Source organism: Euprymna scolopes, chromosome 4, assembly GCF_053919585.1.
Source record: "Euprymna scolopes isolate OS-2025 chromosome 4, ASM5391958v1, whole genome shotgun sequence".
In the NCBI taxonomy this organism is placed as follows: domain Eukaryota; kingdom Metazoa; phylum Mollusca; class Cephalopoda; order Sepiida; family Sepiolidae; genus Euprymna; species Euprymna scolopes.
Window position 1 is genome coordinate 180,511,124 of NC_136485.1, and position 60,948 is coordinate 180,572,071.

At 35.7% G+C, this 60,948-nt stretch overlaps 1 long non-coding RNA gene and 1 other non-coding gene across 2 annotated transcripts; one reads left to right on the plus strand and one right to left on the minus strand.

Annotated features, from left to right (window-relative positions):
- Positions 1-14,210: 14,210 nt before the first annotated feature.
- Positions 14,211-60,067, minus strand: LOC145270499 (uncharacterized). Its single transcript, XR_013865403.1, has 4 exons — positions 59,075-60,067; positions 54,716-54,749; positions 21,534-21,615; positions 14,211-15,609 (listed from the first exon to the last, which is right to left on the minus strand). It is a non-coding gene; the product is annotated as an uncharacterized LOC145270499 (long non-coding RNA).
- LOC145275187 (U5 spliceosomal RNA) lies at positions 27,664-27,786 on the plus strand. Its single transcript, XR_013867084.1, has one exon. It is a non-coding gene; the product is annotated as a U5 spliceosomal RNA (small nuclear RNA).
- Positions 60,068-60,948: the final 881 nt, after the last annotated feature.

Here is a 60,948-nt window from a genome sequence, read left to right on the forward strand (position 1 = left end):
TAACTCTGCTTCAATATTAAAATTTAAAATATCGAAAAAAAAAAAAAGAAGACATCTCACACCACGATTCGAACCCAAAACGTTTAGATAATGACCCAGTGCTCTAACCAACTGACCTAACACCACGTACACAAAATTAGCTCATTTTTTTAAATCTTTAAACTAAATCAGGTTACGACGTCGTATGACACATGCGTAGAAGCGATTTTGTCATGAGAGGTCGGTTTCTGCTGACCCCCCCCCCCTGTAGAAAAGTGCTTATTTCAGGGTGAAAAAATTAACGTTTTTGGCCAATTTTTCGATATTTGTCGGGCGAAGGATGGGGCTTTCAGACATACAAACACACACACATACATACATACATACATTTTCGCTTTTATATATATATATATATAGATAGATGATGCATCTAGAGGGAATAACTCATATTATTACATCCTTGTTTTTTTCCAAAACCACAAAAACAATTAAAATACAAAAGAACTACAACACATGTAAAGCTGTAGCCTGATGGTTCAATTAGGGACTCTCCTCATCATAATCGAACCTTTTGGGTGGTCTTATTACACAACCAGATCTGGATGTTTTTTTAGTCCCATGATAAGTGTAGGGTGTCTTGTGGGGTGTATCTCGAACAGATCTGCCGTTGGTTGTGGTAGTGTTGGTTTGCTTCATGGTGTAATTTGTATTTATACCGACTGCTGATTCTCCATGGGATGCTGGGGATATCACAGGTGGGGATGCAGATGCTTCTGAGTTCATCATTGTGACGAACCTATCTTCCTTCAGGTACTTGTGGTTTTTGTGAAGCGATTTTCCAGATGAAGTCTGCATTATGTATGATCTGGGTTTAACATATCTCTGTGTGGCAGCTGCTTGCAATCCGGATCTTATACTCGAACACGTTGTCCTTCTGGTATAGTCAGTAGGTCTCAGATGTGCTGGTTGTGTTGAGACTTTTGGTATGACTGTCTTTGATACAAGCGTTGCTTTTTTTTGGGGGGGGGGGGGCGAATTGTTGGACACTTTACTGGTAAGTTTCCTACAAGCTTTCAGTTGAATAGTAATTCGCCATGTAATGAAATTACATGATTGATAGAAGTGGACCATAAACAAAGCAATGACATTCTAAGTTATGGTTACTTAAGGCAGCATTTTTAATAGCAGATTTTATGGCTTGTATGCAGTGCTCTGCTAAACCATTTGATTGAAGGTATCTAGGAGATGATGTGTAGTGTTCAAATCCCCACTCTTTTACAAATTGCTTGAACAGGGTAGAGCTATAGCGAGGTCCATTGTCTGCTCTCCGAAGATCTTTCTTGACTGCTGAAGTCCTTTAATTTTCTCACTAAGGGATATTTTGAATAGTAGTCAACTACCAGCATATAACATGATCTTCCAATCTGAAACAAATCTGTGGTTATTATTTGCTATATTCTTACTGGAATTTCATATGGTTTCAAGGATTCTACATTGAGTTTTCTCTTTTTGTACAGTTTTGCTGGCATCCTGATGGATGTTGCTCCAAAAAAGGCAGCTTTTGGCTTTTAATTTACATTTTTCCATTCACTGATGAGATTACTGGAATTTTTGTAATATTTCCATTTGCATCACTTGAGGTATAATTATCTGACCGCTCTTCATACCATTTTCGATGACAAGCTCATCTCAATATGACCAGTATGGCCACAAGTTTTTGCTGATTTCCTTGAATGTGTCGGGCCAGTCTTGCAGGATGGTTTCCTTAAGTTCACAGTGTAGGTTGGTTGGTTGGGTGTTTGTTTTACGGCATATCAACCCTTTTCAGGTTATTTAATGCCGAATCCAAAGATTTTGAAGAATTTTTAATAGAATATATTTGTTTTCAAGTCATTTTCTATTTAACCCATAGTTGGGACCCTAACAGATACTATCACTCTGGGTCAAAGTGGACCTGGGAGCAATGGTAATTAAAGGGTGGCTCCACACTCCCCAAAGCCCACAAGCTGGGGCCTCACCACTGGATATAGTTTAAGGTCATATCCAGGACCCCCATTGAGGGACTTTTACCCTCTGCAGGGGGGCAGTCGGTGTATTCTAATGCCCCACCGACAGGGCCCACAGTGTAGGAGATCAACTTTTGTTGCTTGATGTATTTGTGTCAGCTTTTCTGTGGAAAATTGAACAAAATCCACTCTTATATAAAGGTTAATTTCCTCATTGGTTTTCTTGTTTGGTAACTGGCAGAATCCGTCTGCCAAGGTTATCTCTTTGCCTGGGCGATAGATGATGCTCAAGTCATATTCTTGTAGGCATAGCAGCATATGTTGCAAATGAAGTGGAACTGAAATTAAATTCTTTAAGCTGATAATTTCTAATGGCTTACAACTGCTTTCTACTTGGACTTTACATCCATATATGTATGTACTCAATCGCTCACAGCCAAAAAGACAACAGCTAAAAGCTCTTGCTCAATGTTTGCATATCTTTGTTCTGTTTCTATTAGTGTCTTCGAGCCTAATGCAATGGTTTTCCTTTCTGCAGGAGTACTGCACCTAAACCTTTGTTGGATGCATCCACTTGTAAACTTGTTTCTTTCAACAGGTAAAAATAGGTGAGGGACATTTCTTGGCAAATCAAGTCTTTGATTTTCTGCAGTGCTTTCTGGTGACTAGCAATTCATTGGTATACGAATTCTCTCTTTAGTAGACCTCTCATGGGTCAAATCAGATATATGCAGAAAGAAAGTGTGCTAAGTAGGTGATAATTCTTAACACCCTTTGCAAATTTGTGATGTTGGTAGGGCTAGGTAGTTGCTTTCTCACTTCTACTTTACTTGGATCTGGTTTTATTCCATCCTTGTTCTAGACAGCACTAAAAAACATATTTATTGAACAGGTTTCACTGTTAAAGCATACCCCTTCGGTTTGCCCTATTTTTATTAGATTGTGCAGGTTGCGATCGTGTTCTTTCTTTGTCTTCCCATAGACAATGACATCGTCAATCACTCCAATTGTACCTGAGCATTTTTCCAGTATCCTATCCATTTTCTACATGAAAGCATCCTAGGACATCACCAGACCAAATGGCATTCTTCGAAAATACAATCTCCCAAATGATGAGTGAAAAGTCGTCAATGATTCTGTATCAAGTGGATCAATATTCATTTTTAGCATCTAACTTTGAAAAGCGTTGTGCACCTGATAGCTTGTGTTCTAATTCTTCCATTGTACAGGTCTTACAATGGAATATCATGATCGCTCGATTCAGATCCTTTGGATGTAAAAATAGGCAAAGTTTTCCATTCTTTTCGAATATAAACTATGATATTAACGCATTCAGTCGGTTCGCTAACCTTTTTAATAATGCCTTGTGCTTCCAGTCTTTAATTCCTCTTTGATCTCATTTCCCAAGTGGATGGGACATTTTCTGGATGCATGAATCACTGGTTGATGATTGGACTTTAGGATTATGTGATAGTCACTTTTGAAGTGTCCTATGTGATCAAACTGATTTGGGTAAGAGTTCTTAATTCGACAACAGAGTTAATTGAACCTTTGTTTTCCCTGTTTGTGCAGTGAAGGCTTATTAGCTCCAAGTTTTTGAGTGAGGATAAACTTATTATTGTAAGTCCCTCTGTTGTAATCACGAAAAATTTAAGTGTGGTTCATTTATCTTTATGTCCAAACTGAACCATGCTGCAAGTTGAGCCATTGTATGCAGTTAATATTGTGTGCTCCTTTTTTGTAGAACCTGGGTGGGTTGTTCTAAGTCATCTGTGGTAGTTGTCGTTTTTACATGAATAACAGTTATAATAGAATTAAATTAGAGCTTTTATTATGTTCACATGTTCCCGGGCTGTAATCGGTTGCTTTGCTGACTCCATTTATTTGGTCAATGATGTAACCAAACCGAGGAAAAATAGCTTCAGTTAGCAGATTTGGGATTGATAATAATATTTAATAATAATATTGTTTTATGAAAAAAGACAATTGATTTTGAGAGAATAGTATGAAAAGTGTTTTGCCTAAATTCAGGAACAGTATCTGACCCCAAGGTCAATGTCCAAGGATGGTCAATGTGTGAACAAATTCGAAGGAACTTTTAGAATTTAAAAGAACAGAACATGTCGCAATTCACCCAGCAGCCAAACCTACCCCAACAATCACACAATCGCAGCCAGCACAACAAAGGCCAGAGTCAACTACAGAAGCATACACCAACTCCAACCGGGAAGACTCACATAGGGAGAAAAGTTATCTCCCCAAAGAAATACAAGACATATGTTTATTTCTAATTGATAATGATCAATTATCCAGGGAGAGGGCCTTGTCATGGTGTGTTGAATCACTGCCTTCATTTTAGTAAACAATGACTACGCTCGATGGAAGAAACATTTATGTGACCCACACGTCATGAGCATGTGTGCTAATGACTTCCTTTTTAATCACAAATAAGAAAAAAGAAACATAAAACTTAACTTTTCACGATTAAACAAAAACAACAGACATTTATTGTGACGAGTTCAGTTTAGTCATTTTGTTTATCAAAAGCGTTCCTGTAACATCAACACTCTTTCAGAAAGAAAGCACCTCCTTGGCAAAAATTTTCAATCTGGAAGCCTCCCAAATTGCAATTATGACACACCCAGTCAAGTCGTTTGAGCCCAGCAGCTAATGGGTGTCATTAGCAGTAGCAGGAGTAGTTCAAACAGCCCTTTTCAGACATAACTTGCGAACAAAACAGCCCTTTTCAGGGCTACCTTCTACAAACTACTATCACAAACTAACTGTATGAAAACTACTACTGCCTACCTGCCTTTTAAGACTATCCTCTACAATCAGTGAACTCCAGCTTACTCTAGCGCCTCCTGCAACCTTCAACCTCCAGATTCCAGAGCCTGCGGACTTTGGCTACCTGTTCCAGTGCTTACTGACGTCTGACTGCTCTGTTCCAGTATTGACTGACGCCTGGCAGCTTGTTCCAGTGTCCACTAATGTTTAACTACCTTTTCCAGTGCTTGCTGACGTCTAGCCATCTGTTCTGACGTTCTGCCACAAGTTTCTAGCGACTGATTCCGTCTCACTTGGAGTGATCCTAATTATACGATCTCCAGTATGTACAAATTTACCACTTTTGTTTTCTCGGTAAATAAAACATGATATCCCTCATCTTTAAACGAATATCAGTGTCTGTCATTCTTCTTTGTTATTGCCGTTATTCTTTTTGCTTTTATAGTTGTACGGTCGATTGGCACCTTCAGACGTCTCAACCCGTTGCAACAGACTTATGATGAAGGTTCAAAAGTGTATATTTTGTTTTTTTATGAGTCTGCGCATTGTCCACTCGAGTACTCGATCGTTCTTGTTAACCTTCTTTAGGTTTATTATTTTTAATTTATTTGGGATACCCACCCATATTTATTCTGACAACACCAAAACTTTTTTTAGCCTCTAGGATGTTGTCTGAAGTTTTTATGGCACTTCCACACTAATAAAACGAAATTTTGTAGTCGATAAATTGAGTTTTCAGATAAAAAAAAACAATGGTTTCTACTAATTTGTTTTTGTCATTGTTAAATTACAATGTTAGCTTCCAAATTATGCAATCGAAATTAACTAAATATTACTGAATTATTAAAAAAACAATTTTGATCGTGTTAGCAGGTGAAAAATTGCGGCCATCTTGTTTTTATAAAATAAATCGAAACGGAAAATTACCTCCCTTTTGAACTCTCCTGTGTCTTACATAAGCAAACACGATTATTTTCTTCAAATTCTATTTTCTTTAATAAATAATTTTCTACCATAATAGATTTTCGTAATTTTTTATATAATCGTCTTAAAAATCAGAGGAATACGTAGATACCATTGTTTTCATATGAAATTCAGTATTACGATTTCCGAAATTTCGTTCTGATAGTTGGAAGCGCCATTTTTATCTCTGGCGAATTTAGGGAGAGATTTAGATCAACGTCTATCACCCACATCACTATTCCACTATATTCTCCTTGACATGGGGATGCCTGAGAAAGAATGCTTCAAACCGTCAAGCAATACTTAAAAAGCTTATAGGAAGAAAAATGGGTACTTGTACAGTTTAGTCATTAAAAAAATGAAAATATCGAAAAAAGGTTATATTGTACGTATCTGTTTTGGACTGAAGATCTCCGAAAAAAAAATTTCATTTAATTTGATCGAGCAGTTTTTATTTTACAGCAGAAAAACACGTTTTTATGAGAGCGCATTGAAGTCAGCCATTACGAAATTTGTAGAACTCGCCAAAGGGAGATAACTCCAGTTAAAACGCTGACACTCCCTCCCCATCTTTATTACTAGCTTTTCTTCCTAAAAATCGAACCTTTTGCTCGGTATCATAACAAATTGTTTTTTTCCATTGTAAAATAAAAACCAGTTGATGAAATTAAGTGAAATTTTTTTCAGAGAACTTCAGACTATAACGAGTACGTACAATATAACTTTTTTTTTTTTCGCTTTTTTCATTTTTTTAATGTCTTGACTAAACTGTATAAGCGCCAAAAAATGATAGATTACTTTGATTTTCTGACAATTCTCTCGTATATAGAAAGAGTGGAGTAGTGGCACTGGAGTGCTCACGCCAATAAAAACAACGGTGCAAGGGAGGTAATTATGCAAGCTTAAAAAGCGCTATTCCAATTCCCATAAATTTCGTAACGTATAAAAATAGCAACAAAGTAATAAATTCCATTATTTTAATTTGTAATTAAATTTCCTAAAATGACAGTAAAATCATATTATGCTTCTGATATATTTTAGATGAGAATTGATAATTTGGATTCTTTGGATTATTCAGACTACTGTTTTCATCGTGAATTTTATTCTCACAACATTTTGGGCGCTTTTGCAATCGTCATCATTGTGCTGTGGGAGATATAACTTAATTCTATTATGAAATTAATTCAGTTTTTGATACGAGAAGTTAGGATGCTAAACTGTTGTTTTTTTGTTTTTTGTTTTTTTTTCGAGGATATTTTTTCAATATTGTAATTTTAAACAAACAAAAAAAATGTAAAATGGGACAAGATTAATTTTTTTTATTAAATAAAAAATGCGAGTAAATGCAAGGAAAAAGAAAACATTTCTTTTAATTACTTTATTAATGTAACAAAGATTTATAACATTAATAACAAAGATAAATTAAATGTTAAGGTGAAAAAGAAATAAGGTTTCTAGAGGATAGTGTATTACATAATCATAATCCAGCCATTAGTGCATCTGTAGAGGACTAGGATATATAAATGCTAATCCCGTTACAAAAGAAAAATAATGAAACGAATGAAACAAAAACTCAATTGCTGGAATAGATAAACGGGCTGTTTATTTACTGTTGAAAAGTGAATGTTTTAGGTGTAACACGTGTTCATATCCGCACGGGTGTAACTATTGTTTGTTGCGGGACTGGTGGTGTAGCAAGAAAAGGAAATGTGTGTTCATCTCACGTTCGGGTCACTATCGTTTGTTCGCACGTGGGAAGAGAAGTGAGTGATGTAGTGGAAAATGGGAATGATAGTCCAGCGTGTAGACAAAGAAAAAGATAGAAGGTTGACATCAGAAACTGTGCGCCATGTTAGCCGTCAGCTACGCGATGGTGTTCTCTGGCACAAATAGTAGATAGAGAAAGAGTGAGAATGTCAATCCAGTTCATGGAGAGAGAAAGTGTATAAAGTGTACATACGGTCTGTTAGCCTTTTGCCCCTCATGGTAGCAAGTGGCGTGAGGCACGCGCGTGCGCGCGCCAGCCGAAACACCGGACGCTGGTGCGCCGACCACTCACCTCGGAAGCTGGTCCGAAAAAGCTGAAAACAGCTTGTCTCTTGCTTTTATACTTGTTTCCAGTGGTCTTTTGCGCATGTGTGGATTTCCTTTGAAAGGGGAAGTGACGTTGTCCTTGTGTGCGTACGTGTGCGTATGTGTGAGTATACACGTGAATGTGAGTGTATGTACGCGAACGTGAATATATGTGCATGTGTGGACGTGGGCGCGTATGTTTGTGTGCGCGTATGTATATGACAAGTAATATGGCTTGAGATGTGAACGCATGTTTTTGTGTGAGACTAGAAAAGGCTCGCGCACATCTTAGATTTATCCAACAGATAGTTGAATTGTTATGTTATACTCATGTCACCATAATATCATTGTATGTTTCAGACCTCCATCATTTTGGATGAATAAAGTTATTATCTGAAAATAGTATCGGCCTACTTATCTAGTATCCATCTTAACATTTTTCTTTAAAATGACGACCTTTGAAGGTTTTTAAGTATGCTAAACACGAATATCGCATTTAAATTTTCCGTAGACAAGTAGATTTCCGGATATTAAGCAATGTATTTCCTTATGTCAAAAGTGGTGGCCATTGTTGTACACAGAAGTGCACGCCAAAAATATGCGCACACAACAATGGCCACCACTTGAAAAAGCTGTTGACATATTTCATGGGTATGCATGACATAATAACAAGGGAAATAACTCAGTTATGCTAAAAACATGGCAAGAAACTCATACTTATGATTGTTTGTAAATAGCTATATGCTATTTACCCCACCTGGAACTCTTCGGCTTTTTTTTAGCCAAACATTTTATCTAATTTAGCTAATTTTCATAACAAAAAGTTTCCTTTATAATTTTTTCCTACCTCACAGTTTTTCGTAATTTTTGGATATATTCATTACTGTAACATGATAATTAAGTAGAGACCATTTCTTTGTATTGAAATTCAATATTAAAAATTTCGATAATTTATTTTTATTTAATTATTTTTGGACTATTATCCTCATCTTCTAATTGTTGCACAATGTTTCGGCCAATTACTCCTCTGGCCTTCATCAGGTTAACTGTGACGGGATGGGAATGTTGAATCCTTCAACTACATCCACAGCAATTACTGCCTTCCATAGTTATTTGTCATCTCACCAAGGTTTGGCCAACTAATCCTCTGACTGGTTTTTGGTAGGATTGTTGGGTTTGTCAGGGGTATTTACGTTGAAGAGGTACAAGGACTTGTAGTTTGTTGGAGCATCCACCATTAAAATACTTGTAGAACAGGCAGAGGGATTCAACATTTCGTCGATAGGACAGAGGTTGAAGCTTAGATGACAGTTCAGGACCTATCAGGTTAGTGACTCTCTTTTGAACCTTGTCCAGAAGTGAGAGCCTAGTAGCAGATGCACCAGCCCAAATGTGATAACAATACTCCATACATGGGCGAATGGTGGCCTTATAGAGGTACAGGATACTTTCAAGCATAAGTAACTTTCTAGCATGGTAGAGAGAGCCCACCTTCTTTGCAGCAGCCTTGGCAATGTTCTCGATGTATCTGTTCCAACTCATGTTCCCTGTGAACGTTAAGCTGAGGAGTTTGTAGGAAGTACTTTCAGGTAATGTATCTTTAGCCATAGTTATTGATGATTGAGAAGGTTTCTTGTAATTATTAAAGGAAACAAGCTTAGTTTTGGCAGCATTGAACGTTACCATCCATTTTTGAGTCCATTTCAATATAGATCATCCACTAGGGTGTCCGACATTGCCTTGGATATGTAGTCATTCGTTTTTCCTCCGTGTCTTTATAGAGCATGGTATCATAGACTATTTTATTAGGGAGGTCATTTATGTTGAGGAAATGAGCGAAATGTTGGTTTACATTACATTTAATCTTCTGCATGTCAGTACAGTCAGAGAAGCAGGTAACAAGGTGGGAATTCCCAAATCTGGCAGTCTGAGTGAAGAAGGATTTCTTGTATCTAGGGACCTCTACAGTGCACCCCTTACTCATCCAATGATGTCCCATGGATGACGTCACCAAAGAATACCACATCGATGATTGACCCTTTTGTATAAAACAAAAGAATTATTCGTTCAAAAATTACACAGATCTGATCATTCACAGGTTTCTGACTTAAAATCCTAATGGATGGTACTATTGGCAAAGTCTGGGCGATTTTCGGGTTTAGCGATCTCAACCCGAGTTTGAGAGTCAATTTCTTAATACCATGGATTCAATGGTTGAGCAGAATGGAGTCACCGAAGCTCATTATGCTTTGTCTTATATTGAGGACCAGACATATGATTTCATCCTCCTTCTAATAGAATTTTCTTCATAATTCTCAATAATGTATTATCGTTTTCACGTTACCAGTAATAATTACAATTCACGATTCTGTAGAAATTTGACTTGCAAGACCATGATCCAGCAATGGATCTTTAAGCCTGCTTCTCTTTTCTTCTTCAACCAATCTCTCATTGTTACTCTGACAGAGGAAGGTTCCTTCTCCCCTTGGGGATGGGTTTTCATAGTTTATAAATGCATTTTCTAAATTTATGTTAACCACAATTCCTCTTTGAATAATCATTATTAAAATTTTAACTAAGGGGAAGTATCTTTTGGAAATTAATCACCCCTCCCCTACGTCTTAGATATGTGTACATCCATTTTTCCCTTATGCATATTATAGAGCATTGTATCATTGGTAAATATACCCATCTCAGACACAATTTTATCAGAGAGGTCGTTTATAAATATCAGGAATAATAGAGGTCCATGGATTGATCCCCAAGGTACTCTCATATTAATATTATGCTGTTTTGGATGTACGTCCATCAAGGAAAACCTGCATCTTTCTCCTGTCTAAGAAGAATCAAATCATAGTATTCGTCCTGTAATACAGTATGATTTAATTTTCATTAGGAGCCCTTCATGTCAGACTATCTCAAAGGTTACAGTCCTGGCTTCCCTGACTTTATCCCGTGCATAGTATATGTAGTTAAAATGCCTGCAGTAGAACTGTATTACTTAAATCCATAGTGTTGGTCAGAGAGAAGATTAGTTTCTGCGAGATGTCAGATTAGTGTTTGAATGATTAATGACTCAAAGATTTTAGCGAGGAGGAGGAGGAGGAGGAGGAGGAGACTGACAGGACCATAATTGACAGGGTCAGTTCTTTCACCAGAATTTTTGCACACTGCAGTTATTTTTGCACAATTTTGCAGTTATTAAGGAAGCAAGTTTTAGCAAGTTGTTGAGTTTGGAAAGTCCAGCTGAGCATTTCTTATTTAGTATAAAAGTGATAAGATCAGGCGCACATACCTTAGAGGTGTCTAATTTTTTATGATATTGAAGACATAAGAAGGGGCGATTTTCAGATCATAAGTGTGGCTTCCACCCACAAAAGAAATTTAGGAAGGAATTGTTTGTTGGGTCAAGGGTGGAGTTTGGGGGGGGGGACGAATTACTGGGCAAGCAGTTCAGCCTTTTCAGTTCCCAAATAAGTGAGCTCCTGGTTGTAAGATAGTGAAGGAATTACTTTATTTACTATTATTTTCTGATTATTTCGACGTGCTTTCTTTTGGTTGTGGCTATTTTCCTCTTACAATGAGTTCTAGCGTCTATATACTTTTGTCTATTTATACTCCAGAATTCCCCACGTATAAAATAAAATAAAATAAAGAAAAATCATAATGAAACGAAAATATCATACTCCAAAGATTACGTAATTTGATTAAATAGTTTAAGTTTGACAAAGAAAATCATTTGCAAGTGATTAATGAGAATTCAGAGATATTACCACATAAATCTTACAAGTTTGAATTATCTCCCTTTGTTTCTTGACATTTTTTTTGTAAAATTGTGGGCGAGACAATAAATCCTCAGATACCCATAAAATTTCATTTTCTTATTTAAACATAAAACTAATAACAATACAAAATTTTCTTTATTTTTTAACATAGAAGCATTTCTGGACAAAAACTACAACTATTTTTAAATAAAGAGAAAATTTTCCAAGTGAGAGTGGGGGTGGGTGGGGGCTACTTAGTTTGAAATTATAGATATAATTTTTCCGTTTAATGATAGCATTTACGGTTTCTATCCTTATATGGTAAGCCTTTTTGATGTGAACCAAAATGCAAATGAGTTCTTGTCCAGAATTCCTCTTATATTATTATAAAAACAGAAATTAAAAAATGTGCATGATGTATGTAACGGTAACAAAATAGCAATATCATATTCCAAAAAGCACAAATTGATCAAGTAGTTTTATTTTTAACTAAGGAAATCAAATTTTATCAATTAAAAGGGGACTGTCTTGTGTTGTCATCTTAAAGAAACAAGGTCAGATAACTCCACAGTAATTCAAACTTGAAAGATCAGCCTTGTAATGTGTACGATTTCTCATTAATCATCTAAATTGTTAAAAAATGATTTTCTTTATAGAAATAAAATTACTTAATCAATTTAGGTGATTTTTGGAATATGATCTATTTGTTCTACCATGGATCCGTACATCAAAGATTTTTCTGCATTTTATTTTATGATATAGGGTGTTTGTGGTCAACCACCTACAAATTTGTTGCAACTTAAATGTTGAGTATTTCAGTTAGTGTAATGTAATGTCTTTAGAAGCATTCAAGGATGGCAAGGAATGTTTGGCAAGGGCAGATGTTTCAAAAAATGTGTGAACAGAAGTGAGGAAATTATAAATCAGATAAGAGTAATATCATTGAAAAAGTTAAGAGAATGTGATCAGGAGGAAGTCGCAATAGACCCATGAAAATAGACTCTTGAAAATGAATAGTTAAAACAAACTATGGGCGTTTCTCTTCCCCTCAATATGTCAACTAAATAATATATGAGCTCAAATAAAAATTGTTAATTTAAAAATCATCCCAGAGTTTGTTCTATAGCAGACTATTGCAACTACTATAACAGTGTTTTGTCTGCAGCATGAACACACAGACACAAAAGGTAGAATGATAATAAACATGATTATCATCCTTGATTAGAAGGGCACGCATAAGGCACACTTCCCTTTTCTGTTTTCTTTCTTTCTCTCTCTTTTTTTCACCTCAACACGATCGGGATTGGAACGCGTCACTCCCTGAAATACGTGCGACATGACTCGATCAAAACTATCCTCCTTTGGTGTAAGCCAAATCTTATTGCGGTAATCCATTGCTTGTCTAATTATAAATACGAACACTGACTTAATTTCTCCATAAACATTAATGGACTACAATGAACAATTCAATTAACTTCAACAACATTAATGAACTATTAAGAACTATACCTGTTCACACGTGTACACACACACATGCATGCGCTCTTGTTATTTTCCATTGTTTCTAAATAAACGTGTTTTTTGTATATATATGTAACTCAGTATTTTGTTGTCTCATTTTGATGTTGGAGTCAAGAACACTATTTATCCTCTACAGTTCTATTCATTTTGAATTAACAACTTTTCACTGCATCATACACAAGACAATCACGCGACCATCGTAATGAAGTTAAAGCGGATGATACATAACACATTGCTAAACATGTTTTTCATATTCTTGAATTGAAAAATTAAATAAAATTACCGAATTTTGTCAGGCAGTTTTATAAAATTGAAGAAAAAAATACCATACATGAAGCGTTTGTCAGAAAAAATTCAAAGAATACGTAATCCATATGACATCAGGACAGTATTCAGAAGTGACTCAAACTCTCTATGGAAAAAATCATGGCTGAGAACTGTGTATGAGATTTGTTGCAATAAAATTGGAAGGCTCTATTTATAGACACTGGTGATAGGAACTGACCAATCAAATGGAGTCTTGCTCTGCTAGCAACCAATCAGAAACCGGAATAACTCAATAAAACATACTGGATATTTTAGAACTCACACAATTTTTCATGTCCACATAAGAAAGAATCTTGCTCTTAGTCTGCAAAACTTGCAGTTCAAGACTTATACAGATTAGCTACCCACCGAAAACTCTTCTAAAATTAAACATGGCTTTCAATTCAAAAAGATTTCTATGTAAATTCATACTAGAATTAGCTGCAAGGACTTGTGGCATAGCAGATACAATACTTGGTAAAATTCAGTTGTAAAAGTTAATTATCTCAGTGCAGATGATACTAAAAATACAACTGAAATAAAATACTTAGGGTATCTACCTGGTCATAGCTGGTGGAACAAAAGAAAGGATTTTGTTTGATATTCCATGCAAATTCCAAAGTCCGACAAGATATACTAAAAGAAGGTCAATGTTACATCAGCTGAAACGTGAAAATAACATTCAAAATGAGAACAGTATTTCAAATAATATGAAGCAAAACACATTTAAAAAATATATATATATATATATATATATATATATATATATATATATATATATATATATACATATATAATATGAAGCAAAATACATTTTTAAAAATAAATTTTATTTCATAAATTTACATCAGAATAAAATCAAATTTCTATAAATGTAAAACAAACAAAACAGAATTAACACAGCAAATCTTTACATTTACAAATTACTCATTTTCATTTGTTTTGTACAAGAAATCCAATTCTTGGGGAAGAGTAAATTAAACTAGGGAAGGTTTTAGAATTACTCCTGTTTTTATTCCAGAACATTAAACTTATTCATGAGGTTTAAAAACAAATTCCTTATCCTAAAAGATTTTTAAACATCACAATCCATCATTAGAATTTCCCTATTTCATAAGAAATGATCAAAATTAATCATTTTTTTGTAATTCCTAAAATTTCGAATTTGAAAACAATCTACAAATATCACCATTTTTTTCTTGATTGGAAGAGAAAAAAATATTGAAATCTCTATAAAAAGTAATAAAATATTTTATATAGTCAGAATAAATATTTAAATTTAATACTTTGAATAAAAATATTGTAAAAATTGTGTGCCAACCTTTTGAATATGACTGAATTTATTTCAACTATATGAATAAATAATAGTATGGCTAAAATGATGATGGGCTGATTTCAAACCATGACATTACTTAGAGGTTTTGACTGTTTAAGTAGACATTATTTAGGTATTTATGAATAAAGTTTATCAAATTAATGAATCAATTCTAAAGTTAATCATCATTTGCTTAAAATCATCATAAATATGTCCTGTTGTTTAAGTGTAATGAAAATAAAAGAAAATGCCTGTTTTTTGTTGTTGCTGTTTCTGAACGTTTGAGATGATGATTTGTATTCTTTGGACTGCTGCTTTTATCTTGAGTGTCATTTGCACAACGTTTCAGTTGATGCAATCTCAGAACTTCTTCAGATGTATCTTGTCAAAGTTTGAGATCTTTCTGTTGAATTTTGGAATCTGTACAGAATTTCAAACAGAACCCTTTGTTTAATCTGTGAGGGTAGCATGCTCTTGTCCTCTCAGCCATGATTGAGTAGAAGTTCTAAGCTATTCGCAATTGTATTTTTAGTGTCATGCAGCCTGAGGACAGCAACTTTCAACCTGCACCAAGTACTTTATTCACTACACCACAGGTTTAGGTGTAGGTTACATTCTTCTAGAGCTTGATGGTTCAATTCTCAGTGCGGTCAACAAAAATACTTATGACTTGACAAAATGAGAGCATGCTATTTATGTGGATTAAATAAAGAATTCTGTTTGAAATTCTGTGCAGATTTTTGAGTTTGACAATGCACCTGGCGGAATCAGAGTTTACATTAATCAAAACATGCAAATAACACTCAAGATGAGAAAAGGAGTCATAATAATCCAAATAATACACATTTTTTGTTGTTGTGAACTAATGATATTCATTTGATTATAATTTGTCAACCTGAAAATAAAGAAAAGAAATAGATTAAAAAAAAAAAAAATAACAATTAGTTTTTTGTTTTTTTTAGCACTCATTTTCATCCCAAAAAAGGCATATTGCCATTTAAAACATTGGGATTGCATCTAACAGGGGAATATGAGAAGTTAAACAACAAGATGTCTGTTTACATTTAAACTTCTGCAGGTCAGTACAGTCAGGAAAGCAAAAAATAGAGAATTCTGAAGTCTAGTAGTCCGAGGGAAGAAATTATTACAGTAGAAGACTTTCCAGCATCTAGAGACTTCAACAATAAAGGGGTAGGATTTTGATGCTTGTTGGGTTAGTCAGGAGTATGTAAGTCAAGGAGGAACAAGTGCTATAAGCTCGTCAGAACACATTCAATTAAAGTACTTGTAAAAAAGATGCAAGGATGCAACACTGCAGGGATGATACAGAGGTTTGAGCTTGGCCGATAGTGTGAGACCTAGTAGATTTGAAACTCTTTTTTGAACCTTGTCTATGAATGAGAGACGATAACTGCACCAGCCAAGAAGTGATAACAATACTCCATGCATGGATGAACTGTGACTTTGTCACGATATAGGATACTTTTTGGCACAAATAATTTTCTAGCATGATAGACACAGCCAATCTTCTTTGCAGCAGTCTTGGCAATGTCCTCAATATATTTTTTCCAATTCATGATGAATCAATATCGGTGTTTGAAATCACTCTGAAAGGTGTTTAGGATATATTTGATAGTTTGATATTTTGACACCTCCAATGTTCGACACAGAGTCAGTGACATCATTTTGTGTGTATGTTATGAATCTGTTTTTAGGTATTGTCTATTTACAGATGGATGAAAAGCATAATGAAAACGAATAAAAATTTTTTCCAACAAAAATATATGTATTAAAAAATATAAATTTATTCTTTTAAAATATTTACGCATTTATTTATCCACTCGGCCAATATTTATAGTTTTACATTACGTTTCCACATGTTTTGGATTAAAAAGCAGCTAAAATGATAGGCACTAGTGACAAAAAATACGATCATAAATTATGAAATTGCTGTCAATTTTACAGTTGGCAATAGTCATTTTTATATTATAATGAAATATTTTGAAAAATTAGGATCCATTTACTCAAAATTCTGTTGAAAACTGAACATTTCAGAAGAATTGAATTTAAATCTTTTAAAAATAAATTATTATTGAGAATGTTTTTTTTGGTCCCCAACAAAAGGAGGTGGACCTGTAAATTTACCCTTCGCTGTTCGTCCGTTTGTTTGTCTGAACTTTTCTCAATAACTACACCTTGGAATTTTTTGAAATTTTGCACAAACATTCAACATGGTATGAGTAAAAATGTAACCGAACGGATTTTCCAGGAAAACTCTGGTTGCCCTCCTAGGGTGCCTTTCGGTTAAAATGGCTAAAATTGACACTTTTGTGCTTATTAAAAAAAATTGATGCCTTGGATTTTTATAAAAATTTCTGAAAAGTTGTAACTAACTGATTTCTATATAATTTTGTTTATCTATACTTTCCGATAACTCCTGGGTGTGCCCCAGGGGCTCTTTTAGTGCTAATAAAAACACTCCATTTTTGGAACTATTTTACCATATTTGTCCAAAATTTTCTGTGTATGTCTATTTAGCAGTTTTGCATGGTGCTGAACTCAAATGTAAATATGTTAATGCCTTGGGGATATTTGGGGCTAAATGGAGGGGGGGGGCAAATGATGGCCTTAGTCATTTCATTTTTGCATGATGCAGAACTCAAATTTACATATGTTAAGGCCTAAAACTGCACCGTTTGTTTATTTTCACCAGGATTTGACGTCCCCTGGGAACTTTTGGGGCTAAAGGAGGGGGCGGGGAGAAATAATTTTTCATGCCTCATTCTCTGTACACTCACAGGGGACCATGGATGCTTCACTTTTTTCTTTGCAATTCAACAGACTTTGGTATATATTAATAAGAAAAAAAACACTATTTTTTTTACAAACATAATATTGGATTTATTTATGTATGACTTCATGGTAAATGACAAAACAATAGGTTGATTGACTATAAAAAAATGTGTTTTTTTTAATTCTTCAACTTCACAAAATATAAAAATGTTGATCAATTATGATACATTTTGTTTGGATTTCATGAAATGCAATATAGGGAGAAGATCACATAAAAAATATTTCCTCTCTTATTTTACAAAAACTGTATTTTAAATATAAATTAATGCAAAAATCAATAAGTATCGAAAATTTCATGAAAATTTTACCATTAGTTGATTTTTCTTAGATTTATTAAACACATGTATGTTTGCATCTTAAAAATGATTATTACATAGAAATGTTGTTTTAAGGCATTGAAAATATGATTTTAGTCTTAACTTTTCATTACTTTTGTATACTGAAAACAATTTTAAAGCATTAGCATTTTATTTTAGGCTTCTTTTGAATGGTACAAAAATTATGATAATATTAACTTACAAGTTACATCAGGTTATATATAGAGGGAGGTTAATTATGTGGTGAGCTTTGGAGGTACCTATAGATAGTAGAACCATTTTAAGTATTATATCAAGGTTCATACAAATTTTCAATGTCCATTTTCAAGGACTTTTCAAGGCTTTTTAGTTTTTTAAGGCCTTCTTCAGACAGAATTCATGTTTTCCAAATAAAATTTGATATATAAACATTGATGTAATAATTGACAAGAAAAGTCATTTTCATAGAAAACAATATACTTGTTGATAATCATTTACATTCGCTGACTCACTTATATTTGACCAACCAAGTGCAATTAAATATTATTTTCCTTAGTGTAGATTGGTCTATACTATGTTCGTTTTACTTTTAAATTTTGAATTTTCGGTATTGTGGATACAAAAGTTATGTCCCTTTATCACAAAACTACCAGGTATTATATAGAAAACAGATAGTTTTGTGATAAAGGGGCATAACTCTTGTATCCACAAAAATACAATGTAATTTCAGAACAATGTATTTTGATTTCATTCTTAATACTTAAAAAAATAATTTAATAGTATTTATTTCAATTTTATTTTTAATATTGCAACACAAACTTTTACTGGACATAAAGAATATGATTTTCAAGGCCTTTTCAAGACATTTTTCATATTTTCAAAGATTTTTTAAAGTAATAATAGAAATAAGGCCTTCTCAAGGTAAAAGTAAAAATTCAAGGACTTTTCAAGTTAATGTGAACCCTGTATATATTAAAGTGGCAAAATACAATAGACGTTTTGATAAACTGAAAAGCATCGAAATATGAAGAAAGACTGACCTACATCATGATGATGCACTTTAATAATATTTTTTTAATAATTTGAAGGCTATGAGATGTAAGCTGGAAAAAGATTTGACAAGAGAAGTTGTCTGGTGGACATTGTGTAAACTAGGAGCAGACAAGTAGTTGGTGAAGGTTGTTCAAACAGTGTATGAAAATGTTCAACATTATGTTAGAATTAACAGCATATTTAATGACAGCTTTAATATTCACATAAGAATATATCAAGGTTCTGTACTGAGTTCATTGCTTTTCATTTACGTCGTAAAAGCATCTTGGGAGTTTTGTACAAGTTGTTTGGAAGAGATCACAGATTGATAATTGAATGATTGCCTGTGAAACAATAAAACATCTACTTGTTAACTTTCATATAGGTTGTCCGGAAGAGATGCTGTATGCTGATGGTTTAGTACTTGCCTGTGAAACAATGAATGACCTACTTGTTAAGTTAAAGATTGGAGCAATGCTATGGAATATAAAAGTCTGAGAGTGAATGTGATCAAAATAAAAGTGATGATCAGTGGTTGTTGTATTGGAAATTCCTCTGCTCAAGTCGCAGAAAAGGATTTAAGTAAAATTTAATGTTTTTATGGTACTTGAACACTGTGTGTACACAAGAAGTTCAATAAAACTACTGATAGATTAATAGATGATGATCAGTTTGTGTTCAAGAAGTGAAAGACAATGATGATGTATGAGAGAGAACTCAGATGTGGCGGAAGCATATTTTGATTGCAAAGCTTGCCGAAAATCGTTATTTTTGGATCACAGCAAGGATTCAATGTTAGTATGAATGCAAGAACTGCCATTACTAACCAACAGATGATTACTGCTGTTGACCAAGGGGAAAGTCTATCAGGTATGTGTACACAGTATAACAATAATGGGACTGAAACCTTGCCAGTGAGAGTTGCATGGAGAGAAGGGATATGAGAATGGTACAATGTATAATGTGAGTTTTAAAGACCGGCTAAGATATGATGAGCTCAAGAAAAGCTTAAATTTGAACAGTGTAAAGAGAGGCATGTAAGGCAGGATATTTTGATGGTATGGTCATTTTGAAAAGATGGATGAAAGTTCTTGGGTTAATAGATATACACCAGTTAAGATAATTAAGTTCAGTTCACAAGAGATAGTCAGTAAAATATGTAAAAAGAATGATAAAGATTGATATGAGGGAAAGAGAGAAAAATAAAGATCTGGACGGCAGTGATTGCTGAGAATGCAGTTAGGAGATTCAAAGTTCCTATCCGTCATGGTTACCACCCGACGAAGACCAGAGGAACAGTTGTTCAAAACGTTATGAAAACAACAACTAATAAAGATGAAAACAACAACTAATAAAAATATGAGGATAATAGTCCAAAATAAGAATAAATCAATATATATAATGCTCATCTCAAAAATGAATTCCAATTAAGGAATAATATATATAGAGATAGGTTAGTTTGGAAGTCAATTTCTAAACAGCATTAGAGACATGCTTACATGAAAAACAGACGTTAAATGAAATAGTATATTATGATCCTGAAAACAAAAGGGCTCTTGTTCATAATTCTCCCTATATATAAAAAAAAAAGTAAAATCTGTATGATGCACTTACCTGTGACACAGAAAATATTGTGTTCCAAAAATCAAGTAGTTTTATTTTCATAAAGAAAATCATCTTTAAGCAAATTTGAGTTTTTCCAATATCTCCATGTTAAGAATGGCTTTCTAAAACCTTGCCAGTTTAAATTATTTGGAATTATTTCCCTTATTGTCAAAATGACATTGTGCTATCGTAGCAGTTTTTTGAACCACAAAATTTTATTTTCTTACTTAAAACTACTTCATTAATTTGTGTGATTTTTTTGATGTACAATATTTTCTCTCTGTCCCGAATAACCAATAAATGAAAAAAAGTCTATATTCCAAATTTCAAGATGTTGTTCGTTTGCTTTCAAAATGGCGAACAAAATAACTGCTCTTTTATACTCATAATATTTGATTTTCTTTATAAAACAAACATACAGATTTTTCTTTATTTTTGTTTTCTAATATGAGGGAATTCTGAAAAAGAACCTTTTTTTTTGTAAATTGTCTTTATTATTTGCAATTACCATTTTTTTTTGTGGTATTTTTTCCCCCGTATTTTGCAAGCATTTACAAAAACAAACTTTTTTTAAATAACACTAAAAAATAGAGACAATTACAAAAATAATTCAACAATTTATAAAAAAATAAAAAGTAAATAAAAATGTAAAATATAAATTAAAAAATTAAGGAAAATAAAATGCAAATAAATCAGTAAGCATTTTTCTGTTTCAGGAACCCAACTTTCATTTTGTGCGATCACATTTCGGTTGTTATCACTAGGGCTATGACAATATGACATCAGCATATTCTTTTCCTTGTTTTGATTCTTAGGCATATATGCATTGATATCTTATATGTTTTTATGGAGAGTGATGTGGTTCTCGGTTGATTAATTGTGTCTAACTGTGTCGGATATAGACTCGAGAGTCAAAACAATGAAAAGAATATGCTGTTGTCATAGCCCTAGTTGTCACTAGTTACTAAATTTTACTGAGTAAATCTGTACAAGCAATGCAGAAATATTCTGTGAAAAAGTTCAAATTATTTACCTTTTTCTGCAATGGCCTTCCTCTCAAGCTGGCAGTGTCAATGAATAATGGCCGACATTTATCCGGATTGGTCAAATAAAACCTAAAAATTTGTATTGAAAAAAAAAAAATCGATTAAGCTTAGATGTGATCAACGTTTATTTCCCTAAAGTTTTTTTTTCCCCTATATAATTTAATCACACAAAATATAGGCTAAAATATTCCTCAGTTTTCGGATTGAGTTATGTTTGATAAAAACTTTGGAGGAAGTTTGGAATAAGGACCGCAGCTGACTACACTAAGAAAACGACAGATTTCGGTTAACACAGTTTAACCTTCACCTTGGCAGGTTCAAGCAGATTTTTGTGATGAAGAATGCATTTTTTTTGTTTTTGTTTTTATATATATTTACACAACTTTAATCTTTGAAATGATATTTTTTATTAAAATAAATAAATAATAATGAGTTATATTATTTATTCGCAACTAAGATTATTTTCTTTTATGTGGAGTGCGTTTATATATTTACAAAATTTTTTAATAAAGCTATTTAAACCAAAATTAGGATATATTTACACCTGAAAGTATCCTGTATTTCTACAAGGTCACCATTCGCCCATGTATGGAGTACTGTTGTCACATTTGAGTTGGTGTATCTGCTATGAGTCTCTCGCTCTTAGGGTTCAGAAGAGAGTCCCCAACCTGATAGGTTCTGAACTGTCATCTAAGCTTCAACCTCTGTTCCATCGACGTAATGCTGCATCTCTCTGCCTGTTCTACAAGTATTTTAATGGTGAATGCTCCAACGAGCTACAAGCCTTTGTATCTCCTCAACGTAAATACCCCCCGACAAACCCGACAAGCAGCAAAATCCCACCTCTACACAGTGGAGATCCCTAGATGTAAGAAAGCCTTCTTCTCTAATAGTTTCTTTCCAAGAACTGTTAGACTTTGGAACTCCCTTCCGAGTTCCTGCTTTCCCAACTGTACTTACATTCAGAAGTTCAAGTGTAATGTGAACAGATATCACGCTGCTCAACTCCCTACATAGTATCCCTGCAACTTATGTCCTCGATAGTAGACTCCCCCCCCCCAATCAAAGTGGCACTGTACCTTGTTTAGGACGAAAATAGAATAAATAAAAAAATTATATTAGGTATTTGTGGTCTGATAAACCAAATGAAGACTTACAATTAAATTAAAAATCATTTTTAGGGTTATTTGGGTCCATTTGGAATGAATATCACATTCAAAATTGTCGCTGTAAAAAACAAGTCAATCCTGCCTCGTTTCTGAAAATAAGTCAACCAGTTTCGTTTTTGATTCCAAAATTTTATTATAGGGGGTGGGGAGATTGCCATTGGAGAGTATAGTCAACGCAAGGAAAGTTTAATTTGTTTTTTAAAGTGGGGGGGGTAGGAGGTTTTTTTTTTTTTTTTGCATTTTTTTTTCTTTTTGAGGGGGGTGGGGGGTGGGGGTGGATTCAAATCCCCCCCCCATCTTGTTTTTTGCTCTCATTTATAATTTTAATTATTTTTTAGGGGGGGAAGGGCACGTCCAGAGTTAATCTTCCTCTAATTGTTTTGCCACCCGACATTTACAGTTAGCAGGAAACTCTTTGATAAATTACGTGTGTGCACAGTTTCTAGTACAATAAATCGATCCCCCACGTTGGAACCATTTGATGGAAACAAGCACACCCCCTTTCATTTATCAATCTAAGAACAATAACGCGTCGACCATATGCGCACGCTTGCGCATACAAAATGGCCACCCGTGATAACATATAGAATTACATAGTTTATTATTTGGAAAACTACTTGTTTTTCATCTAATTTAAAATTTTCGTCAATACTACACTGTGACAAGGCAGTTTGGCACATTTAACAGCCTTTTTTATGCTCGCGCGTAGCGTAAACGAAGGCTGGGCTGTGAAATGGAAAATAAACGGTAAATTTGCGATGGAAACGGTTACCAAAACTCAAACAAAACCAAATTGCCTCCTCCCTTGAGGCTTGCATTTACTAACATCCGTGAGCTTAGAACTAATTTAAATTGAAGCATTTCTCCTAACAAACACCCCGGATATCTTAGCACTAAGTGAGACTAACCTACACTCCTCTACTCCCTCAAACTACTTTAACATGCTCGGATATCTCCCACTCTGCCGTAAGGACTCTGACAGACATATGCACGGGCTTGGAGTTTATATTCGAAACACCCCCCCCCCTGACTGGAGAAAGAAAACTAGAATCGGACGATCAAGCCTTTATGTGCTTTAGACTTAACATGCAACATAACATTAGTTACTTTTATTTTCTCTATTGCTCTCCCTCGACCCAGGACTGTACCCTAATAAACAAAGTCACTGACAGCATAGATACAGCACTTTCCCTCAACACTAGCGCACAAGTGCATGTATTTGGTTACTTCAATGTCCACCACAGTAACTGGCTTGAATTCTCTAATTACACAGACGCAACTGGTACCACAACACATAGCTTCTCTATATCTCATTCCCCATCACAGACGGTTACGTTTCCCTGACCAGCAAGAGCAATATGCATCACTTTTAGATCAGGGATCTCATTAGAGACGCCCCATGGCGAAATAACTTTTCACTTCCTGCTGAACAGTGCGCAAATGAGACCACTGAATGGTTCAAAACAGCAATTGAAGCACATGTCTCCATGTGGAAATTTTATAGCAAGCCCCACCATACCCAATGGTTTACTTCCACATGTGCAGCTGCCATCGTGCAAAGGCAGCACGCATACCACAGATTTAACCGAAATAAGTCCAGTTCAAACAGACAGAAGTATATAGAAGCCAGAAGTAACTGTAAGAAAGAAATAGCGACAGCTAAGAGAGAATTTACTGAAACCATCCAAAAACACATCGAAATTCAGAAATTAGGAACCCGTGACTTCTGGAAAATCTACAACAGTGTAGTAAATAATGGGCAATCAATAATTCCCCCACTATTCAACAATCATGAAGTTGTTTGCTCAGCAACCGAGAAGGCTAACATGCTTGCCAGTCAGTTTGCCTCCAACTCCACACTAGACCCTGCTAACCATCCTCTCCCAGACTTTCTTTTGCGGACAGACGCCACACTTGACGATCTGAAAATCACCCCTTCTCAGGTGCATGCCATTATAAAAAATGTTGACACTGCAAAAGCATGTGAACCTGATCTCATCCCAGCTGTGCTATTGAAAAAGTGCTCAGCCGAAGTATCTCCAATCCTCTCCAAACTTTACAATAAATGCCTTAATGAATCTTGCTTTCCTGCCTGCTGGAAAACTGCTTCTGTGGTACCACTTTTCAAGAATTCTGGCGAAAGAACTGACCCAGCAAATTACCGCCCCATTAGCCTCCTCCCACTTTTTGCCAAAATATTTGAGTCGATAATTAACCAAGCTCTACTCCATCACCTTACAGATGCTAAACTTTTTACTGACAAACAATATGGATTTAGGCAAGCCCGTTCCGCAGCAGATATTCTAACTGTAATCTCCGAGCGTATATACCATTCACTTGACAAAGCAGGGGAGGGTAGAACGGTCGCTCTAGATATATCTAAGGCTTTTTACAGGGTATGGCACGAAGGTCTCAGGAAAATCAGATCATATGGCATCATTGGAAGAATACTTAACATAATTAAATCCTTCTTAGATAAGAGAAAAATCCAGGTTGTCCTCGATGGCCGTACATCTAAACAATATGATATAAATGCAGGAGTGCCTCAGCGGTCTATCCTTGGACCTCTATTATTCCTAATATTCATAAATGATCTCCCTGAGAAAATTGTCTGTGAGATAGGTATATATGCTGATGACACCACGTTCTATAACAGACATGACAGGAAAACAAATGAACATATATCTAAAGAAATGGCAGAAACAATAGAGGATGACCTCCAATCTGTAGTGGAATGGGGACAAAAATGGATGGTCACATTCAATGCTGCCAAGACTAAACTTGTTTCCTTCAATAACTACAAGAAAACTTCTCTACCACCAATAGCACTGGCCAAAGACTCTTCATCTGAAAGCACATCTTTTAAACTCCTCGGCCTAACGTTCACAGGAAACATGAGTTGGAACAATTACATTGAGAGCATTGCCAGGACCGCTGTTAAAAAGGTAGGTTCTCTCTACCGTGCTAGAAAGCTACTGACCCCTGAAAGTATCCTGTATCTCTATAAGGCCACCATTCGCCCATGTATGGAGTATTGTTGTCATATTTGGGCTGGTGTATCTGCTACAAGTCTCTCACTCCTAGACAAGGTTCAAAAGAGAGTCGCCAACCTAAGAGGTCCTGAACTATGATCCAAGCTTCAGCCTCTGTCTCATCGACGCAATGTAGCATCCTTCTGCCTGTTCTACAAGTACTTGTAATGTTCCGACAAGCTGCAAGGACTTGTAAACCCCTCTACATAAATACCCCGACAAACCCGACAAGCAATACAATCCCACCCCTTCACAGTAGAGATCCCTAGATGTAAGAGAGCCTTCTACTTCCGTAGTTTCTTCTCCAGAACCGCTAGACTTTGGAACTCCCTGCCAGGTTTCTGCTTCCCAACTGTACTGACATGCAGAAGTTCGAGTGTAACGTGAACCGACATCTTGCTGCCCAACTCCCTACCTAGTACCCCTGTAGCCTGTTTCCCTAATAGTAGCCCCCTACACCAATCTATCTATATAAAAGCCAAGTACGTCCAAGGATGGAATACTGTTGCCATATCTGGGCAGGAGCTGCAAAAAACAGCCTATCCTGCCTTGACAGAGTACAAAATAGACTTCGTGGCTTAGTGGGGGATGCCCTTTTCTCTACCCTGCAACCTCTCTCCCACAGAAGAGACGTTGCGAGCCTATCCTTGTTTTATCGTTATTTCCATGGCAGGTGCTCGTCTGAACTCCAATCTCTGGTCCCCCCTCGCCAATCTTTCACGAAAAACACCAGTCTAGCCGAATCCACTGTGAAAATTTCCCCCACTCTTTATCTGTGCCTAAATCAAAACGTGGATTCCATGAACAAAGCTTCTTTCTTAGAACTGCACGCCTGTGGAACTCTGTTCCGTCTGCCTGCTTCCCACCGGACTACAACTTGGATGTGTTCCAAGTCCAATGTTAACAAATTCCTAATGAAACTGAACCGCCCCCTTAAGTAAACACTTCATCAAATCTCCACACTAACGTAATGTACTTGCAATAACCCTTATCCCTGAGTGGCTTCCGGGCCTTGATAAGTGGTGATCACTGTGTAAAAAAAAAAAAAAAAAAAAAAAAAGTGGCAATGTGCCTTGTTTGGGGTGAAAATGTAATAAAATAATAAACCATATTCTTTTAAAGCACACCGAAAACTACAAAAAACTATTTTTTCTATACGAATGTGAGACGAGGTTTAAAGTAGATACCGATTTTTCTTTTTTTTTTTAATTTCCTCGTGTCTTTATTGAAAGATGAAAACAGAAAAATAAATCGAAAAAACCTTTTAGCCAATAAACATACAAAAAATGCCCCCTCTCTCAGGTGGCCAGAAAGCGAGTGCTCGTTTTAAGTTAAATTTACATGGAAAAGTGATCACCCACTTTTCGAAAAAGTAATTTCTTCATATCATGAAACGGTTTGCAGATCTACACACGGAAATCTACAAAAAAAAAAAAAAAAAAAAAAGTATTTTGTTATATGTAAAAATCCCTAACCGACGAGCGAGAAGGAAGAGTGATTTCGCCTGTGTGTATAAATATCTTTTGTAAATAAAATTGATATTAAACCACTGGAAATATTTTAAGCACAGTAGTTCGTGTGGTTGAAAGAATATAAAAGTTATGCTTACGAAATAAAGGCTAAATATATGCTTACGAAAGACGAAGCGTCAAGGTGAAGGTCGTACTTTTCTAGTAAAAAGATCATCACGTGAATTAAAAAAAATACATAAACTTCATTTTCCAATAATATCTACATTTCTTTACTTACATTCTTCAATTAGTCTTATTGTAATAGATATATAATTGTTTCTATATAAGGTTTTGTAACATTTATTGAATGTGGAGTTTTTAATAAAAGTAAAAGCTAAAAGCGGGAGCGCACCGGTTTATTGTCATATGTAGAATATGTATCAGCAAAGTGCCCGCACTAATCAACAACTCTGGTTTCCGGTCAGGAACTGCGGATAAATCTTTCGCCTTTTACTAAAGATTTCCGTGGCCGGGAGCAAATCAATGAGTCTATAGACTTATTTTTGAAACCCTACTACCACGTAGGGTAAAAAGAAATCTAATAATAGACATATTCAATAATTTACAACTATACGAGAGCTACGATACTAGCGAAATACTCATCGGTTCCGATGTTGTAGTCAGCGGCTTCTAGGGATCTTTCATTAATTTGAAAAGAATGGAAAGAATTGTTGGCGTGTGTGGCCTTTTTTTTTTATTATTTATTTTGGCTTGAACTTTACGCTTCTTGGATTATTTTTTTTTTTTTTGCCGGAGATTATAGTAATCATTAACAGGAAAATTCTCAATAAGCTTTGGGAAAAAAACATGTTTGAACAATTAAAAATTTTTATTCATTTTTGAATAAAAAATAATTATTAAAACAAAAACGGTAGTATTCTTGTCGAGTAGGTTTGTTTTTTTATATTCAAGAAAATAAAAAGGTACTCATTGATCCGTACTGAAATAGCGTTATTATTTAGAAAGCCATTCTTAACATGGGGGACGGGACGGTGTTGTGTGTGTACCTATTCCGTACTTTCACCTAACAATTCAATAAAAACATATCGTAAAACTTTAATTAAACTTGAAATACTATTTTAAAAAAATAGTGCGGATCAATAAGTGCACCAAATAAAATTTCATTATTTTTCGATATGAGAAAAAACAGCGACGACATTGAAATGAAAACTCGGTTTGACAACCATCTTCATTCCGTGACAGGTAGGTTATCGTGATAAAGGTTTGTGTTTATCGCCACAAGTGCTAATCTGGATTTGCACCAATTTTCCTGTACCTATAACTATAATGTCCGGCAAAAAAAAAAAAAAAAAAATCAAGAAAAAACAAAACAAAAACATAACAAAATAATCCGAAAAGCGCAAAGTACAAACCAAAATAATAATAAAAATAAAAAACAAGGGCACACACGCCAAAATTCTTTTCTTTTCAGATTTATGAAAGATCCCTAGGTTGCGTACAACATCGGAGTCAGTGTGTATTTTGCTATGGAGGCCTCATTTGTGTACGTCAGCCTTTCTTTCTGTTTCAAAATTTGGGTGGATTTCTAACAGTATTTTGTTTAATTTTATGTTTAAGGTAATATCAGAACTTTAAATATTTAGAGTGTCAGTTTTTGCCACCATGCGCTTGACAATGATTTTGAACTGATTAAACGTTTTAAAGTGAGTAAAAATGTTAAAAAATGTTTCCAGAAAGGTGGAAGAACATTTATTTGTAATATATTTGAATTTTTGACCACTTTTTTGTACCTATGTGGATTGTAATACAAACTTCAAATTAGTAATTTTAACACGTCTACCCTGGCATGGCTGACAAAACAATAATCTGCTCCCATGAATTAAGTAAAATGTTCAGTTTGAAATTCCACATATTTGACAAAATACCTCTGGCAAAGGAAGGAGATTACATCAGCCAAAACGTTGCGTGAAAATAATATCCACGATGTGAATAGTAGTCCAGTATAATTCAAAGTTTTTCTTATATCAATCTCCGGGCATTTTATAGTAAATAGACCAGTACCACAAAACGAAAAAGAAACAAACAAATATATAATTTCTATCTTAATTCTTTACATTTCCAGGCATATTGTACTGATAATTTTCTCCACTTAAAATAGAATTATAAACAGCGAAATAGTCTATTCACCTAGCTTAAATAATAAACCATGGCTATAGTAAGAGAAGAATCGCTAAAAAAAAAAAAAAAAATTATGCTAATTTAGTTAGAAGACAGTAGAACTTTATTTAAGTTGCTAACTTGCTAACCATGCGAGTGCACTTATGAGCATGGTCTGAACCCCGACACATTACTTACCTTTTCTAATTTGATTGCCCAGTAGAACTTGTAAATTTACTAGGTAACCCATCTGCGAGTGAATGACTGTAAAGAGTCATTTTTTTTTAACACATTGTGCTGAAACACTGGAATAGTTGCAATATGTGAGAATTACTTGAGTCGGCCTTTGTCTGGCCTTTATCCCTGACTAGATCAACGAGCCCCAACTCCCCTATCTATATTTCTTCCACAAGAGCAAATTTTTGCTTGCATACTACCTTTATTCACTTGACGGATCTAGACTATTTTAAAACTGATGCTAATGCACTTAAATCTAATTTTTCAATCTTTTCCACCTAAGATACAAAACTAACTAAAATACAAATTTCCATAAGTATTAAAGACCCCTCAGTGTTGATGACAAGCTGAAAAAAATGAACCCTAACTGAATACAACGCACAATCACAACTTTCGGTGTAAACAAACATCTTTTAATTACCAGTTTAGGAAGCAATTATTAATATAAAATATAAAGTCATTGCTTATTCACCAAACCTATTTTCCTGCTCTTATTTACTTATACTGCTTTCCTCTTTTTGGAAATCATAATTTCTTATTCTATGACTAAGTGTAATGTTTAAATACAAGGCCTATACTGGCCACATTTTTATTGTTACTGAGTTATTCTACTAAAATAACAGCCACAAATGTTATTTCTAAATGTCTGCTTAAAAGGGATAATACTTGCTTCCAAGACTCCTGCCTGTGTCTGCTTTGCATGAAAACTTACAATCCCTTATATCCCGAAAACCTCTCCTAATCCCTGTATATCTATATTGTATATTAATGCTGTATTCTTGTAAGTATATCATGTGTTTGTATTACTATACACATAGATTCGAAAAAGTTGTCAAAAAACAAATATATAACAAATAAATGTTATCAAAGGCAAGAGAAGTTACTTTTCTACCAAACTGGATATATTTTTTGTGTTTTTATTCAATGTAACATGTTTATTCAGCTCGAAAAACATACGGTGTTTACCGATGTAATGGAAAATTCAAGATGGCGTCTGACTCTCTCTTTAACACGGTAAGTTTGGGAAAAGGTGTTATAAATAAAAAACTGGATAAAATACTGTTAAAACTCGCGCAATATATGTTACCGTGACATAGGTTGACATATATTCGGCGGGTTTTTAATAGTATTTTGTCTTTAGGAGCCTGTCTTTACTCTATCACGATTTTCATGGAAGGTGCCTCTCTGAGCTCCAATCTATGCCCCCCCCTCGCTAAACTTTAATGAAAAACACTCGTCTAGCTGAAACCACTATCAATAATTTCCCCTACTCTTTTTCTGTGCCTAATCCTAAACGTAGATTCCATGAACAAAGCTGCTTTCTTAGAACGGCATGCCTGTGAAACTCTCTTCCATTTCCCTGCTTTCCAGCTGACTACAATTTAATCATATTCAAGTCCAACATAAACAAATTCTTGATGAGCCACACCCTTAAGTAATCCAATTTACCAAATTTCCACTACTAACGATTACTAGGATATTGTGTCATTGACTTTTGTACACTCATTAACCATTATCCTCGAGTGACCTTTGGGCCTTGATAAGTGGTGACTCCTTTGTAAACAAAAAAAGGAAGAAGCTATAAAGGGCTATAGTGCCATGGGTTGCTTCTTATTGATTTATGCCCATTATTTTTTTGGGTGAGGGAGATAAGATTGTAATTCCGGAGTGATCCCGAACTAATCCAATTGCCAAATTCCATTTGGCAATTCCACTGGATAACTTTCAGATTACAATCCGATTGTTATCCAATGTAATCTACAGTGATCCCACTCAAAGACAGAACTTTCATTGATCTTGTGTGACATCACAACCAAAACAAAAACAGCTGTCCAGACAGGATTTGCAGTGATCTGACAGACCGAAATATCTTGATGAAGTGGAAGCATTACAGTACAGTACAAAATATGAGATATCTCCAAAAATAAAAGCAAGACGATACAAAAACTGCTAAATTGTGCAAACCACTGCTTAGGAAGCAATTAAATTATTGCTTATTCACCAAACCTGTTTTCCTGCTCTTATTTACTTATACTGCTTTCCTCTTTTTGGAAATCATAATTTCTCATTCTATGACTAAGTGTAATGTTTAAATATAAGGCCTAAACTGGTGACATGTATATTGTTACTGATATATGTTACTAAAATAACTGGCACAAATGTTATTTCTAAATGTCTGCTTTAAAGGGATAATGCTTTGCTTTCAAGACGCCTTCCTGTCTGTTTTGCATGATAAACATTAAAAATCCTTATACTCTTAAATCCTCTCCAAATCCCTGTATATCTGTATATTGTATATTAATGCTGTATTTTTGTAGGTATATCATCTCTTCCGTTTCAACTGAACAAAAAAAAATTGCTCTTCTCCCCAAGCTGATATAAAATCACATACTTTGCATGTACCTTGGGAGGAGGGTTTAGCTTCCGGTTCTAAACTTTAGTAGGCTGACCTTTTCAAAATCGATAAATACTAAACATCTATAGATTTCTATTGCTAAGGATGCATTAGCTTAACCCATATTTATACTCTAAAGAATATCTTTAAAATAGATAACTAATAGCCACAGTTTGTGCCCAGATTATAAGCGATCTGTATTAACTAGCAACTATGAAAACTAACACCTAAAGCACATTTCGAAATGCACCCTAACCCTTATACTATAATATTCCAATTAGGTCACTAACCCACAAACCACATTTGATCTTTTCTTAACATTAGTAGATATTCACCTTTAATGTACACCCCACACTCATACATACCTCCTTTAAAAACGTAACGAATCTTAATCCTATTCTGAGGAGTATAACTTCAAAGCAGATACTAATTCTTTGATACTAACTCTATCAATCCACACTATCCATGCAACCAGGTGCAGGAAAAACCCTCTCAGTGCTGATGGGCCAGTAGATCTGGTTAGGTCATCCATCTGAGATAAGGAAAACAATTTGTAAACCTGTGCCACTGACCTTATATGTCTTGGCACTAAACAGGGGAGGGAGGCCTCCTCATTCCTGGACAACAACCTTCCTAGACTTGATCAAATCATCGGTTTGCAAACCTAAACTGCTTAAGAAGTAGATAGGGTTCGGGTGCTTATTTACCATATATGCTAATATGATTGGACTGGGCCACTCCTGTCGGACAAGTTTGAGGGTACCGGTTTGACAGTTGCTGGTTGATGTTTCCAACTCACAGTACAGAAGCCCTTTGATAGCGGTTAGAGCGGCTGTTCTATCATCAGTCGTGTAATATCAGGATATTTGTAGTGCCATGTCACGCATGGAAAGGCACCCTGTACTCATCTCTTGTGGGCGTTCCCGAGACCACATTCTTGTGGATGAGGAGCCGGCTGATGGTCTACTCGTGTTGCATGATGGTACCTATGCACGTCAATCTAGATCTGAAACTACAAAATAGAATGAAATGATAGCTCAATCAAAAAAAATGTTCAAACCAGACACACACTCATGCCTCCTTCCTTGAGGTTTGCATTTCCACATATCCGAGACTTTAACAGGAACAGACTTGGAGTCTATATTCGTAACACCTTCCCCATGTCTAGGAAATCTAAACTAAAATCAGGTGACCAGGCCTTCATGTGCTTTAAACTAAATTTACAACATAGTGTTAGCTACCTGTATTTTCTTTATTGCTCTCCATCAACCCAGGACTGTACTTTAATCAATCATGTCTCCGACAGCATAGATGTAGCACTCTCCCTTGACACTAGCACCAAATACATGTATTTGGTGACTCACCACAGAAATTGGCTTGGCTTCTCTAACTACACTGACACAGCTGGTAGCATCATCCATAACTTTGCTATATCCTATTCTCTGACACAGATAGTTACATTCCCGACCCAGATCGCCAGGACCAGCAAGCCTCACTTTTGGATCTATTTCTAACAACTGTTCCTGATGATTGTGTAACAAATGCTCATTGCCCACTCGAGAATGCTGATCATGCTGTAATCATGATAGACATTATCTAAACTCTTGACCCCAATTTGAAGAGCAATTGCTCAAAACAACAATGTAGTACAATAAGGCTGATTGAGAAGCCATTAGAAATCACATCAGAGATGCCTCACGAGGAAATATCTTTTCTCTTCCAGCAGAACACTGCGCAAATGAGACTACTGAATGGTTCAAAGCAGCAATTGAAGCACATGTTCCTACACGGAAGTTCTATAGTAAACCTCACTCTCCCTAAACAGTTACTTCTACATGCGCAGCTGCGATTGCTCAGAGGCAATATGCATACCATAGATTTATCCAGCATAAGTCCTGTACAAACAGACAAAAGTATATAGAAGCTAGAAATAATTGTAAGAAAGAAGTAGCAACAGCTAAGAGTAAATATACTGAAGCCACCAGGAAACGCATTGAAGCGCAAAAATTAGGAACCCGTGATTTCTGGAAAATCTACAACAGTGTAGTAAATAATGGGAAATTGACAATACCTCCGCTATCAAACAATCATGAGGTTTTTTGCACAGCAACTGAGAAAGCTAACATGCTTGCCTGTCATTTGTCTCAAACTCTACCTTGGACCCAGCAAGCCATTCCCTCCCCGATTTTCCTCTGCGGACAGAAATCACGCTAGATGATCTAAAGATCACGCCATCCCAAGTACATGATATTATAAAAAACCTAGACACCTCAAAAGCACGTGAACCTGAAATCATTCCAGCTGTGCTATTAAAAATATACTCCGCTGAGGTCACTCCTGTTCTCTCTAAATGCTTTAACAAATGCGTTAACGAATCTTGCTTTCCTGGCTGCTGGAAAACTGCTTCTGTGGTATCAGTTTACAAAAACTCTGGCGAAAGAACTGACCCATTAAACTATCGCCCAATTAGCCTCCTCCCTCTTTTCGCCAAAATATTTGAATCCTTAATTAATCAAGCTCTAGTCCACGACCTTACAGCAGCTAAATTTCTGTCAGACCACTAATACGGATTTAGGCAAGCCCATTCTACTGCAGATATTCTAACTGTAATCTCTGAACGTTTATACCAAGCAATGGATAAGGCTTTTGACAGGGTATGGCACGATGGTCTTCTCATGAAAATAAAATCCTATGGTATTACTGGACAAATGCTTAGCATAATTAGATCCTTCTTAAATGAGAGAGGAATCCAGGTTGTCCTCCATGGGCGTATGTCCAAAAAACTTTATATAAATGCAGGTGTACCTCAGGGATCAATCCTTGCACCTTTATTATTTCTGATATTCATAAATGACTTACCTGATAAAATTGTCTCTGAGACGACACCACGCTCTATAGCAGGCACGTGGGGAAAACTAATGAGCACATATCTAAGGTAATGGCCGAAATCCTAAGCAGACAAAGCTATTTCCTTTCCCATGAAACCTTACCAACCACCAATAGCTATGGCTAGAGATATTTTACCTGAGAGCACTTCGTTCAAGCTCCTTGGCTTAATGTTCACAGGAAACATGAGTTGGTATAGATACATTGAGATCATTGTTAAGGCTGCTGCAAAGGTGGGCTCTCTCTATCGTGCTAGAAAGTTACTTATGCCTGAACGTATCCTGTACAAAGCCACCATTCGCCCATGTATGGAGTACTGTTGACACATTTGGGCTGGTATATCTGCTACTAGTCTCTCACTCCTAGACAGGGTCCAAAAGAGAGTCGCCAACCTAATAGGCCCTGAACTGTCATCTAAACTTCAGCCCCTATCCCACTGATGAAATGTTGCATCCCTCTGCTTGTTTTACAAGTATTTTAATGGTGGATGTTCTGACGAACTACAAGCACTTGTACCCCTCCTCGACGAAAATATTCCCGACAAACCCGACAAGCAGCAAAGTCCCACCCCTACACAGTTGAGATCCCTAGATTACTCTAATAGATTCTTCCCCAGAACTGCAGGACTTTGTAATTCCTTTCTGGGTTCCTGCTTCTCCAACTGTACTGACATGAAAAAGTTCAAGTGTAATGTGATAAGGCGTCTTGCTGCTCAACTCCCTACATAGTAACCCTGGAACTTAGGTCCCTGATAGTAACCCCCTACATCAAAGTAGAAATATGCTTTGTTTGGGGTGAATGTAAAAAAAAAAAATAAAAATAAAAAAATAAAAATAACAAATGAATTACTGGTACTTGTTTTAGTTTAATCAAGACATTAAAAAAAAATATATATATATATATATATATATATTGTACGTACAATGGAGTAAAACTTGGGGAGAATGCCCTGTTTTACAGTTGTTGTAAAAATGGAACGGAAATTTAAATTTTGTTCTGTTTTAATCTTTCTTTTTTATTATACCCCCAAAAAACGAAAGTAATCGAAAGAATAAAATTCAACAATTGTACTTTTTATATATAAAAAAGATTTGGGTTTTATAAAAATAAAATTTTATTAACAAAAACTGGGAAAACTTGTGAAGAATGCTGCTTTACGGTTGTTGTAAAATGAAACGGAAATTTAAATTTGGTATATTTTTTTTACATTACGTCCAACTCATCGTTCACATTCGACATAACTTTTATAGGTTTTCCAGTATGCTGACAAAGTTAGGGGGTGTCTATTTTGAAAGGTGTTCTTAACATGGTGAGGTTGGGGTGTTTATTCGTTAGGTACCTCCAAAATTCACCGCCGAATTATATATATATATATATATATATATGCAACATGATGTAACTTTATTATAGGATAATATTATCAATATAATTTTTTTGCCATTTAAAAGAAGGGCAAAATAAACTAGTAATAATATTAAAAAATGTTTTCATCATATGAAAATAATGAAAATAATGAAAATGAGAGATGAAAATCATGTACACATAATTGACGCTATCAGAAATTGTGAGATCATCTGTCACCTCGGTTTTGCCCTTAGGAAAATGAAAGAAAACGATCAGAAATAACAACAGGCTCATCTTTAAACTTCAACGTAAATTTTATTAAAGTAAAAAGATCCAAATTGCAAAAGATGTGTCATCTTTAGCTATCTGCCGAGCAGGGCTAGTAACACCCGGAAAGGATAATAGTTCATGGTTTATCTTTGCATAATGCAGGATACAATACTCCAAGCTATTTGAAGAATAGCTGCAACAGGTCGATGTGTTAAGTGATGCTTTCCAAAGAGGGATGCTGCGAGTACAGTAGTCCTCATGGACTGTGCATAACCGTCCGAATGGCAGACAAATGATAGGTCAAAATGTAGACCTTAATTTTGTCTCTGAGAGACATTAAAAGTAATGATGAAAGTCAATCAATTTACAGAACACAATAATGTGTATAGAATATAATATGTCGCCAATCATAAGGGCATTGTTGTTTGCAAATGATAATAACATTTCGCTCCACATTAGGGCATTAATGCGTCTCAATGAGACAAAGGCGTTTTGAGGCTACAAGCTTCTGGTGAGTTTTCGTACGTCCATTCAACCTGTTGTTTGTGTGAAAACTGGCAGGCTGAAAAGATAAATTTAGTGCCAAGAATACCCTCGGTAGTTAGTAAGAACAATCAATCTGATAGGTTCAAACAAAATTGTGGGCGGTCAAACCAACCAATGAGGAATCTGCTTATTTTTGCACAATTTCTTACAAAATTTAGCTGGTAGCATAAATTAGCTGAATGTATGGATAACTAGCCGCTATGCCCAACGACGGTTATCATAGTTACCAAAGTCCTTAAAATTATACAATAGAACAAGAAGGAAGCAGGAAACGACAAAACAATTTATTGAAAAAAAAGAAGAAAGTTTAAAAAAAAATAAAAGATGCAAAATGTTCACTTGTGACTGTAACTGCTAAAATTTGTCCTTTTAGCCTGGTCAACCGACCATAAGTAACTATATAAAAAAAAGAGAGTGCAAGATAGGAGGAAAGAGAGAGATAGATAGAAGCACACACTTACTGAGATACTTTTTTTAAAGGTCGATCATTGATATCTTTTACTTGTTCATGGAAATAGTTCGACTACAGTTATTTCCCTTTGACTGTCATATCTTTTTTCTCATGGTAAACATATCCTTAAAGTTTGTGTTGATGACGAAAAATAACCACGAACATTCGTTCAAAGTTGCTTGGAAGTCCATGTAGATATATCTTCTCTAACGACAGAATCTCACTTCACAGTCCAGTGGAGTTTATCTACCTTTGGCGTCTGCACAGCAAGCAATTCTTCTTTATAGTAAACTGGAAGATTTCGGATTTTTATGTCTTTATTGACAAATCTTCTTTGACAAGTTTATAATCGAGTCATGACGTCACGATAAAAACATCACCTACACTTGAGTTTCTCCAACTTCCTGATTATCAACTGGTTTAAAGTTCCATTAAGACTGTTCCAATTTTAACGTCTTCATTGACGGAGACAAAGTTCACACATCTGCATCATCGGATGGCAAATCTCTAACTTCTAATTTTCATGTCTTTATTGACGGAGAAGAAGTTCACACGTCTACATCATTGGACGCCGAATCTTTTGCAATCGAATGTTGCAATCTTCAAAAAACAAGCGGGAACTTCCCAAGCCAATCCGCAAGTACTAATCAATCATGTAATACAACAATCATCATCATAAGAAATGAAGAAAAAGAAAGAGGAAACGAAAAGAAGAAAGATTAAACAAAAATAAATTCCAACAACGCTTTTAAATAGCATCCCCATGTAGTAGCATTCTGAACATGAACATACCCGTGGTTAATAAATCTAGCAAAAATCAACTAATGGTCACATTTTCAAATATTCGATACTTATCCATTTTAAAATGAAATTATATATAAATTACAGTTTCCATAAAATATATGAGGGGAAGTATTTTTTAGTGCGTGCCCCCCTCTCTATTTATTTATTTTTTTAAATTTGAACAAAATATATTTAAATTGATTGAAATTACTATTTATTATGAAACACTAGAGTTTATTTTTTAAAAGTTTAAATACATGTATTGAACAAAAACTTACTTTGAAGTTGCAATTAAAACATTGATATAAATTTGATATTATGTTCTTTTTAAAATAGCGTTTTTTTTTTCTAATTAATATATACTATTATCAGTTGAATTGCCAAGAAAAAGAAACTTCCTAAAAATTAATTGATTTTTAAAGATTAAAATTCTATTATTTCAAAATGTTCCATTAAAACAGATTTTTAATTAATGGTGTTTAAAATTTTTTTTTAAATATTAAGTTATAATATAAACATAACTAGCCAGCTATTTTATCGCCATATTAAAACCGATTAAAAAATATTATTGCACCAAAAATAAACTTTTTGTAGATGACTAAGATCTAGTTTTTCTCTTTTTACAAAATAAAGTATGGAACCCGGTAATTAACCAAATGAACAGTCGTACATATTTAGTAAAACAGTATTTCATATTTAATATACAAATGTTTATAATATTACACTGTGCAACACTAAAAAAAGTACAGGATATCTGCAGAAATTTTTGTATACCTAGTAACGTGGAAATTTTATTTCTGGCTTTCTTTTTGTTGAATTAGGTATAATTTGTGCAAAATTGCCACAGTCGTAAATTTCAGTAAAAACGTCAAAAATGGGTTACTGACGACTTTGCAGTCACATATTATGTGTATTAAATTATAAATCTTAAGAGAAAAACACAGTTTAATATACACATATTATGTACATTATTATTTGAATCATTTATTTGCTAAAGTCAGCCAAAATGAGCTATTTTTCCAGACTTAAGAGAGCTAGATGACAGAGCTAGCTTGTTTAGCATAATATTTTCTAGACCAAGGGCTAATTTTTTCAAAAGTCAAAAATAATGCTGTAGCACATGGTTTGGTGTTCACCACCTTCCGAAAAGCCATGGTATTCGTCAAGAAAGGCATTTTTTAATGTAGGCTAAAAAAAATCAAGGAAAAGAAGCTAAAACCTGCCTCAGAACCTTATTTGTAGGGCACGGGAAAAAATCTGAGGGTTAAAAATAGATATCCATTTAATAAAGTATTTTTTAACTAAAAACTACAATAAAGACCGGATTATTGTGTATTTTAATGTTTTAAAAACATAAAGGAGCATTTTATACATTCTTTTCTGAAAATTTACTAAATTAAATGCAAAAAATAGAAATTAAATTTTATCAACCCCTTACTTTATGTACGAAAGAATCTAATAACTTGCTAGTGGGCGTTTATAATGGCTTAACATGTTCACATTATGGAATCCTTATTTTTCTTTATAAAACAATTTACTTTTTTTCTTGTCTTTATTCTTTAGATGCAGTATAGGCTTTGACGATGACTTCAAGACAGTGCAAAAATGATCCAAGCAAATTCTGCTACATATGTGGCGAATTAACATTTGCTAAAGAAAGGCGCAGCATTACCAACCATATCAAGAAATTGTACAAGGCGTACTTTCATTTTGATATAGGAGACCAAGACAAGTCATGGGATCCTCATGCCTGTTGCCTTACATGTGTGAAAACATTGAGCGCATGGTATGCAAAAATGAATGTTCATATGAAGTTTGGTGTGCCAATGATTTGGCGAGAGCAGAAAGATCATTCTAATGATTGCTATTTTTGTCAGCAAGACTATACGGGCTGTACAACAGCAAAAAAAAAAAGAAACACATTGTTTACCCAAATTTGCAATCAGCAATGCGCCCAGTTGACCACTGAAAATAATTACCTGTACCAAAACCCCCTGATCAGGAAATGTGGAGTTCAAGCAGTGGGGATGAACATTACAGTGATGAAACAGTAGAATTTTCTAATTCAGAAAGCAATAATAAACCAATACTATTTTCTCAAGATGCTCTAAATGACTTATGCAGAGATCTTCATTTAACCAAAGACAAAAGTGAACTTCTTGCATCAAGGCTTAAAGAACGAAATCTTCTTAGAAAAGGTGTGAAAATAACATTGTACAGAAAATGTGCACAAAACTTGCATGTTTTGTTCACTTTGACAGATGATTTATGCTTCTGCAATGACATTGTTGAACTTTTTGAACAGCTGGAAATACAATATGATAACACCAACTGGCGACTTTTCTTAGATGCATCCAAGGAAAGCATAAAAGCTGTTTTGCTTCACAGTGGGAACACCCTGCCATCTGTTCCTATAGCTTACAGCACAACCATGAAAGAATCATATGAAAATTTAAAAACAATTTTAGCAAGCATACATTATGAAGTCCATAAATGGCATGTTTGCGCAGATTTCAAGGTTATAGCCATGCTCACTGGCCTTCAGCCAGGCTATACTAAATTTTGTTGCTTCTTGTGCTTATGGGACTCTAGAGCAAGAGCTGAACACTATGTACGCAAGCACTGGCCTGCTAGAGATGAAATTGAGCAAGGAAAACATAACATCAAACACAAACCACTTCTGCAAAGTGATAGAATCCATTTACCACCTTTGCATATTAAACTCGGTTTGTTCAAGCAGTTTGTGAAAGCACTAGACAAGGATTCCTTGGCATTTCCATATCTTGCAGAAAAGTTTCCTTCATTAAGTCGAGCTAAAATAAAAGAAGGTATCTTCATAGGTCCCCAAATTCGAAAAATTGTTCTTGATGAAACTTTTAACACACATCTCACGAGAAAAGAAAAATATGCCTTTGAATCATTCAAGAAAGTTTGTGATAACTTCCTGGGAAAACATCATTCAGTTATGTGCAAGTTGTGAATGATCTATTGCATCATTTTCATGATATGGGATGTCTCTAAAAGTTCATGTGCTCCACTCTCATTTGGATTTTTTTACCAAGAATCTTGGTCATGTAAGTGATGTACATGGCGAAAGGTTCCATCAAGATATTTCATGAATAGAAAACGTTTTAAAGGAAAATGGAACACTGGTATGTTGGCAGACTACTGCTGGAATTTAAAAAAGGATGATGACACTTTACACAAGAGAGTTAAGAGGACAAATGTTGTTTGAACTGGTGAATTCGGTGTTTTTTTTTTCAAAATAATTAATAATAAAGTACATGAAAATGGTACCTAATCCAGAGAAATAAATGTCAGATTTGGAATCAGCATACTTTTCTTACACCGAAACAGGTCTTATATGTCTTGTACTTTTTTTCAATTCAAATTTGTTGCACAGTGTTATTAATCATTAAACTGTAAACTTTAAAACCTAACAAAATTATAACAATTATTATATAACAATCATTAAGTATTAATTGCAGTTTGAAGAAGATAAACAACAGTTTTAAAAAATCATTAAGTTGCTTTTGCTGCTTCATACTTTGTACAGTTGTGTGTGCATGTATAGATACACAGGGCACTGTGATGCGTCTAGTGCAGCAGCGTTAGTGCTAAGTTCTTGCTTGCATGCTTTTCACTTCCAGTTTCTGCCGCTGGCTAGCCTTTAGGTGAATAAGAAGCAGAATGCGTAAGCCTTCTCTGCCAGTATAATTAGCCTCTCCAGTGTTAAGACCCTTGACATGCCTCCTCGCGGCAACACACAGATACTGGTGCCATGTCAGAGGATCTCGGAGCAGCAGGGGGTTCCAGAGGTGCTATGACATGGCCTACTAATCGTGTGGACACGCCACCAACCCTGTTCCGCTGCTTTGCGAGTCCCTGGGCTGGGATAAGGCTAAGAGAAGGAAAACTCTAAAATATCCCAATAGCCAGACGGACTGGCTATGAGGCGGTTAACAAACATATAAACTGTTTTCTTTTCCGGCTGTCCGTTGCATCCCCCTTTCCCTGATATCACACGTCACCCCTACAAGTGCCGTGAAGGAAGTTTTGGGAGTCACAGTGTGTGGGTTTCCTCCTGGTAAGTTGATGCCCACCCTAAACAAATTCATATGACAATGGCTTTTCCTTCTTTCCTCTGGTTTGATTTTCTCTCTTTTTTTTTCTCTCTCTTCTACGACAACACCAGCGGCGATGAGACAAGGGTTAAGGGAGTAGGTTTTGGTGAAACTCAGTGCTCCTAGTCTGGACCTGCACGCTGGCGGTGGACGCGTGATGGTCGCCCTCTCTTGGAACTGTGACTATCCGGAGGCTCGATCCTGCGTCTACGACTGGGAAGGCCTATTGAGGACAACCGTTGCCCACCCTGAATAGGGAAGACCCTAGAAAATGTGGGCTAAAAATCGGAAGTCACAACTGTGCCTGACTGGAAAACCGCATCCAGTGAGACACCCTATTTTGCGGTTGAAACCAGAAAAATTAAAAAAACAAATCCACAAATCTAACCTTTGGTGCATAGAATGTAAGAATCCTGCTATACCTCAATGGCACGGACAGACCAGCACGATGAACTGCTTTGGTCTCAAAGGAACTCACGGCTCTTAATGTGGATATTGCTGCGCTTAACGAGACCCGACTCTCAGAGGAAGGTAAGCTGGAAGAAAAGGCCTCAGGATACACCTTCTTTTGGAAGGGAAGGGATAAAGATGAAAAAAGAATACACGGAGTTGGCTTTGCTATAAAGTCACATATCGTGCATGATCATCAGCTCACACTAACAGCTGTAAATGAGAGACTTATGTCTCTTAGAGTCCCACTCCCTTCTGATAACTTCATTACTGTCATTTCGGCATATGCACCAACCCTAGACGCCAACAATGAAGTGAAATGAGAATTCTATCAGCAGCTTAGCAAGCTTATAACCAGAGCCCCACCACGTGACAAATTAATGCTGCTGGGCGACTTGAACGCGAGAGTGGAGAAAGACCATAAACTCTGGAACTCTGTCATTGGGAAGCATGGACTTGGTAAATGCAACTCAAACAGCCGCCTGCTGTTAGGATTTTGCTCAGAATTTGAGCTATTCATTACCAACACTCAGTTCCAGCTCTCAAATAGATTTAAGACCACGTGGAAACATCCTCGATGTCAGCATTGGCACCTTCTAGACTATGTCATCGTCCGGCAGAAAGATATAAAGGATATCCATATCACTAAATAAGCACTAAGTATAGATGACTGTTGGACTGACCGCTGTCTGATCATCACATGTGTTACATATACCACCAGAAAGAAGCCCAAATTTGAATTAAAAAAGCAATCTTGGAAAAAATATAACCTCTCAAAACTTCACCTAACAGAGGTAAAAGCAAAATACCAACACACCATCGAACAACAACTTCGTATAAACCCAACCAATTCTTGCAACCTGGAAGAAGAATAGTTGTCAATCAGTAAGATCATTAATGAATCAGCCAAAGTCACAGTCGGTTTAAAGAAAAAGAAAAATCAAGACTGGTTTGATGAAAACTGTGCTGAAATTAATCAACTCATTCAAGAAAAGATAAACGCTTGCTATGCTCATGAACAAGACCCTTGAAGCCGGCATAAAACCAACATCTACAGAAACCGCAAAAAACAGTGTCAATCAAAATTACGGGAACTAGAAAACAAATGGTGGCAGCTGAAAGCTTTAGAATTGGAGGGTTTTGCAGAAACCCGCGACCTTAGAAATTTCCGTGCTGGTGTAAAACAAATTTTTGGCCCCATCAGATCCTCCATTGGAACACTCCTTGCAGCAGACAATGCCACCATCCTCAACGATCCACAATCAATTCTGGATCGTTGGAAGGAGCATTTTGCCACTCTACTCAATAAAGAATCTTCTGCAGATGAGGACTTTCTCAAAATGGTTCCATAGTACACATCGCAATTATGGATGAATGCACCACCATCATTTACAGAATTTCTAATTGCGATGGAGCAAATGAAAGTAAATAAAGCCCCAGTTCCTGATAATATCCCCTTTGAACTTATCGAACAACATCTGAAAACAAGACTATTCACTCTCATTCTTAAGATGTAAGAAGAACGTCAAGTACCAAAGGATCTGAAACCAACACAAAGTCAAATATCTCGATTCCTTTGTGTTCTTAAACCAAAGGAAATGGTTGATCGTTGAATTGCGCCCCCGTTGTATCAAAGTACCTGCAGAATGTCTTCTTGGTTCCTCCTCTTCTCTTCTCTCTCCCAACAATCGAGCACAGCATATAATAACAAAACTCTAAAGCACGTCTGACAGCACTGACTTCTGCCAACAGTCTCATCCTCCTCTTAACAACACAGGCTTTTTATATCGCAAAATCGTTCACCTCTATTTGCATATTCTTCTAACTCACGTGATCACTACTCTATAAATAAGAGTCTTGACCGTTTTCTTTTCTTTCTTTTTATTTATTTTCGGTGACCGATCCGCACGTGGTCTATCCAGGTAAGTCACGCATTTCTCCACACGAACTTATCCACCATGGCGAACAACATCTGAAAACAAGACTATTCACTCTCATTCTTAAGATGTAGGAAGAATGTCAAGTACCAAAGGATCTGAAAGACGCAGTAAATAGTAACCATCTTCAAAAAGGGTGACCGAAAATCATGTGGCAATTACCGTGGGATTGCCCTTTTGTCCATAATGGGAAAAATTTTTGCCCGCATACTACTGAATCGCTTGCTGCAAGTCACAGAATCCGTCCTCCCAGAATCTCAGTGCAGTTTCCGTACCTCTCGAGGAACAATAGATATGATTTTCTGTGCGAGACAACTGCAAGAGAAAAGCAGGTAACAACAGAAACCCCTCTGTCTTGTATTTTATGACCTGCAAAAGGCATTCGATAGCATTCCAAGAGATGTAATGTGAAAAGTTCTTAAGCAATTTGGTTGCCCAATCCACTTTGTAGAATGCATCCAGGCACTGCATGAAGGCATGTCAGGATATGTATCGCACCAAAGCAAGGAAAGAAAAAAGTTTCCAGTTACCTGTGGACTAAAACAAGGTTGTGTCCTTGCACCTACCCTTTTTTCCTTATATCTTGCTGCAATGTTGCATGAATTTCCCCCAAATAACCCGGGGGTGGACATTAGGTACCGTTATGATGGGAACTTTTCAAGCCTGCTAGACTAAAATCTCAAAGCCTTGTGAAATTCCAACACATCACAGAGCTTCAATATGCAGATGACAACATGGTCCTTAGCCATTCCAAGGAAGACATCCAGAGATCCGTAAACAACTTCACGGCAGTCTACCATTGCTTCAGACTCTTTGTTAATATTGGTAAGACAAAAGTGTTAGTACAAACAGTACGCAATACCATCTTACAGGACGTAAGCATTCACATAAATGATACTGCTCTTGAGCAAGTACATCACTTTCCATATCTCGGTAGCATAATATCGAAAAAGTGCTCAAATGAGAATGAAATAGAAAGCCGAATTGGCCTCGCCTATGGAGCTTTCGGTAAACTGACGAAACGCATCTTCAATAATAAAAATCTTTCAATAAAAACTAAACTCATGGTATACCATGCGATTGTTATACCTACACTTCTGTATGGGTGTGAGACCTGGACTATATACCAAAGTGATCTCATTAAACTCGAAAAATTCCACCAACAAAAACTTTGAGCTATACTGAACATCAAAAGGTACGACTATGTAACCAACACAAGCGTTCTTGAGAGAGCAAACAGCTGCAGTATTGAGGCCACCACCATGAGGCATAGACTCCGTTGGTTGGGGCATATCCTCAGAATGGATGAAAACAGATTCCCTCAACAAACCCTGTACTCGGAGCTAGCCACAGGAAAAAGACCTATTGGCCGCCCTCTACTGCGATATGAGGACCAACTCAAACCCACCCTAAAAAACATCGGATTTGATCTTGTTGCGGACCAGGATATAAATACCTTAAACTCACTACAAGAAAAAATAATGAAACGAATTGAATGAAGGAAACAAAGAACTCAAATGCTGGAATAAAATAAACATGTCATTTATTTTCTGTTGAGAAATGAAAGTCTTGGGTGTACACATGTTCATCTGGCCGTTGACAACTACACGCGTGGAAGGAAAGGGGAATGCAATAGAGAAACGCGAAGTGGCAATCCAGCCTGTAGAAAGAGAGGGTTAAGCTCAGTAGAGCGTCACGCACATGTCTGTTTTGATGGACCAAAGCCGAAAGGAAGATAGAGTGAGAATGTCAGTCCAGTTCATGGAGAGAGAAAAATGAGAAAAAGTCAATCTAGGTTATGGAGATAGAAAGCGTATAAAGTGTATGCACTGTCTGTTGGCTTTTTGTCCCACATAGTAGCAAATGGCGTGTGCACACGCATGCCGAAAAGGCTCGCTGTCGGTCCATAGACCGTCCAGCTAGGAGGCTGGTCTGAAAAAGGGCGAAGCTGCTTATTGCTCTTGCTTTTATAGGTGTTTCTGCTGGTCTTTTGCGCATGTGTGGATTTCCTTTGAAAGGGGAAGTGACATTGTCCATGCGTGTGTGAGTACGTGTGTCTGTTAGCGTGTGTGTGTATACATGTGAATTTGAGTGTATATACGTGAATATATGTACGTGTGTGGATGTGGGCACTTATGTTTGTGTGCGCGTATGTATATGACAAGTAATATAGCTTGAAATGTGAATGCGTGTTTTTGTGTGAGACTATAAAAGGCTCGCGCAATACTCCCCTTCCTAGGAAAAAAAAATATATGCAGTGTGTGTGTATATATATATATATACATATTGTTTTTTTTGTAAGTAATGTTTTCGGCAATTGACGTTTTGTCCTGTTTTTTGCTGTTGGTGTGGTTGTTTAAAACAAAACGTCAAAAACGGAGTGTGTTCGTAAAAAAAAGTATTTACTTACGTGTGGAAAAGGCGTTTACTCTTTTTTTAGGGTGATATTTGTTTGTTTGGTTTTTGTTGTGTGCTGACATGTGCAACGAGTTGCTTGGACAGTGAAATGAATTGCTCGTTTGGAAGGAAAATTTTTTGTTTCGTGTTGACGGTGTCTTCGCATGTGATTCTGCGGTAGTGTGTACATTGTCTGTACGGGCGCTAGTTGTGCATTCGTTCTTGTCGAACGGGGTGTGATTGCCGGCTGTCAACGAAACTTCATAGTTGTGAGTTTATCAGCGTGCGTGGTGCATCTCAACTCGTATTGTTGATTCAACTTCTTCCTATGTGTTGATAGGGATGTCCTGTAATTGTTTCTTTGTTGTTGCGTCTGCTGTGCAGGAGGGAATGTGTATAGGCCTATGTGATTTTGCTCCTCGCGTTTGTTGCAGGGTAATGTCAGGAAACCGTGAAAAATGTTTGTCGAGCTTGAATTTTTTAAAAAATTCGCTATGAAGTTGACAGCTCCATGTTTGTTTTCTGCCAAGGCTGACAAGGGGTTTCGTCATTGTTGTTTGTAGTAGTTATTCCTGTCGGTAGTGGTTCACTTGTTTTTCTTTGTTGAAAAGTTTGTTTTTTTCTTTATCAAATACAACGCGCATCTCGCTGAAAACAATTAATTTAAAAAAAAGGTAGGGTCACCATGCTTGTTTGTTTTGCGTCAGTCGGGCGCCAGTTTGTTGTGATGGTTAAAATTAGGACTAATGAATTGAATTGAGAAAGAGACGAAGTGTGTGTTAAATTGAATTAAACGAACTAGGATTTATTTCGCGAAGAAACAAGTGAAAGAAAAAGGTACAACACGTGTTTAGTTTGGCGTGCGTCTCTCGTTGTTTACTGGTGAGAAGGGAGGTCTTGGGTGTACACGTGTTCATTTGGCCGTTGACGACTACGCGCACGGAAGGAAAGGGGAATGCAATAGAGAAACGCGAAGTGGCAAGCCGGCCTGTAGAAAGAGAGGGTTAAGCTCAGTAGAGCGTCGCGCACATGTCTGTTTTGATGGACCAAAGCCGAAAGGGAGATAGAGTGAGAATGTCAGTCCAGTTCATGGAGAGAGAAAAATGAGAAAAAGTCAATCTAGGTTATGGAGATAGAAAGCGTATAAAGTGTATGTACTGTCTGTTGGCTTTTTGTCCCACATAGTAGCAAGTGGTGTGAGGTGCGCGCGCATGCCGAAAAGGCACACTGTCGGTACTTAGACCGTCCAGCTAGGAGGCTGGTCTGAAAAAGGGCGAAGCTGCTTATTGCTCTTGCTTTTATAGGTGTTTCTGCTGGTCTTTTGCGCATGTGTGGATTTCCTTTGAAAGGGGAAGTGACGTTGTCCATGCATGCGTACGTGTGTGCGTGTGTGAGTACATGTGTGTCCATTAGCGTATGTGTGTATACATGTGAATGTGAGTGTATATACGTGAATATATGTACGTGTGTGCGTATGTTTGTGTGCACGTATGTATATGACAAGTAATATAGCTTGAAATGTGAATGCGTGTTTTTGTGTGAGACTAGAAAAGGCTTACGCAATCTTCACATCTGGGAAACAACATCTCAGGATCGGTGCCTGTGGCACCAATCCATCATACATGGTACCAAAGGATACGAGGCAGAAAGAAGACTGGTGGAGATCAAGAGGCAGGCAAGAAAAAATCGTGCTGAACAATAACGCCCCCTGCCAAGCATTGCTTTCCTTCTTTGTCCACTCAAATTCCACACTCAGATTGGTCTGAAAAGCCATCTGTGATCCAAACACTGAGGGAAGAGGAAACTGAAATTCTCGGATACGAGAAATCGACCGCCGCCGCCGATTTTGTACAGTTAACACAAGTCTGACGTCACGGGATTATGTGCTCAATTCTTCACAATCTTTTGGCAGTATCTATTATTCATACCTGAAAACATGTTTCCAATGTGAACGGTGAGTTAGACTTATGCAACAAAATTACTAAGAAGGTATACAAAATTGACTTTTTTCATTTAACGATTAAATTATTTCGTTTTTGGGTAAAACTTGCAGAAAATGCTGTTTTACAGTTGTTTTAAAAATGAAACGGAAATTTAAATTTCGTCCCATTTTAATATGTTATTCTTTTTTTTTTTAATTGTTCATGCGCCCCAAAAATTGAAAATAATTGATAAAATAATAAAAATAAAGTTAAAAAAATTGATAGCACGACCATCGATATGTGCACAAGTTCAAATATAAGAATTTATATGCAATAGTAAAATTTTGGGAACAAGAAGATTTAAGTACGAGATTTCTCATTGAATATGGAGTATTGTCCAAAACGATCATATGTCCGAAGTGCCAAATTCCGAAAACCGTTCTTAATATGGGGAGGTTGGGAGTGTTTATTTGTTGTAAGCATATCCTAAAACCTATAGAAGTCGACATTTCCAAGGTGAACGGTGAGTTGGACATGTACAAAAAATACCAAAAAGGTATACCAAATTGACTTTTTTCATTAAAAATTAAATTATTTCGTTTTTATTAATAAAATTTTATTTTATAAAAAAAAAAAATATCTTTCGTTTTTTTTTATATAAAAAGTACAAGTGTTGAATATTATTCTTTCGATGACTTTCGACTTTTTGGGGTCGCATGCTCAATTAAAAATAAAAGATTAAAACGGAACCAATTTTTGGAGCATTTATTACTATAGACAACAGATGTTTTTAAAAAATTAAACAGTTCAAAAAAATAAAAATTATTTTTGTGCTCATGCATTTTTGTTACCGTGCTATTCTTTTAAGTATATCATAAGTCAAGGTCATCAGTTACCCAACTAGGGTATTAAGACCATATGCTTAAGTTTGATCCTCTTCTGTCGAAGAGTTTCAAGTAACACTAGTAATTCACATGATAAATATGAGGGTAGGGTCACTGGCTCAATAGGAAAACCGGTATTGGTATAGGTCTTTGTGGTGTTTCCATTCTACAGCCAGGCATGACTTGAAAGCATTTACTGAGGGAGCATTGATAGTGTGGGAACTTAGTCTGTTCCAAGTAGGAACAACTCTACTAGAGAAGAAGTGGCCACAGGAGCCAGGATGATGCTGAATCTGCATCTTCAGATTATGCCCCCTGGTGGATGGGTTAAGGGCTGGAGCAAACAAGCTGTTGCCACAGTTGGTGCAAGGTCTGTTAAAGCAGACAATGTCAAAACTCTTTATTATTTTATTTTTATTTTTTTTTTACACAGTGATCACCACTTATCAAGGCCCGGAAGCCACTCAGGGATAAGGGTTATTGCAAGTACATCACGTTAGTGAGGAGATTTTATGAAGTGTTTAATTAGGGGGGTGGTTCATTAGGAATTTGTTAACATTAGACTTGAAGACATCCAAGTTGTAGTCCGGAGGGAAGCAGGCAGACGGAACAGAGTTCCACAGGCGTGCAGTTCTAAGAAAGAAGCTTTGCTCATGAAATCCGCGTTTTGATTTAGGCACAGATATAGAGTGGGGGAAATTTTTCACAGTGGATTCAGCTAGACGGGTGTTTTTCGTGAAAGTTTGGCGAGGGGGGACCAGGGATTGGAGTTCAGACGAGCATCTGCCATGAAAATAACGATAAAATTTTGTAGCCTTGTAATATATCAGCACGCTGTCCGCAGAATTCTAGAGTAGGAAGGTTGAGACGGGTGAGGCGTTCAGAATAGGGCAAATCAAAGATGCCTCATACAAGTGTCATTGCTCTATGCTGGATCCTTTTCAGAGTGTCCTTTTCTTTATTTAACCTTGGACACCAGACCACAGAAGCATATTCGAAGTGTGGGCGGATTAGGGACTTATAAAGAAGCAAGGAAGATGTTGTATCCAGAGTTGTAAACATGTGTTTGATGGCTCCGAAAATTCAGTTGGCTTTGTTGATCTGGAATTCAACATGCTTAGTGAAAGACAACCTTCGGTCAATGATTACATCAAGATCCTTCTCCTCATTGGTCTCTTTTAGAGTGCAGCAACTTCCATCGTTATAAATCATGGTGTATGAATGGTTGGGATTGTTATTACCTAGATGGGAACTGCATATACATGATGTTCACCCAAGATTGGAGTTGGTTTAGATCACTCTGCAGATTGGGGTGCTGAATATCCTGCGAATCAGAAATCACTTGAAAAATCTTGGTGTCATCAGCAAACATGAGACCAAACCAGCATCTCTGGAATATTAGCAACGAAGAGAATGAAGAGCAATGGGCCAAGAATAGAACCCTGTTTCTGTTTCAGGTGTGTGAGAAAACTACAAAGCGACTGTAGTGTATAACCCTGGATTCCGAAGGTACTCAATTGTGCGAGGAGTTGCTTATGAGGGAGAGTGTAAAAGGCCTTAGCGTAATCCAGAAAGATGACATCAACTGGCAGATTATGACTCAGTGCCTCTGTCCAGATGTCAAGAGCTTCAATAAGGTTAGTGACGGTTGACTTGCTAGAAGTAAATCCATGTTGTTGTTCACAAAGTAAGTTGTTTTTCTTGAGGTGGTCAGTAATGTCCTCGAATATTGGCCATTCCAAAATCTTGCAAACAACTGATGTGAGGGAGACTGGTCTGTAATTGTCCGGCTTGCACTTGTTGCCTTTCTTAAAAATAGGAGTTACGATGGCAGACTTCCACTGACATGATATGTAAGTCTTTGTTATAAGTGATGGTCATTGTTGTATGTGCAAGCACACACATTTTTGCCGGCAAAAATATTTTCAAATTAGGAATAATAAAGGTCCGAGGATCAACCCCTGATGTACACCTGCATTTATATCATATGGTTTAGATATACAACCGTCAACGACAATCTGGGTTCCTCTCTTATTTAAGAAGGATTTGAATATTTTAAGTAGTCATCCAGTGACCTGATTTTCCTAAGACCATCATGCCATACACTATCAAAATCCTTAGATATATCAAGGGCTAACGCCCTACCCTACCCTGCTTTATCCAGTGTATGGCTCAGAGATTACAGTTAGGATATCAGCTGCAAACCAGGCTTGTCTAAATCCATATTGTTGGTTGGTCAGAAGTTTAGTATCTGTGAGGTGGTGGACTAGAGCTTGGTTGATTATAGACTCAAATATTTTGGGGAAAAGAGGGGGGCTAGTGGAACAGAAGTGGAAATAAAAAGTGTCAACACAAAAGAAAGGAAGAGTAGTTTGAATCACAAAACGGAAAAATATGGAGTTCGAAGACATTAACGGATTTGTGACAGCACTTTATGAGAGGAATTGGTGGTTAGGATGTGTACTTGACAAAAATCCAGATAATGGTGAGGTGAAAGTGACATTTTTACAACCAAATGAACCCTCTCCATCTTTCTATTATCCATCACATCCAAATATATCAATTTTGAAATATTCTGATATTCTTAGCTCAGTTGATCCAATAACTGAAACAGGAATATCTTATAAACTTTCAAAAAAATGAGATGAAAAATGCGTCATATATTTTAGAAAGATTATGAAAGAAAAATCTAAATAAATACTTTAATGTTCATTATAATAAAAATGTTGCAGTAAAACAGATTTTTAACTTTGAAATGTATCCTAATGAACACATGTTGATTTCTTGTGTATATAAGACTTCTTAAAATGTCAAAGAAACTGTTTACCATCGCCACCAAATGTTGTTTATTCTTTTGATACTATAACCTAATTAAATCTCAATGCACTTTTTAGAAATTTTTATTACATCACTTTCTGTATCAAAATCTGTGTTGTATAAGAAAAGTATGAAAGTCATAAAACAGTTTGACTTTACGCCAAACTTTCACAAGAAACACTCGTCTAGCTGTAAACACTATCAATAATTTCCCCCACTCTTTATCTGTGCCTAAACCTAAACGTAGATTCTATGAACAAAGCTTCTTTCTTAGAACTGCACGCCTGTGGAATTGTCTTCCGTTTTCCTGCTTTCCGGCTGACTACAATATGGTTGTGTTCAAGTCTAATGTAAATAAGTTCTTGATGAGCCATTCTATATAAGTTATCAAATTTACCAAATTTTCATTACTAATGATTACTATATTGTCCAATGTCTACTGTACACTCTTTAACACTTATCCTTGAGTGGCCTCTTGGCTTTGATAAGTGGTGATGCCTATGTAAAAAAAAAAACCCCAGAATTTGCATAAAATTCAACATGTGAAGAATTTTTAAGAACATACATTTTAAAAATTTTTCATTGAAAAGAATTACCAATGAACAACAAAAATTGTCTTTTAGTAGATTTAGAATATTAATCATTGAGAAAGATTTGTTCACCATTGAGATCACAGATGTTTTATTGTATAATTTAATAAACCCTTGACACCTTTCAAAATTTTTTAATTATATATCACTTTTTCCATAACAAAATCCATGGCGCATTAAAAAAAAAAAAATGGTGCTTATGCACTTTTTGAACCACACTATTTTTCAAATTGTATTTTCAGCTTAATTTAAAGTTTTACGATATGTTCTTTTTTATTATTAAATTGTTAGGTGAAAGTACACATTAGTTAAAAAAACAGCCTCCTCTCCACATGTTAAGAATGGCTTCCGAAATAACATTATTTCAGCATGGTACAAAAAGTGCACAAGTACCAAAAAACAAATGAAGAAAATCCAGTGCTTTTTTTTTTTACAGTGATCACCACTTATCAAGGCCCGGAAGCCACTCAGGGATAAGGGTTATTGCAAGTACAACAGAATTTTTTTTTTTACTTTTTGACAATGGTCTTTATGTAAATATTAATCAGCATCAAAATAGCTTTACAAATATATCAAACTTGACCATATTGGGAAATATCAATGTTTTATATGAAGTTGTAGGTACCACGTTCCGCCATTTTGAATTTGCCTACTTCTTTAAAACGCTTGTAATGATAGTTCTACTGAAAGGCCCATCACGAAATTTGGAATATATACTGACATAAGATAGACAAATCGTCTGTCAAAATTTAAAAGAAATTAAAAGAACGGTTTTTGAGATAATTCAGGTTAAAAGTTAAGGTCAAGGTCAACTTTTTTAATTTGACCTAGAAAAAAAAATATTCCCAGATAAAATTATAGATCTATCCAAGTACTTTAAAATGATATATGAATGAACTTTGTCGGCCCATAAACAACAGAGATATCGTCTTTTAAAGTTGGTCACTTCTTCATAAAAACTCACATTTTTGTAAAAGGTCATGATCATATCTCAGGAACCCCTTGACCTTAAGATGCTTAACAAGTGGCATTCAATTCCTTTCATGGAGATCTATAAGTGTATCAAATTTGAAAAAATCCATCTCGGACATGGTTTGTGCCCCCCCCCCAAAAAAAAAAATTGGTCGATTTGACATGGAATGAGCCATATATATCAGTTATGAAAAAAAAAAAAAAAAAAGAAAGAAAGAAAAATACATTGTTATAAAGTTCATTCTTCACTTAATAATTGGTGAAAATTTCGTATTGATTGGATAATTACTTAATTTTTGGTAGATTTTTAAAGAGACTGTCAAAAAATACTTACTTCTTCCATTCGTTTTGGTCGTGCCTATTGTCCATTGATGTTGGCCCATGTAAGAAAGAAAAGCAGAAAATAGAAACCAGGGAGACATCTACTACAGGAGGAACAAACGACGGGTATAATATTAAATAGATTTTACCTCCAAATACCATTGTGGTATTTTACTTTAAGGCCCGTCTCAGGTTCGTATAGAAATATACTTTTTTGTAGATTTCAGTGTGCTTTAAAAGAATATGATAACCATTTTCACCGCAAATTTACCGTTTGCATGGTATTAATCTCTGAACCCTGGGACTATTTTCTGCCATTTCACAGCCTTCGTTAATGCTATGTGCAAGCTGTTAAATGTATGCCAAACTGCTTTCTAACAGTGTAATAATCTTTGGGGGAAATTTAAAATTAGATGAAAATCAAGTCGTTTTCCAGATATTAAGCCATCTAATTCTATATGTCATCAGTGGTGACCATTTCTGTACGCGCACATTTTTGATGTGCGTGCTTGCATGTACAGAAGTGGTCACCACTGATGATTTATAGAATTACATGGCTTAATATCTGGAAAATTACTTGTTTGCAGCAAAAAGATGCGTGTTTATGCATACAGAAATGGTCACCACTGATAACATAAATTATATGCATTTGTATACAGATTTTTTTTCATTTCCTTGTGTCTTTATTGAAAGATGAAAGCAGAAAAAAAGAACAAACAAAAACCCTTTTAACTAATAAACAAACAAAAAAATGCACCCTAAGTAGCCAGAATGTAGGTGCTCATTTTAAGTTAAATTTACATGGAAAAGTGATCACTAGGGCTAGGACAACAGCATATTCTTTTCATTGTTGTTACTCTAGAGTGTGTATCTGTTGATATCTTATATGCTTTTATATAGCATATGGTTCTCAGTTGATTAACTATGTCTAATTGTATCGGATATATACTCGAGAGTCAAAACAATAAGAATATTCTGTTGTCATAGGCCTAGTGATCACCCACATTTTGAAAAAGTAATTTCTTCATATCATGAAAACTATTTCTGTGCGACAGAAACGGTTAGAAGATTCGTTTTTAGCACACCGAAATCTACAAAAAAATATTTTTCTATACGAACATGAGATGGGCCTTAAATAAAATTTTACCGAAATTGTTTCTCATTTACAAATATTTAATAAAAATAATAAGATAAAAATTTATCACCTGTATACACACTTTCATTGCATTATTGGGCGGACATATATGAATGAGGCCCCAATAACGAAATACGCATTGGCTCCGATGTTGTACGCAGTGCATTCTAGAGAGCTTTCATTAATCTGAAAAGAAAGGAAAGAATTTTGCCGTGTGTGGCTTTTTTTTTTTTTTTTATTATTATTTTGGCATGAACTTTGCTCTTTTCAGTTATTTTGTTATGTTTTTTTTTTTTTCGCTGGATATATTTTTGGCCGAAGGCAATCTGGGACAAGATCAAAGTGTAGTATTTGTTCTTGAGATGCTGCACTTCAATTTCTTGTTCTGTCAGTGGAGGAGAAATCCTTCACGACTGAGACAATTTTTATTTTTGTCCCTTTTCTCCACATTAAAAAACGACCCTGGTGTCTAACTCTGTCCTGTGGGGAGGCATTGTAAATAGGGAGATCATAGTTAGTTATTATTTCATTTAAAGGCCTGTCTCACGTTCGTATATAACAAAATATTTTTTTTTGTAGATTTCGGTGTGCTAAAAACGAATCTGCAAACCGTTTCCGTCGCAAAAAAATAGTTTTCAGGATATGAAGAAATTACTTTTTCGAAAAGTGGGTGATCACTTTTCCATGTAAATTTAACTTAAAATGAGCACCCACTTTCTGGCCACCTGAGAGAGGGGGCATTTTTTGAGCGTTTATTGGCTAAAAAGTTTTTTGTTTGATTTCTTTTGCATGGTATTAACCCCTGAACTCTGGGACTATTTTTTATTTCACAGCCTAGCCTTCGTTTACACTACGCGCGAGCATAAACAAAGGCTGTTAAATGTGCATTCGCGTACCAAACTGCCTTGTCAAAGTGTAGTATTGGCAAAAAATTAAAATTAGACAAAAACAAGTAGTTTTCCAAATATTGATTCTGAACCTTGATTCCAGTAAAGCAACTGGCCCTGACGGTATTCCAATTATAGTATTAAAAAAGCTCCAACCAGAAATTGCCCCCATACTTACGAAACTGTTTAAGCGTTGCCTTAAGGAGAAGTGCTTTCCAACACCCTGGAAACCCTCATCAGTATGCCCTGTATTTAAGAATTCAGGTGATAAGTCATCTCCCTCTCAATACAGACCAATAAGTCTCTTAAGTGTCATGAGTAAGTTGCTGGAATCCATATTAAATAGAGAAGTAGTCAACCACCTCAGCAGAAATAACCTTCTTAGTGACACGCAATATGGCTTCCGTTCTGTCGTGCTAACAGTTATATCACATAGAATTAGCGAATTTCTCGACAAAGGCTTCCTTTCTAGGGCAATTGCTCTTCACATATCAAAGGCCTTCGATAAGGTATGGCATAAAGGCTTACTTCACAAGATTTCCAGCTACGGTATAACTGGAAATATTTTCTCTATCATTAAATCATTTCTCTCTGATAGGCTCATAATAGTGGTTGATGGGCAGAAATCAGAGGCCCACAGTATTAATGCTGGAGTCCCTCAGGGCTCCATCCTAGGCCCAACTCTCTTCTTGATCTACATCAATAATCTCCCAAAACACATACTAAAATCATTCGTTGACATCTATGCTGATGACACAACTATCTATGGCAACACATCAAAGGCCGTAAATGGCAACGTTCTCGGATTCTCTCTCCTCTGATCTTGAGCGCGTGGTTCAGTGGGGGAAGAGGTGGCTGGTTACCTTTAATGCATCTAAGACCAAGCTCCTATCATTACATCCGGCTAGCTGAAACCAGTTTTTCTTCGATAAAATGTCTCCCAATATTTGATTTTTTTAAATAAAAAAAACTTACTGGATCGATTTACGTGATTTTTGGAATATGACATTTTCATGCAGTGACAAGTACATACATTATAAAGATTTTTTCAGATTTTTATAGTAAAAAAGATTACTTATGGACCATTTATAGACTTGCACCCAATGAAGTTATTTAACTTCAAAATTTAGCTGAATTGGTTAGAGGCGCTTTTTTTTTTTTTTTTTTTTTTTTATACAAGGTCATTGTGCAGAGGGAGACAACTCCATTTTACTAAGAGATAATCGTTCATTTTTTTTCATCTCATAATTTAGGACGCTACTATTAACGATATTTTTTATTAAATCAAAACATCAAAAAAGCTCGCCATGAAAACATTTTTCATAACTTTTTTTGGTACTTGTACAGTTTAGTCAAGACCTTAAAAAATGAAAATATCGAAAAAAGTTTAAATTGTATGTATCCGTTATAGAACGAAGTTCTCCGGAAAAAAATTTCACTTAATTTCATCAAGTAGTTTTTTTTTTTTTTTTTTTTTTTATAGCGGAAAAACATGTTTTTATGAGAGCGCGTTGAAGACGGTCATTTTGGATTTATAAAAAAATTTCGTTTGAATTTTAGAAATAAAGGGAGATAACTCCAGTTAAAGCGTTGACACCCCTTCTTCCCATCTATAATATTAGGTAAATCGAACATTTTGCTCGGTATCATAACAATTTTTTTTTTTTTTTTTTTTTTACAGCGAAAAAACAAACTACTTCATGAAATTAAGTGAAATGTTTTTTCAGAGAACTTCGTTCCATAACGGATACATACAATTTAAACTTTTTTCGATATTTTCATTTTTTAATGTCTTGACTAAACTGTACAAGTACCCCCTTTTTTCACGTGTACAAATATTTTTTTCCTTTAGGACATTAACTTTAGTCTCTAATCTTTCAAATAAAATCAAAAAGTAGTCAGAAACCTACAAAAAAATTGTGATAAATCGGCTTTCAAAACTAGGTCCCCCTATTTTTGCCCGTACGTTAAAGTGCACTCACTAGCACCAAATAAAATGAAATTGACATGAAAACTCGGTTTGCCAGGTAGGTACAGGATAAAGGTTTCTGTTTATCGCCAATGTGTTAATCTGGACCAATTTTCCTGTTAATAATTACCTATAATCTCCCCCCCCCCAATAAAATAACCTGAAAAGCGCAAAGTTCAACGTAAAAAAAAAAACAAAAAAAAAACAACAAGGCCACACACGGCAAAATTCTTTCCTTCCTTTTTAGATTAATGAAAGCTCCCTAGAACGCGCTGCGTACAATATCGCCGGAGCCTATGTATATTTCGCTATGGTAGCAAGCCTCAGTCGTGTCGTGTACGGTCAACCAAAATAGGAATTGAAGAAAAGAACACTTCGTACCCGGTATTAGTTTTGTTTTATTAATTGGTAAGTTGCGTTCGTTTCCTCTGTTCATCCTGTACGGTTTTCGAATCTTCCCAGGGCCGTGGCCCTCGGATATTTTCCCATGTGTCCAGATCGGTTTTCCGCATTTCTTCATAAATACTTTCGATGGAGACTTTTTGCTTTTTCATCTTCACGCCCGTTTCTTTCTCCAGTTCTTCGGGACTCAACATCAACGATTTACGAGTCGTGTACCTCACACTAGCAAACTGTTTTAATAAGAAAGAACCTCCGACGACTATAGTCAAAAAGGGGACACCGAAACGGAAGAATCGGCTCCTCATGAATGTCTTCCATGATTCCATGTGAAGAAGATTTTCAAGCAGACATGAGTGAAGATTGAAGTTTACGAAAGGAAAACTAAAACTTCCGCTTCCGGCTTTTTTTTTTTCGTTAACAAAAATACGAAAATCTCGAGGACAAATTCAATTCTCGGAATTCTAAGTTAAATAAAAAAAAAAAACATTGAGGGCAAAAAAAAATGAAAAAATAATATAATAATAAATCAATAAATAAAAATAACATAATTTAAACAATTTTGCGATCACAACCGGCAATGATTCACAACCTAGTTGTGTGTGACCTTGTCCTTACCTTCACACATAAAAGGGCCTTTTATTAAAAGGCCTTCTCACTGAAAATAACGTAACGCCGCCTGAGGTCCAAGCAAGCAAGTTCTGTCGAACATTCTTTAATGAATGCGAGCTTTTTATGAAAACATTAAAAAACTTAAAAGGTAAATTTTTAGATTAGGTCCACACTCCACCTCCACAATTTTCTTTTAAATGACGACTTTTTAAGGTTTTCGACTATGCCGAATACGGAAATCGCATTGAAATTTTGCAGAAATAAGTAGTTATCGAGATATAAAAGTTGTATAGTGCGTTGTATTCTCTGGCGGTCATCTTTTTTACGCGCCTGCACGCGCGTCATAAACAAATTTAGGCGCGTAACAAAGATGGCCGCCAAAAATATAATGCATAAAACAACTATTTACAGGGTGTCCGTAAAGTTACTATACAGTCTTACAAGTCACAGACACCCGGTAATATATTAACAGTACAGTAAGATATTGTATTAAAATATTTATTTGTAACAAAAGAAATAAAAACAAATAACACCTTTATGTTTATAAAAATCTCAGAAAATACACGTGTTACATCCGAAAACACTGTAACAATCAAGGCAAACAATTTATATGACAAATATTCCTGTGCGTTTTCTGTTTTCCAATATCGCTTCAAAATAAATTTGCGCTCTTCCAAAGTTAGCTTGCGTGGCATGCTTGATTAAATAAACCTGTAAATAAATAAATATTAACTAGTAATACAAATATAATACAATAAAACAATAAGACTGTATAGTAACTTTACGGACACCCTGTATATCTCAATAACTACTTACTTCTGTAAAATTTCAATGTGATTTCCGTATTCAGCATAATCAGAAACCTTTAAAAGTCGTCATTTAAAAGAAAATTGTGGAGGTTGGTGGACCTAATCTAAAAAATACCACTTAAAAAAACTTACATTGAAAAGGAGAAAAATAAGAAACACATTTATACTGAAACTGAACTTATTCAATATTAATTTAAAAAAAGAAGAAAAATGGGGGTTTGTATTACTGTACACATAGATTCGAAAAAGTTGTCAAAAAACAAATATATAACAAATAAATGTTATCAAAGGCAAGGTAAGTTACTTTTCTACCAAACTGGATATATTTTTTGTGTTTTTATTCAATGTAACATGTTTATTCAGCTCGAAAAACATACAGTGTTTACCGATGTATTTGAAAATTCAAGATGGCGTCTCACACCCTCTTTAACACCG